The following is a 63,987-nucleotide window of genomic DNA, read 5'->3' as shown; positions in this document are numbered from 1 at the left end:
AATGGGCTGTAATATTTAAATGATATGGTAGATTAATCTCGAAGTCAACAATAACAAAAACAAAATCAACAAATGAAAAATTATGGAATGAAAAAAAAGCACTACACATTACAATTCCATATTAAAACAAATTTTCTTTAACACAAAAAAAAAAACCCTGTGGAGAATTTTTACAATAAGAAAATCTGATTCGTGTGCCGCTGTAGTTTTTTTCTGATATTGATATGATACAAACCGACACACAGATGCTGATTAAGAATAGGCCATATCAAAAAGTAAGGATGAAGATAAAGAATAAACCTGAAGTAAAATAAGACAAGTGTCTTGTTCTCTTTCCTCCGTGCCCCCCGTGGCGAGGAGGAGGATTGGGAAGCCGAAGCAGAAGGCAAAGGAGGAGCACAAGGCCTGCTCTATTATTCTAATCCTTGGTTGTGTCTGGGTGACCTTTGGAAGGATGATTGTTTCTCATTTAGGAGTGTGAGGTGTGATCTTCCCACCCGTTTGATCCCGCTCACCTGACCTTTGTAAATTGGCTGTTAAGCATATCGCAGCTCGACCCTCATGCCTCACACATGGCCTGTTAATAGACACAAGCCGAGCAACCGCACACTCATAAGTATTTAGGCACTTAGACACACACATATATACAGCAAAGACACATACACACATGTTTTTAGGCACATGTGAATTCTTTTTTCATTGCTGCACATTTGTTCTTTTAAAATTATTTCTCTGCTAAGTTAGACTCTCGTCTCTTGCTGTGGAAAAAGTGGGAGAAATGCCATCAAAATTTTATACGTGATAGTGTTTTTCATGTCTTTTCCCTTTTTTTATGGCACACGTGGACACATTTTGGTTACAGAATGATTTATATGCACATGCGTGCCTTGAAAAAAAAAAAAGATGAGAAAAAAAAAACATAATAAAATTGTCCATTGTGCCGATCACCTTTTCTTGGCTTGGTTAATGAGTGGCAGAGCTGAATGGCAGTGAGGTGATTTTTCCATCAGACTGATGAGAGGAGAATTAAAGCCCACAGCTTGGGGTCTGCAGCACCATTACAGAAGGAAGAAGGTCTGAATTCATTCGGCCTGGCCACGATTCTAATTAACAACTCAATCCCACACAGCCAAAGAGAGACAGACAGACAGACAGACAGAAAGAGAGGGAGGGAGAGGGAGCCCCTGTATTGTGTGGAGGAAGCTCTCTGTTCTGGAGAAGTGTCAAAAAGATTGGTTCATCTTTAATCACACACTGTAGCTACACTATAATTTTGCAACCTCCAGCCTTTTCACATGCTCTATTCTTTTCCTATCTGTTTGTCTCTGATTTTTTATTTTTTTTAATACCCAAACATTTTCCATTTTCACTGAGCTCTGTGTCTCTACTTCCAATCTTCTGTCACTTCCTGAACTTATCCTGCACTGTGTTGTCCACTGCGCAGCGCGGAGTACATCCCATGGTTTGCTAAAGCTGTAGGCTTATGGGGGACATTTCCCTGGATTAAAAGGATGATTTCATTAGCCTCCACGGGTGTCAGGTTTCATTCTAGGGATTAAATCCAGCAGATTAGAGACCAAGGCTATTCTCCAGCATCTCATTAATATCTAATAGTACGGGAAATGTAATTTGGAAAGCCTGTCTTCCTGATTACTAAGCAAATGTATGCTTTGCTCTTTAAGACCATAAATTGGGCTTTGAACACTGTCTCTGTCCAGGGTTTAGCCCTCATCCCCAGGCAGGGTCACACAAGCAGTCTACCTCACAGCCAGCCATACGAAGCACAGCTCAGGAAGGTCAAACTACGAGCAGCAACTTTTATCTTGCTGCAAGCAATGTTGACCAATTTTCACAAAATTACCACATAAACGCTCAGAAATTCTGTAATCACAAAGCATCATTGAAGCTGTACTAGGTCATACAACATCTCAGTCTCTCTCCGTCTCAAGGGAGAGCTTGTTCTGAGATCTGACTTCAGCAGCTGAGAGGATGCCTTCTTCTTCTTTCTTCCCTCACAGAATGTTAGAGCACTGTCCCGTCAGCCTGCACTGGCCCGGGCCGGTCCCCACAGAGTTCTGCTCCGAGTGCTGTGTGCCTCCTGTCAGTCAGAATGCCCCTCAGCAGCCTCCCTCACTGATGAAGTATGGACAATGGAGAACAAGGTGGGCGCAAGGGGAGCCAGCCGACTTAATGAGCCAATTTCTCAGATAATAAGATTGGTGGATATGCTAATATTTCTACCTTAAGGAGATAATTATGATGTAGAAGATAGAATATTTTATCTTAAAGCGACAGTGCACTGGTCCCAAACCTATCTGTGATTTTTTTATTTTTTTATTTATGGAGGGTATGGGGAAGAGAGGAGGGGGGTGGCGGTGTTGGTGGTGGGGGGTGATGTTCAGTTTTCTGTGTTTGAGCAGTGGGACAGTAGGAAAACAATGCCAACAGAGCCTTGATGCTTTTAGTGTGTCGTGTGTTTTTGGGCTGAGCCTTTGATCATGCCGAGCATTTGACACGAGGAGGAGAGGCAGGGGACTTTCAGCCTTCATAAATATTTATCTCATTACTGCAGGCTAAAAATCACTGAAGAAAGGATAAGGAGATATCAATTGATCTTTATTGTTAATTGACCCAAAAGTATACTCTTAAAAACTGAACAACAAAAACATTGTTCATCGCCTTCTCTTACTGTCCCCCTCCTCCCCTCCCTCTTGTGTCTTAGTTTCTGATACAAACTTAGTCAACTTATTATTATTTTTTTCTGTCCTCAGGCTCTTGTAATAACTCGCTGGTAATTTTGTTTTTGTGTTTAACTTCCTTATCGACACAAATTTCTCCCCCTCAATTCCCCAAATGGAACATGCTTTGCCACCTTGATGTGTATAACTAGAGGTTAAATGATAAAATGTGTTATTGAAATGTAGGCCATCTGATTATGGCTGCAGTTCGTGGCCCATTCCAAATAGCCAGGGGCAGACAGGGAGTCAGATAGGGACCTTGTGGGTTAACAGTTCAATAAAGGAGGAGGGAGAGAGAGGGATTGAATACTGCTTGTATAATGCTCTCTCCCTCTCCCTGCTCTTTCACTCATTCACTCTCTCTCTCTCTGCCCTGTGTTTTACCATTTTAATTAGGCCATAACAAGCTCAATCGTGTAATTAAGAGCTCAGCTGGACCAGAAAACAAGTCAGCCATTAGCCCCCGACCAGCCCAGATTGCCCACAGCAGCTGCTAAGCTGAAGCAGATATAACACACAGATGCCCACATATGGAAGTGTCACCGACTGGAGGAATCTCTCCCGTTCTACTTCTCCTGAAAACTTCATCTGTTTGAAAAATAAGACTCCACTGGTACTGTAGCAGCCTGCACAAATATTTTGACAAAAAGTTTTCATATCAGCCAAGGTTTCCAACCAGCCCTAGGTTAAACTTACGCACACACACACAGACTTGACAGCATGCATGTACACACACACACACAGACACCTGTGTTTGTACTAAGAAGAATCTCTGCAGTGACAGGTATCCCCCAGGTGTTTTGTTTCACAGAAACACTTTATTTTCTTTGTTCCTAAAAAAGTGCAAAGTGAGAGTGACAGCATGATGGCCTTTTTTTTTTTTTTTTCCCAGAACACACACACGCAAACTCACACAGAGACTCACGCATACAAATCTCTTTATCAGACTGATGAATGGTAGCAGCTCCCTCACCTCCTCTCAGTGAGCACTGCTGCCTTTTGTGCTTCCCTCCAGTGCCAGCGATGCCTAATAGAATTCATGTATATGTAAAGATTCTTGCATCCTATTATGTACAATAAACTGCTTGCTTTATCCGTGTCAGCACCTGGTGAGTGGCACAATCTGCCAAACACACCCTTTCCAAATCAAATTTATTTAGTTAGACCTCCATTCAAACCCACTCATGTAAGCTATCATGTTACACTCTGAACTGAATAACTACAGGCGGGAATCTAATTCATTTCATATTCACAGCACTGCCGCACCCAGCGCTCTTACAGGCCTGTATCAGTAAATTGTCAATTGCAGATGCTCTGCCACGCGACATTACAATGCAAACAAGGTTAGTTTTCAAACACCTGATTTGAATAAGCTCAACAAGGAAACATATCAGGCGGCGCTGCTTCAATGGTCTTTGTATTGCTTCCAGGAGAGGTGAGAGAGGGGAGGAACGGAGGGAGCAGACAGAGGAGGCGCAGGGACACTTTTGCAGGCAGGGTGATGCTGCGGTGATAGCACCGGAGGAATGGCAGTTAATTTGAATATGGCACCTCAAGCCACAATGATTATTATCATCACCAAATCAAGGAAATAAATGAGAAGAGGGGCTCCAAAAATAGCGTTCAGAGCCTTTTGTGCATAGCAGGTAGGCCCAGTGGGGGGGAAGGGAGAGTGTTCACTAGCTCATTATCCAGGGCTGGGCTGAGGGAACGGACGGATAGAGAGAGAAATTGCATTAATGTGACCACGGACACTCTTTTCATAAGCATCCACACACACACACGCACACACATACACACACACACACACACCCACACACACACAAGCTCTCTCTCTCTCACTCTCTCCCTGTCCCTTTCTTTCTCACTGTCTCTCACTCTCACTATATGCCCTGTTTAATTTGAGTGCCAGCGGGAGGTAATTTAGCCATGCTGCTGTCACCTGCAATGAGGCCAGAGATAGGGGTGGGAACGGTGAGAACAGATTGAAACTAGTGATGCTTGAGACCTTTCCTTTCACTCTCCTCACCCCTCTTTCCATCCCCATCATCTTGTCATCTCTATCTCTCTATATTTCTTCATAAACGCTAATAGCCCTCTTTCAGTCCCCCTTTCCTCTTCAGACAGCACCCATCCTGCATCCCTCTCATCCCTCGCTTGTCCTGTATCCCTGCATGCTCTCTGTCTGTGTCCCCATCAACGGCGCCTCCCCCACAGCCCTCACCCATCTCTCCCTTCAGCCCACTGTCCACTCTGTTTCTCCAGCCCTCTCTGCCCATCCCTCGTCACTGTCTGAGGGTATGGGAGATGGTGTGAGTCATCGTGGCAGTCGTTTGATTCATGCTGCTCCAGGCTCTCATCTCCCCGGAGAAATTACCAGTCATTTTAATCGGACCCACGTCTCTAATTCATTACACAACCCCATCCTGACACATGCACACACACATACACACTGAAAAACCTCTCAGTCAGATAGCTACCTTCACATAGTCACCTCCGTCTTTGGTGTCAAACGGCACTTAACATCCCTGTCAGTCACACATATTCAGAGGAGAGCTGAAGGAGAGAACGAGAGAGGGGAGATAGGGTGGGGTGTCAGGGGGTGGGGGGTATTTAGCCTGCAACTCATTTCTCATCACTTTCCCACACCGTCTATTAGTTCTCCACTTAGTCCTCTCTTCTATACCATCTGTTCTTATCTGTCTGCCTTCCTAAATGGGTTCTCTGCTTCTCTTCTCAAATCCCATCATCCCGTTCCCTCTTTTCTTTACTTCCAAGGTTCACTTTGGACCAGATGTAGTTCTGTTGGCACAGGAAAGTTGAAGGTGAGAGGTTTGGAATGCAAAAATCAGTAGTGTAATAATTTGGGGACACTAGCAGTATATTAGCACAATGAGCATTTCACACGGTGGACATTCTGACCTGCCAAACAGTCATAGTTAACAACATTAGCAATAGCTGCATTCCATTTATAAACTCCAGTTTCAGGGTCTTGCTTTTGTGCTTGCTGACACACTTGTTTACTAGTTCATTTAAATGGAACATTGATGTTATTACATTTGGGCTTTTACTGCTGTTGCAAGTCAGAAAGTCTGCTGTGGAAAAGATTCCTTTTTCATCTCTTTTTATCCAGTGAGTTATGTAAGAAGGTGTACAGAAGATTTTTAAAGCCTACAACCTAAAAAACCGATGTGCACAAAGGTCTCTGTAGAGTTATCTCTCTCTATTAGAGCAAATCAGATCTCTTTAAGGATATAAATAAATGTCGAGGTTACATTCTTGCTAAAGTAGTCAGTGTTGAGAAAAATAATTTTATACATTTCAGGGTTACAACTAAAATGTAAAAATAGTTCACAGTTCTCAAAAAAAAAAAAAAAAGCCTCAAACATTTGTGATCAGGAAAAAACACAAGTGACTCACATCACAACCCTTTGGACAAATTCAGACTAACTAAAAGAAACTTTAGAGACACACTAATTTGAATGAACTCTTGAATTCTTATGTAACAAGTGATAGCTTTCTCTTCAGTTGTGGCATTCAGACAGTAGAAGCTGTTTTGGTGATTTCTCTCTCAAGTGCTGTATAATGCTGACATTGTGAAACTGTTGTTTACATGGGTCTGCATAATTGGCACTTTCTGTAAAGGATGTGATGTCTGTCCTGCCAAAATACAAATTACAGCACTTGTCTTGTTGCTAGGTTTGCCTTTGTCTGCGTGTTTCAGTGGTCAGGTGGTCAATCATTTAATAATGATTGAAATTATTCCTCTATGCGTGCTTCTGTTTTGAAAAATACATGTTGTTTAAATATTTTCAGGGACATTTGAATTGAAATTGGCATTTGTACTGATTTTTCATGCAGCATAAAAAGTTTTTTTTCTTCTAATCTTCTAATGGCCAATTCACATTTTAATTCCTGAATACAAGTAGTTGTTAGTTTGTTCAAAAAACTAATTAAATGTTTTTTATTAAATTAACTTTCATAAAATATCCCAAACGGCTTGTTTTGGCTTGATTTGCTTATATTTATATTTAATGCCTATATTGAAATTATACATGGTATTAAATTTAATATAAACCACAGAGACCACAGCTTTAGACTGAAGTGCCTTAATGTCATAGACATAATTCAACACATAAATAGATTAAACTTTACAAATGTTTAAAAAAAAAAACTTTAAATAAGTAGAAGAACAATAGTTATAACATTTAATTGTGACTGTATCTCATCATATTTCTGTGTGATAAATCTGTAAAGCTATGTGAAGCCAAACGAAACTGCTTTTTATATGAAGCATTCTTCACTAGTTCTTAACTAATCACATTATAAATCATACAAATAAATCACCCTGGAGAAAAATGACATGCTCAGTATGGAAAGTCAGAGAGGCCTGCAAAGGGCAGAAAGATCTGCATGAAGAGACAGTGAAAAGATCACACTGCAGCTACTCTGACAATATAAACCAATTAAAACACACACGCACGCACACACTCACACATATCCTCATGGAGCTGAACAGCAGGGTTAAATCCAGGGTGAAAATACTCAGCTCTGTGCTTGACGCTGTTTCTCTAATTACAGGGTCTTGGTGAATAAAAAGTAAACTTTAGTGGCCACTTGCAGGTCATCATCATCACTCCTACACACACACACACACACAGACATGAATTTGTGTATGTTATACAATGCTTGTTTACTGGGGGCCAGAGGTAAGCGGCTGTGACAGCATAAAGGCCAGATGGGCAGTTTGCTGATGGGAGGTGAGTGAAGGGAAGGGTTAGAGGAGAAAAGGCCACCATGTTAGTGCTGGCTGGGACAACAGGAGAGGCTTCTCCTGGCTTTAATGGGCTCTTTACATGGAGGAGAGGTTCATGGTATGTCAGTCCTCCTTGCCCATACTCTCCTTTCCTTTCCTCTCCTCTCCTGCTTCCTACCTTTTCCTCTTTCTCTCTTTTTCAGGAGGGAGCTGTGATGGGTCACTGATCAGGATTAATGGCTGTCTTTTGATTGTTTCCTTCATCTTTTTAGAACATTCTCCTTCCCTATCATTCTTACAGTGGAAGAAAATAAAGATACTATAAAGACACTGTGTGGTTAATTGCAGAATTGATCATTTTAATCATTTTATTTGAACACATAGATACTTATCATGAAAGAAAAATGAAACAAAACCCCTCCGTTCCTTCTCCTGTTCCGTTAACTCCTCTGCACCCCCACCAACCTCCCTTTTTAAAGATTCCTGAAAGCAAGCCAAGGTGTATAGTTGACAGCAGGCTCTAGTGATTAAGTCTTTTCATTGGTTAATTAGCCCCTACAGCAGTTGCACACAGGCGAGGCAAACAAGGACCGACTCACCAAACGATCAAAGACACTGCCTGTCAGGAGGCTCAAACACTCTCTGTACCTGTGGGACAGTCACAAAGAGACACACACTCCCACGCGCGCACACACACACACACACACATTGTCGTACCTGTGGGACAGTCTCTTTCTGGCTGTCTCACACGCATACACAGGCAGAAACACACACACTCATCACATATCGTACCTGTGGGAGATTCCCCCGTGTCTCTTATTCCTGAGCTGAAGTTCTGCACACACAGGGACACATTTTAACAAGAACACACTCTCTGAGACACCCTGAGATACTGCCATGTATGGGTGCACACACAAAGACACTTGCTCTAAACACTTAATCAGCACTGAAAAGAGGGTAAAAGAAACAGAATAAGCATTTTGCCATCCTACCTCAGGAGAATATAGATTTTTTTGAAGATACATATTAAACTGCTGTGGGTGAGTTAACTCAAACTGGGTCAAAAAGGCAGATTTATGACTTGAAAAAAAAACTACATTAACTGAGGCATTCTGGATGAGGGCAATTGCCGCCCAATAACTGTAATGAAACTGCTGCACGGTAATGACTAACACTTGTGGTTATGCTGTGTGACAGCATGTGTAAAAGTACAGTAAGACAAGATATTAAAGAAAAAAGCTTACACAATGGTGATAGATCTTAAACAAATTTTATATTTATATTATATTTTATAGGTTGGATCAATAGAGATAGATCAATAGACTTACCTAAAGTATCAGCTGCCTGGGAGAATTTACTTCTGGTGAGAGCGGAGGATGATGATATGGACTAAATTGAGACTGAACACATTTAGAATGATAAAATATGAATATATAAGAGTTATGTTTTTTATAATTTGTCTAAGAATCAAAGATCTTAATGTATAAAGTTGAGATACCGCTTCACAGTTTGTCAGTCTGGGATAAGAAAAGCAAATTTGTGATTTGCAATTTGGTTCTATTTTCCTTTTTACTCAAAACCACACAAAACGTTCAATTTAAAGAAAAAAGAAGAAGAAGAAGAAGAAGAAGCTTTCTGCTTCCGTTGGACAAATCCAGGCTGGCTGTTTCCCCCAGTATTTGATAAGCTAATGCAGCACACTGAAAGAGTTATTTTACATTCCTTGTTGATTTTATACTATCAATGTGTACAGTTAAATTAATTAGCTTTATTGACTATATTACTTACCTGAATCCCTACTTACTGTGTACCCTTTAGGAAGAAAGCACAATCTCATTCAGAGAGCCACAGGAACATGCTGGGCATATAGGCTGAAGGAAAATGTCCTTCTGGTATTAAACATTTTAAAATGAAGATGGCTGTGTTTTTGGCAGTTCATTTTAAGGTTGCAACATAAATTTTGGTGTTACCACCAGGTTCATGCAAGTGTTCAGTCAGAAAAAGTTTATTCTTGAAGAAACAACCAAACGATGAAAGTAAACATAACAGGCTTTCTTCAAGCTATATGTCTTTAAGGACTGAATAAATATGGACAATGAGTGGGAGCCGCTAACAAGCTGATGCTGAAAGGACTCATAACTTTATCACTCCATGATCTCAGTGCAGTAAGTGAGGAGCTTGGGCTTCATCCCAGTGAGGAGATAAACCCATCACGATGGTTAAGAAGGCTAATCCTGGGTTACCTGGAGAGAGAAGAAATTACAGGTTTAGAGGACACAGGACTGTCAATGCTTTTTGCCACTAATGATTTTATTGACAACTTGAGAAAAGAGACTGATGGCGCTGGTGGAGCTAATGTATGGGCATGCCAGAGGGAGATTAGTGGGCAGAAAGTGACAGTTGTGGAGTGCTCCCTGTCAGTGCAAGATGGCACTACACCTCTACTGGTTTTGCCACCACAGAGACCAAGCAGCTCTCAGAAAGAGAGACAGTACAAGCCAGAGGCCAGCTGAATCTGCATCCCATGTATAGAAAAGATTTCAGGATCATTGGTTAAATTAGTGAAGTGCAGTACAAACCAAAAGACAAACTGAATTTCCCCAGCCTTCAAAGACAAATTGAATAAAGTCTACAAAAAGGCTATGATGAAGGTGAGATTGTGGAGGCAGTAATCCAGTCTATAGCACCTAAAATTAAATTAAAAAGCTACTCAGAGAGCAGACAAAAACTCAAAAACCACAGAACTCTTCTCTCACTCACTCACTTCATGGAGAAAGATGCCACAGAGTCATATCCTTCACTGGCCTGTGCTGTCAAAAAGCCAAAAGAAACCCGTTAGGTTTCTAATCCGCACCATGGACCTCAGACAGAAAGTTTTGGTTGCGTCTGAGAGAGCCAAGGTAGGACTGAAATATAACCCTGAACTCACACACACTTGGTCCTTGCATGGTTGACAAGTTTGCAAGACGACACGTTTTCAAGCCTTACCCACAGGATCCATCTGTACAGTGACCATCTTCCATCTTCCCTCAAACCCAGAAGATGGAGACACTGTCAAAAATGCAGCAGATACCACTGCAAGTTTCCAGTGAACGGTGGATTTATGCTGCTATGCTACCTACTCAGGCCCCATTTCAAGAAAACAGGAAAAGATGGCAAAGTTAGTGGTCGTGTCATCTCCAGAGTAAGGATGTTGGATGAACCAGACAGAGGTAGAGACTGTTCAAGCAGTGAAAAAAATGAAAGCAGTGAAAGAACAGTCCGAGAGGTGAGATCCCCGGTTAGCTCCCTGGGCTACTGCAGGTCATTTGTTGGTGTTTTTTCAAGGATTGGAGTGGAGTAGTAAGCACTACATCAGTGGAGTGGAAAGCACTACATCAACAAATGTTGGAGAGACTGGTTGACACACTGTCAGATCCTCCATTAATGGCATATTCTGATCTTGAGAAGCCATTTGTGTTTCATATCAATGCATCTGAGGAAGTTCTTAGGGCTGTCTTGTACCATTATCAAGGAAGAGCACTGATTTCAGCCATTAGATGTAGACGTGCTGCCTGAACTGACCACTGCATGTGAAACTACAGTCCAACAAATACCAGTCAAAGATATACATATGAGGTAAATCTTTGCTGCAAAGATAACCTTTAGTCAGTCTTTTAGTCCTGTAAATATCCAATGTCTTTTATCCTGTTTGTAGTTATCAGAGAAGAAACTGACTATTAGATCACAGCCCCCTTTTTTTGGTAGGTACTCATCATACCGTGGTGGGAACATTTGATAAGTAGTTGACATTTCTCAGCAGGCCACCATGGCATTAGCTCCTTAAGTGCGTTCTGTTTTTGAAATAATTTAGGGCAGTTAACCCACTTTGTATAAGGCTGCATAAGATGTTGGTCAATTGCCTCAACGTCATTTGTGACAAACTAATGGTTTAAAATTCTGATTTTGAATGCTGTTGATGGACACCACAAAAGGAAGGAGCACGCTAAGCATAGCAGCCTCGGTGCTAGTAGCTGGCCCACAGCACTAAAGAACAGTAATGGTTCTAATTCCAATAAAGAGAAAATCCAAGGTCACATTGTGAACTTCCTCCCTATCAGAAGACCACAAAGACTGGCTGGGAGAGTGCATAATATCCTCACAGCTATTTTTACCCTCAAATTAAAATCTATGACATGTTGAAATGACTGCAGTGTGCAAGAGGGGTATTCAAAGCAGACACTAATGACGCTTATTAATGGCGTGAATGAAGTCTTGACAGGTCGTGTGTCATTCTGCAGGCAATGCTCCACTGGCATAATGGCTAATGTAAGTGGGGATAATTATATATATTATACCCTGTCTTATGGTATTTTGGCAGGAGTATGAGGAGCCAGGCAGTTAGAGAAGAGAGTGAAAGCGCTTGCTCTTTTTGAGACAGAGATGTGCACGTGTGTGTTTGTGTGTGTGCACACGCATGCGTGTGTTCACCCTCATCCTCAGCAGTGGTCTAAGGGATGAATAATAGTAAGACAACAGCACCAAACAGTGGCTGAACAAGATGCCTGCATAAAGAGACAGGCATCAGATGAGCATCATTCACAACAAGATCTGTGTTTAAACATTTTGTTCCAGGGAACAATGTGACGTTCAGAGTCACTGAATACTGTGTTTGAGGGGGCTGAACAAATTTTAAAAAAAGAGAGAGAGAGAGAGATAAATGGCTTTCACTGACAGAACAAATGTAGTGCACATTGAGAAAGTGATTAAGTATGTACGTTTGTATGATGTATTGTGGTTTGCTTGCTTTGTCTAAGGCAGAGAGACAAGTAATGACCATTAAATCCATGTTAGAGGCCTTGAGCTGTGAGGAAGCACCTCATGGATCAGAAGAGAGGATTAAGAAAAAAGAAGAAAAGGAAGCCACTGGCAAGAATGGAAACACTACAAAGCAAAAAAGCATGTACTAGAAAATAAAAAAAATCTAAATTGTTATTGTTAATTATTATGTGTATGGCCCCTCTTTTTGCAAAGAAGCTGAGAAACTTCTTGTTATTTGAAAATGCTTTGTGTGTTTCTTTTAAAAACTGGGGAAAAAAATACCCCACAAAGCTGCTTTAATAGTGATCACACCTTAATTATTTCAACCATGAGAGTTAAATTTATGTTTAGATAAAAAAGAGAAAGTGAAAAAAGAGGGCAAAAAAAGGCAACATTATTTCATTCAAATGAATTGATTTAATTCAAACAGACACAATAGATGTTATAAATATCTAAAAAAACTACCGGGCCATAAGCTCAAAAACTGGTAATTAATAAATAAAGAGCTTGGGTGCACCTGCTGATTCAAAGTCAGTGCTGTTGTTTGAGGGTTCAGTGCAGTGGAGGTCTGAGGAGAGCCAGGGACAGCTGTGAGGGGCTGATGGTTAGTGGTGGTGGGCTGGTGACGGGGGGGGGGGGTCTTAGTGCTGAGTGGATCTTAGTGGCTGGATCTCCACTCTCTGTGATGTTGGCAGAAGAGAGTTGGCTAATTGGAGGCCCGGCGGTAAAAGCTGTTCATTAATGCCTCTGCCTCTTGGTCCCCCTGCTCAAACACCTTGCCTCATTTATCTCCGTATTTACCCATTCCCCCCCCAGTCCCAACACAGGACCTCAGAACACACCAAAGGTTCAACATGGAACGAGGGGGTAAAGAAAGGGAGAAGGAGGGAACGAGAGGTGGGGAGGGGGAGAAAGAGAGGGAGTGAGAGAGAGAGTGAAAGGGTAACTTATGCTCAGTGGGAATTAACAAAGCACTTAGTAATTAAATCTAAATTGACATTCTGGTAATTAGCCTCTTGATTAGGAGCAATAACACAATTAGCCAACCAGTCTTTGCTAATTGTTAATTAGTATAAGCAAAGTTATTGTGTGTGTGGCAGAGGGAGGCATGTAAAAGAACAAATGTTAATCTGTCTCTCTTTCAACAGCCGCGTCCCCTTTCTTTTTTCTTGCTGCCTCTCTATTGAGCTAGGAGGCAGGTTCATTGCCTTTCTCTTCACTGAAGCTGCATTCAGAGGCAGCAGTCAGTAATTAGCTAAAAGTCTTATCGAGGATATCATCAGTGAGAGGCTGAGCCGTGCTGGCACATCTCCACGTCTCTCTACCTTCGCCGAAACATTCCTCTTCCCCCGCCTGCTCTCTGCGAGGTGTCATACAGGGGTGGGGTTGGGGGGTATTTGTTCTGAATAAAGATGTGATGTGGATTAAATACAATCATAAAGGGGGAAAAGAAGCCACGGTGCAGGATATGAATCTTAAGGAGATGTAATTCATCTAAAAGGTTTTAGTTTATGAGGCAGAGGAACAGAACACCTCATTAAAGCCAGGGAGAGGAGAGAGGACACAGGAAAATAGATGAACGGACAATAAAGATGTTCTAGGAAGTGGAATTTACATTGGCCACAGGTGAAACATGGGTTATTTTCAATTAAGATGGACTTAGCAGAACAATAAATTTCATTTACACAGTCCTCTTACACAAACCCAAAGTTAGTGAGGGCTAACTCAGCCAATTTCTGAAAGATAGACAGGAACTGAGGAATCGCTTTCTATTCCATAAGCTCATCCCTCCATCTCTTCACTCTTCCAATCATCCGTAAACACAGCAGTTGCACTTCAGCAGTAAACATGGCTGCAACATTCATCTGCTTTAACTTAACCATATGGTCAATACACTGGTCAAGAGTGTGGAAGACAGACACTGGTATCAGCATCTCTACATTCATTCACACACACACCAGCACACGAAAACCAACTTGTGCACTGATAACTCTGCATGTACTAGCGTGTGTGTGTTTGTGTGCATGCGTCTGTGTGTGCGCATGTGGATAAGAGCATGTACCCAGTTCCAGATTGTCTTCCGAGCACAAATATTTGGCAGCAGGATGAGCTGTCTCAGGACGCACCGGAACATGAAATTAACCAGGAAAGGTGGAGGTGCCAGTGGAGCTAAAGCAGCCCTGCTGAGAGGAGAGGTGTACTGGGAGAAAAAGGTGGAGGGGTAGCCGCTTGCTGCCACCCAAAACTCTCCTGTGAGGAGACAGCTGGAGCAAAGGGAAGAAAATAAGTTAGTAAGTTAGCTCTGCTTACAGTAAATTTGTACATTTACACAAAATTTCTTGAAGTGAAATTTGCAGATTAAAAAAATGCAAAAAATGAGTGTGTTTGTAAGTGTGTGTTCATGTGTGTGCGAGTGTGTAGGTGTTATAGAGTCTGTCTTGCCGTGGCTCCTGCTGTGTCCCACCCACTGTGGCTCTAATTGGATCCTTATTACCAGGCCAGCCTCCATCCTAGGAATGATGGATTCATACCACGCAGAATTCCATTAATCATTCCTTATTCACAGTCCACTCTGAGGAGAGGGCAAATTCATTTCTTGGCGCGCCGAGCGCCACCATAATGAATATTCATGAAAGGAAATTTGGGGTCAGGCCTAATAAGGGAGGTAATTTGTAATTTGCGCTGTTACCGCTCGGGTCTTGTTCGGCAGGTTAACCTATAGAACAGGCAGGCACATGCAGAACAGACACCGGCACAGACACACTGGAACCCACACTTAAACATACTGTATTTTTACTTCGAACCTGCCGGGTGCCAGCAGGAGTCATGTACATATTCAGTCTCAGTTTTTGAACATTAACCCAATATTAGCAATATTATGAGGAGTTTATGCTGGATGTCACCCCAAAAGAAAGCACGATGAAGAGCGTGCCTTTTCCGGCTTTAAAAACCAGAGCCGTATTTGCTCTTCCCGAACTTCAGATACATGAGCTGAAAACGCTGATGTGTTGAATTTTAATTCCAAAAAATAAGTACTCTAACCCCTTAAGGATTGAGGCCACACTAACTAAATATAAGACTTTCAATCCAGTGAAAAAATCTGATTCAGTGAAGACTACTACTACTACTATTACTACTACTACTGTAGCCCTACAGCTGGAATAAAACAAAGAGTGAAAAGTGGCCTTAATTTTTGCAAAATGGCAGATCCTTTCTGCCTGACCAAATAAGCCCCGTAGACTGTTGAACACTTTGTGAGACATCCCTTTTAAATAAAACAGCTGCTTTAAGAGAAAAATAACAAGCTCCTTCGCTCTGCTTTCACATCACAGCACTTCACCCCCAAAAGCATTTTACTACTCCTTCTGAAATTATGCCCACCTGGCATCACTTAAAGTCACTTAATTAATAATTTATCAATACATTTGAAGTGATTAAAATTCATGACCAGAAAGTGTTTTTAAAATAGTGCCCTTGTACCCTCAGGGTGTCCAATCAGTGCACTGCGTTCGTTAGATCAGGAAGGAATAATTAATTGTACCTGAATGTTTAGTGGGGTCAGGCAGTGGGGGCAGGATGCCTACGGTTGTGTGTGTGTGTGTGTGTGTACGTGTGTACTGAGGAGGGAGGGTGGGAGCACGTTAGTCACAAGCACTCATTGGTTTTGCAACACAACACCTTTCTATGGAGGTGGATACAGTTTGCGGACAACCAGAGTCACTTTATCCCAGATGTATTTATTCTGTTTATACCACACACACTCACACACACACTTACTTATACACACACCCCTCAAGCAGCATCCCATCATTTTCCCTGCTACCCTGTCATCACCTTCTTGTCATCACTACCCTTCCTCTTTGTCTCCATCATCAGCCTCAGTTAGAAAGGGCCATTAAGTAACTGTGCTGTAGACGGGATGTCAAAGAACTGTCTCACACACACACACACACACACACACACACACACACACACGCACACACACACACACACACACACAGACACCTGTTCGACATGACTGACAGCTAGGAGGTTCCTCGCTGGGTCAACACAGGGGTTAGCACATGCTGGGGGAGACACATACTGTACAGGCACACGTGTCAAGACATATTTTTTCAGAGGGTGAAAAGTAACTAAGAAGATTCATGTTATGGTAATTAGCTAAAATAGTGAGATTCTGGTATTTTATTTGATTATTTACATGATGAGCAGTTTTATGTTTTTATTCCCCTATTCTCAAAGGCAAATAATAGTCTAAACTATATTTCACTATAAATAGTATACTAAATTATTTTACATGAAAGATTTATGATCAGCAATATAAAAAAATAAGAAGGGTTTATTTAAATCAATCAAACTTTATCTGTATAGCACCTTTTACACAGGTATTATTATTTTGCCATGTTTATCTTAAAGCTGCAGTAACTATTAAACTTTTTTTTTTTTACATGCATAAAAAACATAACCAACAAAAAATGAAAAATAAGATTCATTCAAAAAAGGATCAGACTGTTTCATACATCTTACACCTGTTCAAAGAGTAACAAACTAATATCACAATTAATAATAAACAGTAATATAATGAGGCACAAAAGCACACTAGAAATATGAGATATATCCCATATAGGGAGATATGAGATTTTAAAAAATAATATACCCTGTAGTATGTATTTAATCTCAGCATCACCTGGATGACCTGCAACATTAAAATGCTGCTTACAGGTTAAAGCATCAATAATTTAACACTCTGAAAGCGAACGTTCTGCATAATGAGTACTTTCACTTCCATTACTTGAATACATTTTCCTGCTGATATTTCCTTGCTTTCAAGAATTTTACTTATCGAGGTTGCTTTTACATCTTGGTAGAGTAGCTTATTCTTACGGATCTGAATACTAACTGTACAGCTGTAGACACAGATGCAACAGTGTAGACAGATACGTGAGAGTACTAACCTGTTTTCTGAGACATTTAAACTTAAGCCATGCTGAGCTGAACACTGAGGGGACCAGAGGAGGGCAGAGGGGTGATAGAGAAGCACCTCTGCAAAGAAAGACAAGTGCTATTGAAGGTCTAAATAAGTAACATGGTGTCTCTTGCTGTGGAGGTGAGCAGACTGGTCTGTGTTTCTCCGTCCTCTCATGTATAATACATCTCTCTCTGTTTCACCCCAAGGTTCAGAAGCCCAGGGCCCCAGAGACCAACACAGTCTTTTAAAGATATGTGCTCACTTAATCACTGAAGAAAAGGGCCCCTAGAGCTAGCCTAATATTATAATTAATTAATTCAACCAAAAAGGGGTATTAAATTTCCTCCCTCTTAGGATATCAGCTGAATACATTGACCTTTGTGGAAATCGCCCTCTAATTCGAATCAGGTTTCCGAGCCGTTTACAGACGAAACTTGTTTCTTTTTCTCTTCTCTCGTCTTTTGGTTCTCTTTGTCCGCACGAGTTTGTGTGAAAGAGTCAGAAAGCTTTGTGTGTGACAGTGCAAGTTTGTCTCTATATTGTGCCTTCATTTTGTGTCTTTCTTGATTTGTGTACCTCTGCCGTGTGCATTTCTGAGATCATGTGTGCGAGTTTCTTAACACTCACACTTTATATATATATATGTATAAAAAAAGTGTGAGTGTGCACAAAAGTGCTTGTGAGTGTGAGTGATCCCTAGTTTTATCTCTCTGCTGTAACACAGAAAAGAACAGAAACTTTTCTTATTACCGGGGAGAGTGGTAGAATAGCAGGCAGCTAAGTCTCTGTCTATCTCTGTCTCTCTCTCAGCAGTGTAGCTGACTCCCTGGTGTACTCTGGGTCTTCAGTAACTCTGACTGAAGTTCAGAAGGGTTAGGTAGTATACTCAGGAGGAAGGGGGGAGACAAGGGGAGGCGGAGGAGGAGGGGGGTTAAGTAGGATTGGAACAGTGGCAGTTTTAAAACAGAACTTTAAATCTCCACCTACGAGAGAGAGAGGGAGGACAATGGCGTCATGTTGTGTGCCGTTATCTTCAGGTCTCTGAAAGGCGGGAGACGAGAGGATGAGAATAAAAAGAAGCTTGAAGAAGGGCATAAATGTGATAACAGCTATAGGCTGTATAATCTATGCTGCTTTTCAGGGAGGTACGGGGGAAAAAAAAAAAAAAAGTCAGATCTTTGCGACCTTCAGATTGTAAGTTCACCGAAGCAGCCTCTCACTCACAACAACACCAAATGAAACAGAAGAGGATTTGCAAGGTGGATGGATGAATGGATGAGTGGATGGCTGGATGGATGGATTGGCAGATACAGAAACAAACACAGCAAAAGAACAAATAGATCTCAGGAGCTTAGGCGAGGATGAATCCTGTGCACCAGGCCATTAGTTAGTCAGTAATCTTCATGTTTTTTTGTTTTTTTTCTTTTTTTGGTCATCAAGGACGATAATGTTGTCCATCATTTGAGGTCCCGCTCAAGATTAAGTCTGGGGAAAAAAAAGAAAAAAAAAAACCTTCACTGAGGATATGATACAGGACTCATCTCTCTCACAGTCACTCCATCATCTGCCGGGGAAAAGGATGGAGTGGATAACCTTCACAATGTGACAAATTCTATGTCAGACGCATTATTTATCTTAATAATGATAAGCTTAATTTAGCACCTCTCCAACCAACCCACAATACTAAAAGATGTTACAGTATTTATATGTTCCATCTTTGATCATTCAAACAGCCGAACAACAGTTTGCCTGTTCCCGAGTGGCCTGCCAGTGGAATTTAGAGATGACACCATGTCTTAATTTTACAGAGGTTGCACCAGATGCTCTTTCTGTCAGCGGATGACATTTACTACAATTCCAAACAACATATTCATTTTCAGTGCTAAGAAATGTCAGTCAGGCCTGGTCTGTCTTCTGTCTCAGCCGTGCTGAACTGTGTTGTGGACCACTAACTCCCCCTACTGGCCATTTGGGATGGGAAACCACTCCTTAATAGCATCTGGGGAGATATTACTGTAAGAACCCAGGATACATGGACTTCATTTTAGTGCAAAATTGAATTTCATCAATAAAGAGGTAATGCTGAACTGATTTCTAATTTATTTTTCATGATGTTAGGGGAAAAGCTTAATCACAGCTTTCACAAAGTGTACTTTTTATGCCTGTTTCAAAAGAACCAAAAGTCAAAGACTCAATTGTTTTTTCACAGCTGAGTTTTGATTTTTAAATGTGAACGTGCTGCAGTTGACTCACGTGCAAATTTGTGACTTTCAGCCTACATGCATTCCCACACACACAACACTACCACTTTTCTCTCAGCAACAGTCTTTCTCTGCACTCTATGTACAAGGCTCTCATCCTCTCACTTCTGCTTCCTCCCTTGCTGGAGTCTGGAGTCTCAAAGTTAGAGACAGCGACCACAGCCCACCCCACCACCATCACCCAGTCATCACCTCTCCTGCAGCTCATCTCTTCACCTCCACACACATGAAAAGACTGATACGTCCATGCCGCTGTTAATGGCGGGGACATTATTCATCTCTCCAGCCAATTTGAGATCCTTTTCTTTCAGGAATAGAGGCGCGAGGGGTTGAGAGGAGTCAGTGAAGAGTATTAAATATGTAGAGGAAGATGGACAAAGGAGCGGCAGAATAAAGAGGGGCAGGAGACGTGGGAATGAAGAAGGACAGTAGGTGCGTGGCGACGGTGTGGAGACCGGGTTAGTTAGTGAGAGAATGTGAGAAAAAGAAAGGAGCGGCCACTGTGGCCGCCTGTGTGATGGGTATTTGTGAGCTCTCAGTTCTGACCTTTCTGGGGGATGCTACTTTTACCACGTGTGGCAGCCTTTATTCAAGCCTTTCTAACACTGAACTCAGCACCAGTATAGATCAACTGAGCATGATTCTAAACAAACAAGCTCTGCACTGCCAAAATGAATGAACAAATTTTTTTTTTAAAATGAATGAACTTTGGAAAAGAACTGAAGAATAAGTAGACATCAGTGTTTCAGAGGTTCCCCAAAAACTTTAGGACAAACTTAAATCTGTAGTGTTGATGATTTATATATCTTAAAATCAATGTTGTGTCACCGTGCCATCTTCATTAGAGGCTTTTTGATTGCAGGCCATCAGGTTCTACAGGAGTACGTATGCCTGCAGAAGCTATAAAAAGTGTCTCCAATTTCCATCCATGTGGTAAAAGCCAGTATTTTTGGTGTGAGTTCCAGTCTGCCTGTCAGGGAGGATGTACGATGAGTGGCCCGGACAGAAGAGATCATAAAGCAGGCTGTGATTGACGGTATCTTAATGGAGGGGGACAGATCAATAAGTAATATCAGCAGGTTTTAATTCAAGGCAACACACATAAACCTTTACCAACTTCACAATGTCACTCAGTGTTCATAAAAGTTTTCTCCACATCCCCTCGGACAAAAAGAGATAAATCCATCAAAAAGTCGTCTCAGTTTTATAGTCCTCCCTCCCTCCTCTCTTCTTTCCCTCCTTTCATCCCCCCCTCATCTCCATTTTGATGTCTGTCTATTAGCAGAGGGTGAGGCCTTTCCTGCTCTCACATCCAGGGGCTAAATTAGCTCAATCAGCCCCCTTTCACCTCACTTCCGTGGGCTTCAGGCTGAGTGACACACTGTTCCCCTGGGAAAAAGGGAGGGGGGACTCATGTACCCTCACACACACCAAGCCCAGCAGCCAGAAGGAGACTGTGGAAGGAGGGGTGGAGGGAGGGAGGAGGGGGGGGCAGGAAGGTAGAGGGAGAAAGCGGGGTGAGGAGGAGATAGGTGAGAAGCAGAGAATGAAGCTTCATTCTTTCATGCCCCGATAGAGGATCCATCCACATCTCTGAATGGAGCTCCTTGTTCGCTGCTTGTTGAGCTCTAAGAAAAAACCTCAGTGATTATTTTACTTTTCCCTCTTCCTCACCTCTCTGCAAGGCACGCCGGTTCTCAAGGTGCCTTGCCAAACCCACTTCAAGAGGCCCAACCATCAGAAAGAGAGGTGATGAGAGTTTCTCAGTGTGTCTCCACTCACTCCAACCCCAGTACACGCAACGCCAGCGCTGAACTCCGCATTCCCGTGCCAACATCTCTTAAATTGCACCTTCATGTTTGATTTGTCTCAACCCTTCCCCTCTCTCCCTCTTACTAAACAGCCACCCAAGTATCTGTGGAAGTGCAAGGCAGGCACTTCTGCTGCGGTAATGTGTGTTGGGGGGGGGGTGATGGGCGAAAAGGTTGTGATCGGAGTGAGCCATAAGATCTACTCTTTGCAGCTCTACAGGGATTTATTAGACTGGGGAGTACATTAGCATCATAAAGACCCAGGAGAATGGGCCTGTGGATGGGCTGCAGACACCACCACTACACTTTAACATGCTCTGCGGCATCAGTCAGTGTGTGTGTGGATGAGGAATAAGATTACCCAGATTTAACTTAAGAAAGGCTGTTAAACGGTTTATGGATCATCCTGAAGCAGCTGTGGACTAATACATCAGGAGATGATGGAAAGAGCTGCAATAGGAGAAAAGAGGCCAACAAAAGAGGGAGGCAGGTGAAATGTGAAGGCCAACACCTCTGAGAAAATAGGGCGATTTTACCAAACTGGCACCAATAAAATTCATGTCAAAACCTTGATATTTTTTCACAGTGAAGGTGTGTACTGGGAACGCTGTCCTGCTATGCTGGGACTTTATAAAATGGTTTAATTCACCAGTGAAAAAAAAAAAACAGCAATCTGCCACTTGTGAACAAACAATTGTAAGGCTGCATTCTTAAGTAGCATTTAAAACCGGTCAATGCTGTGACAGTAAAATCACAGAAAAGAGTTCAAGGAGGCGCAAGGATCGTATTCTACAGTATAGATCTCTGGTGCCCCCTGGTTGACATATTATGTAATAACACTCAGTGGGTTTGTCTAATCTGTTTAATCTAAGCTTTTGTTACCTAGAGGGACATAAAGTTGACTTGCATTCAATCTCAGGAGACAAACACTAAATTTAATCTTTAAACCTAAAAACGGAACACCTAAAGATTTTCTCCAGACATGTTTGAAGACAAAACAAATACTGCTTGGAATAATCGAATTTACGTCTTCAGATGAATAAACTAGATTTTTTTTTTTTAAATCTTAAAAATACAGACCCCTTCTTCCTTATTGAAAAATACACAAATATATACAAATATACAAATGCTGTTCATTTCAAAAGTTAAACCATTAGACACAAGATTTCACTGAAAATTCTCAGTGCAAGTGCAGTTGTGTTTTCTAGTTTCCACATGGCAAATGTGTAAGTGGCATATTGGACGATGACGGGCTTCCATACTAGTTGAGTTTACACAAAATCCACGTGTAAGTAAACATCAAACTGAGGTTTAAGCTGTGAACAGAGAAACATTCCCTCTTCAGCAGACAAAAGTCAAAACATCTTTCTGTGCTGTCAAATTCCTCACATTTTTGAGTGGAAGGGGACTCGAATCTTGTAGGGACCTGGCTTTTGTCCTCAAATAGAGTCCCTACAATCATCATTTTGTCCCCATGTACACACAGTACACACGCACACACATTTTTGTCCCACATACACACAAACATAAGGACACTCAAGTCATATCAATCAAGAAAAACACAAAGAGCCAGTAAATGGTTTCTCGTAAAACAATTTATATTCTCAGTAAAATCAGAACCACTTTTCCCTGTGTAGTTTGCTCTGCAGAGCGCCCTCTAGTGGAAGAGTAGAGGAGGTCTGAGCAGCTCTTTGGAGTGTTGGCTGGGTGACAGTACAATAGTCAAACTATGGTAAATAGGGAAAAGGCACAATTCTGGCAGACAGACAGAGGCAAATGCAAAGTCAGTGATACAACGCCATGGCAACCACTCCTCGGCTCAGAGTTTATGTGAAGTCAGTCCTTTTTAGGTCTCCAAGGAAACCACAGTCAGGGAGGAAGGAGGCATGGCGACAACGCCGACCTGCTTCAGTCTGACCAGAACCAGTGGTAAACCTTACATTCATAAAATGAGCAATTTGAATTTAATCAAATCAAAGAATCACCTCCCATCTACATCTGGCTCCAAATTTCAACGTTAAAACAGAGAGAAAAATAAAATCCCCAATCATATAAAAATGGCATCATAAATGTACATAATCTATTCATCTCTCTAAAGTCACTTGAAATCTGGAAGTTTATACATGGCTCCCCACTCTTTCCCCAGTGAAAGACTGGTGGCATAAATGTCTTTACAGTGTACCTCCTGAAAATGGATTTGAGAAGCTAGGGTAGTTTTGGAATATTACTGAAATAAAACTAAAACAACAAATACAAATAAAATACATTTAAGTGGCTTAGTGGCATAAAATATCTGAAATAAATCTTATTTCATAATTCTTCCATGTACAAAGTCAAAACAATAATATAGTTTCCAGTGCTTTGGGAGATAAAATAAACAACAAACTATAATAAAGAAAACAAACACTTCTTTTAATCAAAAAAATCACCATGAAAGTTTTTTTTTTTCTACCTTTATCAGTACTGATCATAAGCTATATCAAATCAAAGCCAAGCCCCAGGTCTACCACAGCAGAGATACATCTCAGGTACAACTCAACCTGCCCCAGCCATGGCTGTCTCAATAGTAGCCGGTGGGATGACGGATTCCCTTTATGTGGCAGTTTGAACAGCAGGCCTGCGATTTACCTCTACAGCTGGCAGCTTCACTCAACTCATCACGGGAGAGACTGAAGCACAGGGGACTTATTAACGTGCTGATTTGAAAACAGCCTCAAGGCACACTGCACTGTATGTATGTATGTATGTATGTATGTGTGTGAGCAATATACTGCTTATGCGCGTGTAGGGTGGGCATCTATGTGTTTATAGCATGCCTATTTGTGGATCGAATGAGAGTGCAGATGCATGCAAATGTGTGCTAATGCTGGGATTTTACTGCGAAGACTTCAACCACTTCTGCTGTCAGCTGGGACAAACTATCGCTTTCTCTCTCTTTCTGCAGTATCAAACCCTGTCACTCTAACTTTCCTTCATCTAAGCCTCGAGTACAAGCCCTGCAAAGTCACTTAGTGAGAGAAACATTAAATGTAAGAATATAGCTAGCACTGAAGCGACCTCTAAAGCATTTACAGGCATAACTGAACGTGATATTAAGTCTATACCCTGGTCATGACCTCTAACCTATAAAACCATGCCTTTGAGGAGCAGCAGCTGCAAAAATCAAACGGCACATTGATAGGGGTTATGGCCCTGACACAGTTCAGGTTAACATCTGCTTCTACTTAAAAACACTTGTGTATTCTGTTACAGTACCTGAGTATTTTGACACCTCACCGATTTGGATGACACTGTTTTTTGAAGACCATCAAATGGTTTTCTTTTCTTTACTCTCTTTCCAAAGTCAACACACTTTACAGTGTCTGTGTGTGGATAAACGTCATAACAGTGTAAAGCGTTAAAGGATTAATAACTGAGGGACAGCAGTGTGTATCTGTGCGTGCCAACGTGTTTGTGAGGAGACAAAAATTACACCTAGAAGTGGAATAGATGCAATAAATGAAAACAGATTTTTGTCAAACACCGAACAGCAAGCGCTTGGGGTGAAAGAAAATTGATTGAGGAACAGAACAATGTGACTGGACTGCATCCGCTTAAGATAAATTATGCATGCGGGACCATAAAGCTATTTCCATTTTTATTCACTATCGTTCATTCAATCATTTATGGTTACTAAAAGAGGTTGATGTAAAGGGGAAAAAAACTTGTCCTCTATCGAGTGAGACAATGCACTCGGTTGTCCTTGTATCTGATAACTTCAGTCTAATTAACTGCTGGTTTTTGTCCCGTGCTCAATTATGATTCAGAGCCACCTTTATGGAAACAAGGCCAAGTGCGCTATATAACTCCTGACCTGGCAGTGTTGGTTGTAACCCTTGTAAATGCTCAGTCTGCTGGGCAAAGTTTCAAGCTGCTCAGGTTATCTCACACACACAGCTCAGCTGTGTGAGAGCTGTGTACCTTCTTTTGTCTGTACCATTAACAGATAAATGTACCACAAATGAGTGTCATTGGTGTGTGTTCAAATTGTGTGATGTGTATAGTGTGTGCAGCATGTTGTGAGTTTGTGCTGGGTGAATATCTTATGTGATGAGCTGATTTCTTTCTGTTGTATGTGCTGAACATGTGTCGAAGTTTGCTTTTATGTACTGTGACTGTTTACATATTTACTGCACCCTCCGTGAAACCTCTGCATGTGCATGCGTGTGCTTGTATTAACGCACCTGTGTATGTGTTGTGTATGCATGTGTCTACAGTATGTCTCCATCCTCTATGCTGAAGCTGGATCTACGGCTGGAGTCGACCGAGGCCTCAGGAGACATCGCAGAGAGCAGCGGGTCTCCGCCCATTGGGGACAAGGGCTCGTCCATCAGGAAGCCCAGCTCGCCTCTCCTCACTTGGACGTCCAATCCACCCAGGTCGCCCAGCCCCGACATGCCGTCTGAGAAGCTGGGTATCCCATCGCACAAGTCCAGCGGCTGGCCATAGTCAAAGGGCTGGGAGCTGCCTACAGCTGGGAACTGGATGGGCGGCTGGGGCTGCAGGTGCTGGGGGAGAGGTGGCAGCTGACCTTGTTGAGAGTGAGCGTGACCCTGAGGTTGGAGGTGGTTTTGCGGGAGGAAGTGGTGCTGGTGGGCCTGGGGATGAGCCTGGTTCTGGGGTAGATGCTGGGACTGATGGTGGGCTTGTACCTGGGGGTGAGAAAGCTTCTCCTCGGGGCTGGTCTCTTGTTTTATATAAGGAGCCATCAGGTCAACTGGGTTCAGGCCAGAGGGAGATGTGCTGGGCAGGCCGTGCATTTGAGCCTGCATCTCCAGCTCCTATTGACAGTTGGAGGAGGCCAACATCATCACTATCAGTGTATCTGCTGTGTTTTTGTGTTTCTGCATGCGTGTGTGTGTGTGTGTGTTACCTGGATGCGTAGCAACAGCTGTTTGTTGGCCATCTCCATCCTTTTGAAGTTGTTTTCCACCTCTCTGGTCCTCTGCACATCCTTCTGCATGCGTTTGATGTACTCGACAGATGCCCGCAATATAGTGCCTTTGTTCCAGCGCACATCGCTATGCACACAGAAAATTACACACAGGCAATTTCCATACATGAGTAACTGACAGTAACTGATTTCATTCAACAGTTTCATCTGAGCTAAAAACACAGCAAAGCAAAGCAACTCACAGATCATTGGTTTTGGGGATCATGGTGCCCAGCTCTTTGATACGGTCATTGATGTTGAATCTCCTCCTCCTTTCAACTATTAAAGAGGACAGAAAAGATGGGAGGGGATCATAAAATAGGAAGAGACATGAGAAAATACATTATGAAGACATACAGTACAGAGGAATCAAAGGCATGAAAAGGGACCAAAAAAATGACATGCAAGCCAGATTGCAGCCTTTGGAACCACAAAAGTCAATTTTCAAGTATATGTAGCATCAACACAAACTGTAACAGCAAAGGCTTTATTCTGAAACTGATGGGTTGGCATCGTAGTGCACATAACAAAAGTACAGATCAGTGCATATTGGAAGTATACAGTAAAGTGCAAAAAGGAAAAAAAAAAAACTCAGACACACACACACACACACACACACACACACAGTCACAGGCAATTACACTTAAGTGCCAGAGCAGCAGAAATGACCAGGTTAACCATCCACCCACTAGTTGCACTATGTCAGCTAAATCAGAGCAAGGATGTATAAAGCTGTTTTTGCAAGAAACAGATTATGGTGTGTGTGTGTGTGTGTGTGTAATTTCATGGTGAGAAACATAAAAGGGGGTCGATAATTTGGGCACAGGAGAGGAATGTAGAGGAAAAGACTTACTCAGGTTGTGGTTGTCTTTCTTCTGTCTCTCCTTGGCTAGTGCACGGGCTTCTGCGTCTTTGCAATAACAAAAAGCGATTAACTAATGGCTGAGACTGTGTCACGTCTCAACAGGAACAGTTTTTCAGTGGTGTCAACAAATGCCACAACATAAACCATGGGACAAAGTAGCAAAGCAAATATTTTAGACCCACTCAGTGACAAACAGTTGTTAATACAGCATGCAAAACTTTTGACTTTCGCACCTGACAGTTCTCGTTTGATGGTCAGGTTGGCAGGACATGAGTTACTGGTCATAGCAATGCCTGGCCCCTTCATCCCAGGACCTGTGTACACATCCAGGTGACTACTGGACAGTGGGAGCTGTGGACACATGCAAAACACAGACACACGCGTACACAACAAATACCACACATTTAGAAAACATTGCACGCGTGACATTTACTTTGATCAATTAAAAAAATAATCACTTCATTAAGTCAACTCCAGACAATTGCAGTTCATAGATCCCTGTGATAAAAATAAAGGAGCAGGGAGCGTGAAAAAGCATTTGTGTATGCCTTTCTGTTCTGCAATCACAACTGCCTCATCTGAAACCACAATAGAACGTGAAGAAAGCTGTGTGACAGCTTTGTTGACCATGAACAGACAGGCTGTCAAACGCACTCAGAGGTTCAATGAGCAATGTTCTATTTCTACTGAAAACTCTAAAAATACCTCACAAAGAATATAATGAACACACAGCACCCCCTTACAAAGTCCTCAATTTAACATGAAGTCACATTACATAAAATAAATTTTTACTCGTGATTTAACAAATGATATGAGAAGACTGGATGTTGAACTTGACTGAATTTAAAAAACGTTATTAAAACGTAAAGTTTGACAGGAGTCAAACTTCCTTTCCTAGACGACTCCTTTACAGCTTCACACACCTTGGTGAGCACCTTTATGAAGTCAGTGTTCGTGTTTAGTGCGCTGTAAAGAGGAGATAGCAGGAGATAATGCAATAATATCACACCTGAGAGTGGCCTGCCAAACACATAGCAATGATTGACTATCATGCTATCTATCTTATCTTTCTTTATGGCTTGATTCTCTCCTCTGCCTTCTCCAGCCCCCTAAACTCACACTTGTGGAGAGGTCTCCTAACTTTTGCACTTTAGACGTTGTGTAACAGCTGTGATTTAGTTTTGTGTGCACTCCTAAAAAGACATGATTTCCTTTTAATTGTGTAGTTTAATGAGTGCGATGGACTTTTTATGCCTTGCTGCCAACCCTGTCGTACTCCCTGAAGTGAGGGCAAATGTGACGCTGCTAATGAGGCCTGAGAGATAAAGAACTCAAAGGAAAAAGATACCTTATCTGCTGGCTACTGTGTGAGCTGTGAGATCAAACACATTCACACACACAAATACATACACGGACCTCTGCAGGTTGACTTCTCTATGTAAATTAAATGCTCAGTTAAAATTCTCACTAAAGATCTAAAGAACGGAGAGATGAAGTATAAATCTTCACTTGTAAGAAAAAAATGATACAGTTATGATTTAGAGCTGTTTGGAAAAACATCACAATAACCAGATCCTCCAATACTGATATACTATGCTGTAAGTGAAGATACAAACTACTTGTATGTTAAGCTGTTCAAATGGGAGATAATCTGTCTAGTTAATCTTAATAACATTGGACTTCATGGTAACAGGAACTGTGGTTTTCAGACGGCATTCTCAAATACTTCTGACATAATTTGTAGAAAAATGTGACTTGGTAACTGTCTTCTAAAGTCAACATTAAAAACAAATGCCTCCCCCCGCTGCGGTTGTTTCATGTTTTCTGCTGCTAAAACTCAAAAACACACTTCGGGAAATAAAATTAAATTAAAAAAGAAAAAAAACCCTTGCTTCTGCACTGACCTCCCATGAAAGCATGACTGGGACTCAACATGGCACAATGTCACCATCTATACACACACACACACACACACATACACACATTTAAGAGAAGAAACTGCTCATTTGTGCCTGGTATTCAGTGGTGTTCCCAGCTCTTAGTAAACTTTGAGATTCCAAGAATTCCATGGAGTTTGCCGCTTTAATCCGCATCAGGATTAGCAGGTGAGTTTTACTCACTGGTCTGTCAGTTGGGAATAAGGCTCCGAGTATTGTTTCCAGTTTGTTTGAACACAAAACACTGCTACATATCAAGCTTTACAAAGCATCAGTAATATGTTGTGTAAATTCTAGCGGCCGTTTGAGTTTCTAGCTCAGTCAAACTCTTGTGCTAGCTTCCCGCACACTGATCATCCTCAGCGTTGATCAATCACCTAATCTAATCAGTCTGTGTGATGTTATACACGCACACACACATTCAAACAAATGCATGTAGATATACTCACAATGACTAAACCAATCAACCACAGAGGACATACTATCAGATAAAGCTACAGGAGAGTGTTCTGGTTCCCTCTCTCTCTCTTTCTCTCACAAACACACATTTGTAGTAAACCTACTAACTAAATCCCAATGCTTACTTTAACCCTAACCTAATTCTAACCTGAACTCAAAAACCAAGTCTTGACCCTCAAACAGCACTTTGAAGGTGTGTCAGAAAGTGAGGACCAGCCAAAATGTCCTCACTCCAATGGTCTAAACCTCAAACTGGTCCTCACAATGCATAGCCATACAGGCAAACACACACACACAAACACACAGCTGTGAAAGCAGTGTGTCCGACCACACAATGCGCCTGAGCTTGCAGCAGTGTAGACCCCAACATGATTCTCAACATCAACTGAAACCTGGGCAACAATCCTGATTCCAGTGCAGTAGCACGCTTCCACACACAAATATAAATATAACTTTTAAAAACGAAGCCCACCCCCCCCTGCAGTCCGTCCCAGCGATGGCTCATCTTATAATCAGGGACCCGAGGCTTGGAGTTAGAGCTGCCGCCGCATCAGTCCAACTTGTGGTTTACGCCAAACAAAAGCCAACTCCTACAACACTAACCAAAGCTCACATTATTTAGCAGTCTTACAAACAAGAGCATCTCAATGTCTTACCAGCTGAATCTGTTCTCCTTCAATAACTTCCACAATGGCATACGTCTTACTCATCTCCTTCATCCTCTACTCCTTCCCTCACTTGGTCGGTACGTCTTTCTTCTTCACTCTCAGGCACAAGCAGAACACGCAGCTCTCTCTGGCACTGCCACGCCTGCCCTGGGAGACTGACCTCAGCAGAACCAATTTGGTCTGTCTTCTACCTCTGCTCCCCACCAAACAAGAGTGAACTTTCCCCTAACTGGACTTTCAGCCTGTTTTCCCCTTGCACAAATTGCCCTCATCCCCCTTTCCCTCCTCCCTTCCTTTCCTCCCCCTCTCCTTCTCCACCTCCCTCTCTCTCTGAATGTCTTGTAAACAAGTTGAACTCTAACTGCTGGCAGTTTAATTGTTAATTTTCTGAGTTTGTTCCCTCAAACACAAAGCACTGTACAGTCCTCATCTAATATGTTGTGCCTACAGTTTCTAACTCTGTTCCACTGGGATGTTTAGGGATGGAATGTTTAGGATTTAAGTTAATCATACACTTCTGCATGTGTGCATGTGTTTGTGTAAATGTGTGCATAAAGACATAAACTATTGCTTCCTAAGAGGACATGCAAGGACAGACTGACAACCAAGAAGGCAAGTTTTGGAGCGAAAATGAGAACTGCTTTGCAACACTGAACCTTTGTTAGACTCACTGTGGTTGAACAACAACACAAACTAAGAACGTTAACAATAAATGAGGTGGGGTGGCAAAGATAACAACCACATAGAGGCAGGAGCAGTGGTTAGAGGAACTAATGAAAAGCCAAAGTCTGAGTACTGATGACTCGGCATATCCAACCCTATGACTCATTTAGGGCAGACTGGGCCCAAAATAAGCCCTGGAGCAGATTAAGAGAACTACACATGCAGTGAATACAACATTTGGGAATTCTAGTGTTATTTAAGGGTGATACATTAAATGTGTACAACCCATGTAAGCCTACATGCATGTATCTAGTGTATTACATCGGGATTTGTGATGTAATCCTAATAAATTCTATGATCAAACAAACAATACAAAGCATAGAATGTTTCTTTAATTACTTATTCTGCCTATTACTGAGTGAGTGACTGAAATATTGTCTTTAGAATAAGTAAAAATAGCAGCTATTTTTTTTGAAAAGGTGAATAACTTCAAAATCAAAATTTCTCGCCAATTTTGAACAGTTTACTAAACATAGTTGTATTTTCACAGTTCTGTTCGAAGGAAAACATATCAGTCTTTACATATTTACACATACTGTAGAAAATCTATGGTGGTAATCAAACTGAAACAACAGAAAAAAAGGAGCCAGATGGATGCAAAGTACATCATATAAAACACAATAAAACTTAATTGTTCCTAAAAACACATACTTATGGTGCATTTGGCTCCACTATTTTGACTCTACTTACTGTGTTGGGCATCTGGACAGAGTCAACATACGCCTGAATATCATCATAATTGGACTGCATGCTGATGATGTTATCAATGACCTCATCCATCTGAAAAAAAAAAAAATAGGGCAGGAGTGTTAACTACATGGTTAAGAAAAGCTCAGTGAGCCATAATGTCTAAGACAGATACTGGACTTAATTTCTATTTTAATGTTAAGTAGATACCACACTGAAACAATGTCACTACATTTACTAAAGCATCTGAAACCTGAAGGCACGTAGGCCTCCACTGGAACTTTGCCTACAGGTGCAGGCACTCAAGAGAAAAGATGAGTGCTATATCATGGAGGCTAACCTGTGAAACAATTTGCTCTGAGAGACACAAAGAAGTGAGGTCGAGCGTTGGAGGAGAGGGGGGGGTGGGTCAAAGTCTGCCAGGTTCAAAGGGCCTTACTTTCTGCTGTTTCGCTGTCACTAGTTAAGCTGTAATTACTGTTGCGAGGCCATAATGGAGCATTTAAATTCCAATGATAGCCAGTGTCAGTTATTGCCAGTTAGTCAACACATTCATCTGCACGCCTACTGTACGCACTACACATTAACATCAACGCATTTACAAAAGCTACTCCAGCCTACCAAAGACCAATTAAATCATTATGATGCTTTCATAAAATGTGGAGATAATGTCACTTTGTGGGTAATATTCAATCCTCATAATTTTATATAGGAGTGTAATTAAGTCATATTTTGGGGATATTTGTTCAATCTGCTTCTTGTAAAATGTACTTTATAACTTGACCAGGAATAAATGTTTATGCCACTGTCTGCACAGACTTGCAGACGACTACCTCGTTCTCATGGCTGGAGCCGATGTTGAGCATGGCCATGGGGCTGTTGGGTGCGCTGTTGCCAGACATGAGCTGCTCGGTGCGCATGTGTGGGGACTGGAGGGGTGGGGGTGCAGACGCTGAACCCCCTGTGGGTCCCATGTTTGTAGGAGGAGAGGGTGGAATCAGCCCTGCTACTGTGTGGACCGTCTAATGATGGAGAGAGAGAGATAAAACGAAGGTGACGATGGTGTTAATGACTGACAGAATACTGACATAGATAAATGTACTGCAGTACTATGTGGACTGTTGACAAACCAGACAAAAACAGAAAGACAGGAGTTGATCTAATGAGAGACAGACAAGCATAAACCAATATTTACAGTACAGAGTAAAGGCATCCAGACAGGTACCTGTTTGGTGGCACAGGTGGTAGACAGGTATTCTTTCACCTGTTGCCTCCGAGACTGACGGATGTGGTAGTCGGTAGGATTCTCAAGGTGGGTCTGTACCTGTATGAAAGATGGACAACAAAAAGATGTGATCAATTCTTCTTCAATTATAAATTTTGCACATTCAATCCAACTGATCCAGGTCTTTGTTGATCCTGTCAATGATTCCTCTTTGATTAACTGTCTGGTGGAGACACAGGGAAATACAGGTTTTATAGCAGTAATTTGGCGTTGCTGAAAAATTCAACCTGTCATCCAAACCTATACTGATTCACCCAACATGACTGACAGCCTATGACTTATATGTTCACAATATTACAGATAATTTAATACGATTGAGGAAAAACACACTTAAGCTGAGAGTTTCAAAACCATAACAAAAACCTAAAAAAGCCGTCAAAGTGTAGAGTAAACATAGTTCATCTATAAGTAATACTATAATCTACAATACAGTGTATAAATGGGACAATATTCATCTTTTCTTGCAAAATGTGCATTTTTAATTTAGATATTCTTATTGTGTGGGTCAGGTTATAGATTGATTAGTACTAACTCGATGGGTTACAGCTCTTACGTGAAATTAATCAATCATATTATATTTCTGGTACCTGCTTTTCAGTTCACAGGGCTATCGTCAGAATTATCTTTTAAATTATACAGAGATGTAGTGTGTTTTCCAAGCTCATTAGCTCAGTGTAGTTTAACACTGATATTTAAACGCAAAGCTCACAACACATTGAGTATTCAGATGTACACCTGTTTATCCCTGTCCTTTAACCCAGGGATGGGACTGGGGCGTAGCAGCATTTAGACAGTAGTAATGCCTACAGGGGTAAAGCCACACTAAATCCTCTGGTGTGCCTACAAAGAGCAATGGGCTGGCCTCATTCCTTCACATCAAAGGGTAAAGCTCAGCAGAGAGCAGGACTGCTCCCCAGTGCTACAGTGGAAAGATTCAACTCCTCAGCCCTCCAAAACCCCCAACCAGATTAAATCACATGAACCAGAAACTTTTCAATAACTACATTTTCCTACTTTTTCCTTCTACTTTGTATATGCATGTGTTTGTATTTACAGCAAATTCTGACGCAGTGGATAAACACACATGATTTGCTGTCAGGTGTCTGGGTTTCGTAAGGCAAAGGAACAACTACCCAGCCATAACTATCTGACCTATCTGGCCCAGCTCTGTCGGCACAGCAGGAGTCCAAAGAAACACAGCACAGGAGGTTTGACAGGCTCGGTGTGCCTGATGGACAGATAGCTCACCTTATCTACAACATGAAGGAGAAGGCACTGACAAGTCTAAACACTGAGGTTTCATAAACACCATTCCACACAAACACCCACACACACACACACACACACACATGCACGCACACAGAGTAAACTGTCAATGCATCAAGTTGCCACACACAGTTACCAGTGCATACAAACTAGATTTACTGTTCCACATAGCATAAAGCAGCATACACAAGCACATAATGGGAGTATTGCACAAACCCATATACACATACAAACACACACCATAAAAGATAAGGACACACAGAGGCATCTTTGGAATCGGGCAAAATGTCACTTCAGCTTTATCTGTCCCTGTCTGACTCAGGCTATCTACATTGCTCCTGTCTGTCCTATCGCAAAACATGTCAAACTTCTCTTATCTACTGGTCTTCCTCCCTCTTCTGTCTACCTGCTTGCTGCTCCACCGCATTTTTCTCGCTTTGCCTTTTTGCAAATCTGTCCCTGATTTTTCCCTGTGTGGCAGTGCTGCTGTGTGAGAGGCTAAGCCGTGTCCTCCTATTCTGTCTCCTCCTCTGCAACATGTGAGTAGATTAACAGAAGAGCTGCAGCCCCTTGTCTTTTTGACCCCCCCACCCCCCTTAACCAACATCTTTTTTCTCTTTCGCCAATCCACTCCGGGAAATCTGTTCAGCAGTTTGTCTTTTTGTTGAGGCTGCAAGTGAGTCACAGAGATTTCTCTACACTCATTATTTTATTCCCATAGACTGCATGGTGGTCCAGTCCAATTCTGAAAAAAAGAGACTACGTAGGAGGATAGAGGATATTCTGTGCTCAGTGGACAATGGATCAAACCACAGATCCCCATTTAAGTTTTTGTCCTCTCCCTGCCAAACTACTTCATTCTCAATCGATAATGTATCAGTCATGCACAAGCCCTGCATTCACACACTGACCAGAAACGATAATTTTATTAAGTGATCAGTGTATGAACAAAGAAATTGCACTAGAATTTTTCAAGTCATTAATCAAGCAAAATGGACAAGAATCCATTGGTTCCAGCTTATCAAAACTAAGCCTTTGCTCAGCATTTACTTTTCTAAAGACGTCACCCTGACTCTGGGAAATTGTGATGGGCATTTTTCACCATTTTCTGAAATTGGATTGGCTAATTTAGCAATTAGTTAAATAAGAAATCAGTTGAAAATAAAATTCCTACTGACCTTAAGAACCTCCACGGGGACCTGCATGCTTTGGTAATGCTGTGGGGTGCTAATGGCCGGGGTGGGTGCAGGTGGCACGGCCATGCGATGCTGCATGTAGGGCTGCAAGGCTGCATTCTGTTGCTGCTGCCGCTCACGCTGCTCCTCTTGCTGCAGCTGGTCTCGCATCAGCTGGAGACACACAAACACACGCATGCACACATATCACAGGATTGCTCATTAAAGCATTCTGACCTATAAGCTCACTGTGATGGGTGGTGTCGCTTTCAGCTTTTCTCTGTGCCTCTGCTTTTTTATGAGTGGACATGAAGGGCTGACAGCTTGTTAGCAGAGAACAACTGGTGACACACAGATTTATTCAGTCACTCTGTAAGAATATTATGTACAGTGCATACATTATAATATGCAAGGGCCAAACGGCATGGCCAGATTTATCAGTGGAAAAACTGGTTGCATGTGGATGCCCTTCAAATAAATGGCACACCCAGAGTCCCTTCTTCCCCACTATCCACTCAAATAAACACTACAAACTGGTACCTGCATCCGCAGCCCGATGCGTGAGGCCATGGCTGGGGGGCGAGGGGGCAGGGGAGGGCGAGCCGACGTCAGTGCACCGCAGTCCAGCCCGAGAGGTAGAGGAAGCTGTGGACGAAAAAAGAATAGAGAAAAAGTGAGTTTGGTAAGAGGAAGAAGAGGTCAAAACGGGGAAAATGTGAACAGAGAAGGATGGTGGAAATTAACAGAATTACAGATAAAGATAAGTCAGAGTGTTGCAAAAAGTAATCTTCTCCGCGGCCTGATTCAGACTCTAGCTGTTAACGGGAGAATTAGTAACAAGAGAAGAGATGTGAGAGGGGAAGGGGAAGTGTGCAATGTTGTGATACACTTTTTTTATATATGTTTACTGAGCTGTGTCTTTGTGGTTAGGTGCTCTTTACGTGATGCTTCTCTCATGTGTTGGCCTCGCATGTGTTTGTTTAACGGTGAAATGGATAATCAAAGTAGTCTGGGCATCCCCTTCCCCAAATCAAGATAACAATCATGAAAAGAAAACATGATTGTTATTGTCCTTATGCTAATTAGGACAGTAAGTCCACTGATTCAATGGTCAGATGACAGTAACAAGTTTGGTCAAAAGATCTGAAACCCACATCACATTACTAACTATTGTTGGTGTCCAACCAAGTTATGTCATGAAATACACACAAACCATACCATTCCCTGAGAGCCAAGAACAAACACACATCAAAATCAGTGTGTTAATGGGTTGAACACACTACTACTACTTTTAACCTCTTAAATACACATGATTCTGTGCAACCTATAAATAAAAAAGCTTTGGTGTTGTTGGAAGACATGTTTCCACCTGACACCTCTGGGAGCTTGGACTTTTCCACTGGTGCCACTCCATTTCCAGGTATACCTGAAACATTTATCTTGATGCACTACAGAGCAAACTGTATTCATCACCTGTCTGCCACTCACATGCACTCAGTAATCCTCCTGAATCAAACGCACCAAGTCAAATTTTTAGAGGATTCACTACGTCTAGAATAGATCAGGCTCTTTAAAGCATGTACAGTGTAGATGTGATGTCTGCCTTGTACTTAAACATGTTAAAAACAGACAACAGGACTTGTCAAAGTGTTAGTAGTGTTGTGACACATCAAGCAATCTTTAGAACATTCTTTGTAAATCAGCAAAATATTTGTTTTGGTCATGGTTACTGGTTATTTTTGAAGTTTGGTCCTCAGAGCTCATTTTGCGATGCTTTATATGTATATCCTGACTCACCATTTGTTCAGTTTTCTCTGGACAGAGTTGAAATTACGACTGACTAATCAAGAAACCCTTGTTCATGATCATTTGCATTTGCTGATCATTTGCAACATGTATTCATGTAAACAGTTTTTATTGAGCGTTTTGCAGTAATCAATTTATTAAAAATAAATGTTTAAAACGTAATAGATAAAATGTCCAGTAGTTTTCATTCTCCTGCAACCAAATCTTGATTCTGTTAAGTATTAATATATTTCTGTTATATTCAGAAGTGGACCCTGGACCTGTATAAAAAACTGAGCATCTCAGATCTTCCTAAATGTTTTTGAAAAAAGCTATTTTTCGTACTTTTCACTGGCTGTTTATTTTCAGTGGTTTTAGTTCATAGGTGAATATCTGTACTACACTGACTTCAGGGTTTTCTGTGTGTGTGTGATACCTATTGAAAGTTCTGTCACATCTAGAAGTTACTTGATCCTGCATAAAAAAACCACAGATCTTGATAAATAACTGGAAGGTCCCACAGGTGAGTTGGTGTGGAATGACCCACCTGTTAAAAGTTTGTTTGTGTCGCTGTTGTAAAGTCATGTAAAATGTAGTTTGACTTAAGATCCACTCCAGAAATCACACATCACATTAATCTGTTTTCATATTTGATTTGGTCCTTTTAAATCTTCCTTTGCTTTACAAATTAAAGAAGTAACAAATCCTACAACTATAGGTACCGGCATGTTTTTATGATCTATTTTAATGCCTACTATGGTTAGTATTTTAGTTCTGCCAAGGGCAGTTCTGCCAAGGGCCCAGTCATGTAAACAAATGCAGCACTGAAACTAAAACAAGCAGCATCTCCAGTCTAACATCTGCACATTCTGTGTCACTCTGACATCATCTATTAAGTGGCACCACATCTACCCTCATGGTCAAAACAGGGCACTGGGGTGAAGGATTTTAGCTGTAATAATCTCTTGACCCAGGTCTGTTCCTCCAAAAAGTGGCGAACTGAGACTTCCTCGATGGTGGAGAATGCATGTGGGAGTCATGTGGTCTTGTTCTTCCTTGGTGATCATGTGAGCAGAAAAGCCACGGGGAACACCCATTACCCCTATAAAACATCTCCTCTTTTCTCACACGTATACACTCTCACAAACATGCACACACACTCGGTGGGGACTCCCGGGACTGATAGTTCCCCTTCTGCAATGACTTGCGGTCATTCCCTACATGACTAGTCTTGTCTGGGCACACAAAAGGTGAGATTGGGAACCTAACCTACAGGGGGACATGGTCCTACTCTATTCTAATGTCTCTGCTGATTGTGATTTATTATGAGATGAGACACGGACAAGCAGTGACAGAGACATCAGTCAGAATCTGATTCCTCCAGTCTGTCATCAGAAACACTGTCTGTATATGGTCATAAAGAGAGAAAGACACAGAGAGAAAGACAGAGAGAGAGAGAAAAGCTCATTGTGTGTGAGGTACAATAAGAAGGGCAGCTCCTATTGAGAAGGACTGAAGCCGCCTGTTGTCCGAAGTGTACATTTCAGCACCCGAGGGGGCACACACTGCCCGCTTTGTGCCCATTAGATGGCCCACATGAAAAACACACACCCATGCAGAGATACACATTCCAACACAAACATGTACCAGAGCTCAAGGAAAGGCTGACTCCACACTAGCAAAATCAGACCGCAAACAAAAAAATACTTTTATCTCCGTAAAGAAAAGGTAGAGAAGTAGATACAACCGTGTTTTCCCGTAACAGTCATAACTACTGGTGCGTGTAGAACAACTTGCGTAGCAGCTGCTAACATCTGGAGCTTTAGAGGAAGGCTCTTTTGTAGTAGCAGTAGAAACTGTGCCTTTCAAGGTGCTTAATACTTACACAGACAAACAAACAAGTGTGTGCACACATATACACACAGTGGTGGAATGCTGCACAGTGTATTTATAGTCTGACAAATGGGGTGATTACATCTCCAAACTCAATCGGCAAGGTAGGAATGCCAACCGGAGAAGGACATGTGCACTGCGCTTCGAGAGGCTAAGGATAGACCTGTGTGCAGCACAGGTTGTAAAGTCCAGGCAATATATTTTGGATATATAAATAAAAACAACATTGACTCAACTTCCACCAAATAGAGTATAGCCGACCACATTAAGTTTCACTTACTTCCAGCTTAGCATGCTACACAGAGTCAAGTTACAACACTTCTCCAACACATCCATGGCTATCTAACGACACAGAATTTAATATTTGGTTGGTAACAAACAAAGACTGAAACGGGGTGCTTTTCAAAGAACACATAAAACAAGACTACTGGCACAGTCTGTCTCTCAGACACAGGTCTCAGTCCCCTATGTATGGGCAAAGAAGTTTCAAACTCATCAGCTTAGGTTAAAAATGAAACTGCTCATGACTCTAGATATGGTGGCTTCAGTGTTTACATAACACAACCTAACTTTCCAACATGTGAAGTATGTATCATGTAGCCTCTAGCTATGACTAAGCCATGACACATAATATATTTGTGCTATAAAACATGCACACACAGGAAGGATATCACTTCCTGCTATCATGTGGTGACACACTGCTACCAGGCAGCATGATCTCCCACATGGGCCTTCCCATTGCCTAGCATCCACCAGGGTAAGCAGGCATCTGTGACGCAGTAGGAGGACACAGCAGCCATTGTGTGTTCAACGCTGTGATGTCACAGCCCCTTCACTTCAAACACTGACAGCCAGTGGGAGGATGCAGAGTGGAGGAAGCCCAGGTCAGAGGTCAACTCTGGATTGTGCTACAGATTAGTCACAAATGTACATGGCAGCAATACGCACATGATACTCAGAGGTGCGCAACACATACTGTAAAATACATTAAACATGCTGTGCACAATGTGTTGACAGCTTTAGATCCTTCTAATACATACATGTGCAAAGTGTGACATTAACATTCATAGACACAAACACACAAGTACATACACACTTGGGGGCACTGTGGGGCCATGGCACCTGTGCTCAGGGACATGGTGTTAATTTGTGGGGTGTTTATTTTTAGAAGTGACTGTGCAATGCCTAGGAAGGCCTTTTTGACAGCCAACAGTTAAATGTGTCTACTTAAACACATATACTCAGGTGCCCTCTAACAATAATGCATGTGTGCGTTCATATGCACGTGGCTACAGATGCATAATAAAACTGAACGACAGTCTACAGCCATATTTGAGAAAAAGAAAAACAATAAGATATTTTGTTTCTGTCTGAAGATCACAGCAGTTTTGTACAGAGTAGTGAGAGTAGAGAGAAATCCCTCAAGGTCACACAAATGCCTGAACACCCCTTGACAACACAAAGAACCTGGCCAGGCCCTGCTCTGTTACACAAAATCATTAGAAACACAGCAAGAGATGTTGAGCCTCACTCATGATAAGGTAAAGACATACAGGTTTAAGTCATTTCTTGTTCTATGTTTCAAACTATTAAATGCCTAATCCAACTCCCTGTAATATCAAAAGGCTTCCAAATGTAACACTGCTCTGTGCACTTCACCAGCCTTTCCTTCACTGCACCGGAACATGCGCACTCACAAACACACACCCTTTCCGCGTTAAGCTATCTGTCTGCCTTCTCTAATGACTAAAATAAACCCCCTTGCTCTCTGTTCTCCTTTTCAGGAACACCCTGTTCCCCTGAGCCATGGTGTGTTTTTTGTTTTGTTTATGTGCGTGCGAGAGTGTGTGTGTGTGTGTATATCTGCGTGCATCTGTGCCTGTGTTTTTGGGTAGGTGGGGGTGAGAGGGGTCCCATGCACATAAAGGGTAAGTCTGCATATGTATTACTGCTCTACAGTGTCTGCTGGCTTTTGAGTAGAGTCTTTTAGAACATGTAAACAGACCTGCAGTACCAATATTCCTAAACCACTGCCACCACACACACTCAACGAGTAAGGTTGGCAGGATTATGTGTCAGAGCTGGCATGGAAAGTATGGGGTCCTTATCCCTTCCTCTTTGGTCTCACACACACACAAACAGCTGTATCCCTTAGTGACAGAACACCCCGAACTCTTCTGCATGGATATGCAGACAGACGGACTGGCAGACGGACGGACAGTCAGATCATGTTCAAACACTCAAGGCAAGTATTCTGTTGGGTCAGTTGCTGCTTTAGATACTAAAACCTTTCTGATACCATCTCACATCTGTACTAGTTACAACAGACACTAGGGATTTAGTTAGAGCACACAGGAGTTGAGTATGAACACCAGAGTGGATAAGGTCACTTCAGGATCCTAGAAATACTTTTGTTTCTATTTATGTCAGGATTGCCTGCGGTGTTAATGCAGGGTAGATCCACAATCCCTGAATGGGTGGATTTCTACAGTTGTATAAAAACAAAGGCACACAGATGCACACAAAAAGCCACAGAGACACTTATACAATTACCTGTTTGAGAGGAAAAGAGTTCACAAAGAGGAATACAGTCTGCTTATGCTGCTATGCTGATGACTACATGTCTGGACGGATGGATGGCAATCTGCATGGGGAGGTCATAGTGCAGAGAGGGATGAAGAAAGGCAATGAAGGCGCAAAAGAAAAGAGAGAAAGAAAGATGAAAACAAAGAAAGAAAGAGAAAAAGAAAGATGATTAGTTATAAAATGTAAAACCAGTAAAATCTGACAGATTGAATATATAGCTGTAACATAAAAATGTGTGACTGTTAGCTGTGGACAAGCAGCAGAAGAGCAGTGGAGTGTTTAAGAGTGGGAGGCAGCAGGTGTGCAACACACACTGAAGAACTTAGAAGAGAGAAGAATTTCCATGGCGGAAGCAAGGGAAGCAGCAGACCATGGTTAGATGCACTGAGAGAGGATATTCTAAACTATTTCAAGTTTTTCTCTGTAATTATGTCATATGAGATGCCTTTGACTCAGTTGTTTCTCACACAGTAAATTGCTGGCCATCATGGAATCAAGTTTGCTATAAGGGGTTTTGGCACCCTCATATCTTGTTTTAGCTTTTTTAACACCTCCTCTTTTCAAATGAGCAGAGGTTTCAAGTTTGTTCTTGTAGAAAGTTTCTATAATACAAAGACTAACTGAGTTGTGAGTTGTCGGAGGTGGACATAAACTTTGATGTGACGCCTCTAAAAATCACACAAATTATCATCAACAAGCCATTTCTGCTCAGCAACCAACTTTCTGAAGATCATGTGAATGAATCACCACAACTCAATAACCTTCTGTGTGAATCACAACGTCTGTCACCTTCTAAACACAGGCTATACATAGCTGACAAAGAGAGACCATAACTCAGAGTGAGGTCACTGCTCGGCAGATCATAAAGAAGACATTAACGTAAAAGTACTCTAGTGAAGAAAGGACAACAACAGGTTATCGGCACAAAAACACTCTCAGCCGCATCTAATCAAAGTATAACACGAGACACAGAAAACACAACAGACCAGGGTCATCAATAAAAACCACAGTGCATCACTTCCCCTTTCCTTCCATAGGTTTTCACAACTCCTAGTTTTGTCAAGGGTGAAGCAACTTCCTCTGCAGACAACCCAGGGAAAGAACAAAAGCTGTTTGTCATGCCACAATCTCTAGGACTGAGGAATGCTTTACGAGAAAGTCTTTTCTTGTTTTCACATTGATATCCATTTAATATAATACTTGAAAATTTAAAAGAAAAACTCTAAAATAAAGTAAATGTTATCTAATGTGAAATCAGTGAAACCTATTCTCTGTCTATCCAAACTGGTTAGACACATACAAGACCATGCGGCACACACACAAGTCCTACAAAGAAAATAATAAGACAGACATGCACTTACAGATGTTCACAGTCAGATCTTGAGATTTACATCTAGTCAACCTGTTACAGTGCATGTGTAGTACAGCAGGCCGCCAAACACAAAAGATCTCTCCACACTCTGACCACAGTTTACCATTTCTGTTTCTCAGATTGATTCATTTTGACATACAAACAAACTGTTGTATTTCCTGTAGTAACTTTCATTGTCCCTCCACCAGACTGCCACACAATCAGTACCATCTCCGTGCCTCCGCTTAGCTGCACATAACCAATCATACATTGCTAAACAATGCAGTAATGACTCTGGATCCAATTTCTGTTTTTGAAAGGTCAAACTGTATGTAAGTGTATCAGTTGGTTTACTGTTGACAGCCATATAACCACCGCTTGTTCTGCTGCTACTACTGCACGATACTAAAAACACGAGTCTGATTTCTGGTTTAATCAGCATGAATGAACCTCAGACTGACAAGTGTCCAACCACCAGGCAGTGAGAAACACTGATACTGATGCAGACGGAACACTATGCACAAAAGTTTTCTTACCAGCAACTCTCCAACTATCCCAAAGACAACATAGTGTATCCAAGAGATTTCTGCTCCTCCACGTGTTAATACACAAACTCCCTGACAGAGAGAGACAGTTGTTTGCTGGCTGGGCTAGATCAACTACTGCATATATATATATGCCGGTTCACTGGTTCTGCCGCCACTCCTCCCTCTAACAGTAGGCTGAGTGACATTCACTATTAGTCACCTTCCTCCCTCTGTCAGAGTACCAGCTCAGCTTCCTATTCCTCCTCCTCCTCCGCCTCCTCCTCTTCCCTTAAATTAGCCTGAATACCGTAGTCTGGGGCAACAACAAGGAGAGTCCTGTGTCCTCTCTCTCTCTCTCTCTTTTGCTCTATTTCTCTCTAATGTGGAACTTCTCCTTCAGTCCAGCCTCCGTCTTAACCCTGTGAGCCCGTACGTATCATATATGATACCCACATTTCTGGGACTCATTGCATCACCATCAAGCATAAACTTTGCATTTAACCCTTTTAGATGAACTCTTATGCTCGTATACTGACTCCTGGTGGACCCCCCTCACTTTTCCAAATGTTTTGACATGTGTGATACAAACAAAAAATATACTTAGAATTTTTTTTTTTTAATTTTTTTTTTTTACATTTTGTCAAAGGGACAAATAAAGAGTTCATATTTGAAAAATTAGAATTTTCTGACCATTCTTTCATAGTTCAGGTCTCACAGGGTTAAACCAGTGCAACAGCATTTGCATACAGTAACACCTGAAAATGTGCGTGCAGTAACACACACAAACCCTGGAGGCTGGTCCTTATTTTGTCTGTCAGGCCACAGTGTGGGGTTTTTCTGGAGTATAGGGCCGTGAATCAGCATATTTACTTCTTTAACTGTACTCACACCAACTGTCACATGTATGTAAATGCACACACAAATCTGAGTGCTTTGATGGCATAACATTTATCAAACCTGCGAACACAATCGTGTTATCATACATTTACTCCTTATCATAAAAAAAGCCACATTCCATAACAATAAATTCATTTTGTTATCAGTTACCAAAGTCCCAGTCACTGCATTACTACGAGATGAATGAATGGGTGGAGGAATTAAACAAAAAAAAGGATGGATGCACTTTGAAAGATGAACCAACCACAGTGCACTGAATCACAGCAGATATCTAATAAATGAAGCAAATGGGTCTAGATAGACGTCACAACTGTCGCATTATGAAGGTGATTACACAGGAAACACAATTTCTTCAGAGTGAGAAGAGATTATTTTAAAATATTTTAGATGCTACAGTGCAGTCTAACACACAGGTGGTAACTTTCACTATTAAAACAATGTAGAATATCATTATATTTCAGTAAGCGCAGCACTCAATGAAATGTTATAAATCCAGGGCTGCAACCACACATGAATGCTCATTCCTGTATGCAGGTTGCTATTATAAATAAATTTAATGTTCACCGATAAAAATCATGAGCTTTCAGTTTCATATTTTTCAGCTGAAGTGGCTCCATGGGAAGGTATGTTTATTTATTCCCAGCAATTGGATGTTATGTACAAGCCCTGTGAAAGGCTGCTAGGTTCAGATTAAAATAAAACTTCCTCTGAAAAAGGGTTGTGAGATTTGTTTACAAGAAACGGCAGCCACATTGTGAATCACTTCTCTTAACGCTTGTGCAGTAATTTTTATGCATGCCCCTGTAAAAAAAAACAAAAAAACAACAACACTCACAAATGCAGAGTAGTGTCTCAAACAGACATGCTTCATCAAATATTTACACACAAGTACATCCCTCCAACAAAAGACAGACACATAACCAACTAAAGAAACAACAGAAGGTAGGATAGGGACTACTTGCTGATAGGACCTTTAAAGGAGCCTCCTAGTGGTGAGATCATGCATAATAGTAAAATATTTTCACTTCAGAACTAAGAAGATGTTTGTTGTCTGTCTTCTAAACTACAATATTTGGGAGAAGCATCTGCCACAGGAGATCAGGGGTTATTCTGTGCATATGTGTAACTTTAATTTTCTTCCAGTTTGGAGACTATGTAATAGGCACATCTTTCACTAGTTTTTCAAACGTTTTTCAACTTTCAACCTATTTTTCTGTCAGCAAAAAGAACATATCTTTGTTACTGTTTGACAACAACTGCAAAAGATGCCTAAAGCAAACAAGCGAAAGAAGATCATTTGGAGCTACTGCTGCTAATATAGCATGACAGAGACAGTCGTCTCCAAGTTTCTTGCGGAGGTGCCTCCTGCAGACCTCAAGATCTGTTTCTGAGACAGGACCGGTGTATATCACTGCCACGGAAATAAACACGGATGCAACGGTAGGCAATGAGAAAAAACATTTCTTTGCTCCATCCACTCTTGACAGCTCACAGTGAAACCTCTTTAACTGTTTTGCATCTTTCTCTCAACTGACAGATACATTTGCTAAACCCAGGAGCCAATTTTTCAAATACCTACAAGTCGCACATTCCATGCAATGCCTCATACCCAGAAAAACTCTCTCACAACCCTAAGGACACATCTCTGTCTTTAAATCCTACCCTAAAATGATCAATGTCAGTTCTGTATTCTTTTATTTCAAACTTAAGATGCTCTCCTTTGTTGACTATTAGAACTGTGTGGAAATGAGACTTAGATTTTAAATTTTCAGATAACATTTGGGACTTGGCCCTTAGCAAGATACACAGCACATCATACTCATATTTCCAAAACAAAACTTGCTAGAATTAACCCTGAAGTGGACACTATCTGTGACAAATGTAAATGTGCCCCTGCCTCACTTCTTCATATGTTCTGGTCATGCCCTTGCCTACATGAACTTTGGAAATCTGTATTTATTTCAGTTTGTCACTTTATAAATCCATTTCAGTCATTGTCATTTGTGACAATGATGTGTCTGTGCAGGTTTAATTTGTATGATTGCGTCTGTTGTATGCCAGCAGGATGTCTAGGTTTGGGATGACTGGAAAAATGTACTTATGTGTGTTTATTTGTACTGTTCCACACTGACATTCAATGAATTAACCTCAGGGGAAAAAAAACAAAAAACAAACTTACATACATCCCTGTATGCAAACCAGACTAGTAATACCCTTCCATCCATTCTCTCCTATACACTGAACACAGAAACACAAACACTGGTATCAAAGTGCCACTCAGCTAGTTGTGCCTATCACTACAGTGGAGAACTGGCCAGCATGGTTCAGCAGTACCCAACGGACAAGTATCCCTTGTTTGTACACAAAGCATTCACCAGTGGGCCAGCTCCAGTTCTCATAGTGCCCGCAGTGTATTTACTGGGTTATTTTGGTCCAGGGGCAGGACCCCTCCAGGCCCTCAGCTTATTGGTTGGGAAAGCTGCGTTCCTGTCAAGTCTGGCCAATCACGAGGCATATGTGTAGGAGGGGAAATCATTGACCAAGACAGTCTTGTACTCTTTTGACAATGGCCTATGGTGGACACTGGACCCAAACACGCACATGCACACACACATACGTCCATACACAGATAAACACAACACCCAAGACCCTCTATAGTTGTCTGGCAGGCAAGTTTCTCCTCATTTACTCCAACCGTGACCATGGTTGCAAGAAGGCTGTAAACAAATACTACATAAATAGACCATCATTGTAGCACTACTGAAAGTGTGAAACGACTCTGTTGATATGTCTGAGTGAAGTCTGACCCAGCTATGCTAACCTTAGGCTATCTCTCTGTTACGTAGGACAAACAGTGCTGTCAATATGCCAGACAAGTTACTGTTAGGCCTGCAGATGATATGCCTGCTATTTAACCAGTTAAACATGGATTTGATCACAAAATTTCTGATGTTTTTCTAACACTGTGTCTGTATATGATATACAGACAGTATTTGTAGCTGTATGATGCTTCTGATAGTGAGATAATCAAACAAAGATACCATTTTTAATTGCTTCACATAAAATGGAAATACTATAGACATATTGAGCATCATTTAATACATATTATCCTCTGCATCCACCTTCAGTATTTGGTATCTTCGGTATCTTTTCAAATAAAGTTCTATACGTTTAAACAATTTGTAAGCCACATAACAGTGAGCTATGGTATAGGTTAAAACATGCTGCTGTTTCCAATATCAAATATATGTTTGTGAGAAAAAAGCACTTCCTTATTGTATAAGTATTACTTCACATGACCTGAGGTAACCTCAAGTTGTGCACGTGAGTATTAAGCCTCCTTAATGATACAGCTCACCTGCTATCTCTAATGACATTAACCAAATAAAGGGAATATTGATTACAATTCCATGGATCTTTTTTTATTTTTCCTCTGCAACTTTGCAAATTTTGTACAAATAAATGGTAGATGAGATACAAACAGAAGAACACACTGGGATCTATAGCAGATGGACTGTGTAGGCTGCTATGGTTGGATGTTCCTATCAGAGTGCACATATCCACCAAATGTTTATTTTAAGAGCACCCATTTTCTATTTGCAGCATTTAAATGATCTGTTATTTATACTGAGTAAACAAAAGTGGATCTCTGAGTGTGCTTCTGTGTAACAGAGAGAGAAAGTAGTGCGGTAACCAGCCAACCAGCCACGCAGCATTTCTTTTTGCATGGGTCACCATGTGAAAGGAGATGGAATGGAAGGCATGTTGGAGATGAGTTGGGAGATAAGGCGCACATCACACACACACACACACACACACACACACACACACACACACACACACACACACACACACACACACACACACACACACACACACGCACACACATTATATAAACTTCTGTAAACAAGGTGAAAACTAAATACTATTAAGTATAAAAAAAGTGGCTGCTTTTGACCTCTTCAGACTTTTGAGAGTAAAAGACAGAAAGAACTGCAGAGAGAGAGCAATGACGAGGTAGGACAGAGAGCACAGGAACAATGGAAAACATGGGGAGAGTTCAAGGAGGGGTCAACAGGGTGATAATCAATTAGATAAGCTTAAAAAAGAATTTCCTGTCTGTATGTACGTGTGTGTGTGCCAGATCAGCATCCATTTCTTGTCCTCTCGCCAAATATGGGGACAGTTTTTGATTAAACAGTGCAGACAAGGGAATGCTGTGTCTCTGTACACAGATGCACGCACACAGTCACAGAATTTTTACTACAAATGTGTCTCCCATGGACTTTGACAAACCCCAACAAAGAGGAGGAAGAAATTATCCACTAAAAATGTCAATAAACTTCGGCTGGGCACAGTGCTGCTGCTAAAATTGCTGAGGTTTTCAGCATTGCTAATCCTAAGAGATAAGAGCTCTTGTCTCTTCTAAAGAGACAAGACGCCCGCTATCGACTGAAGAAGCATCCATTCAGTCCTTCAGCTGTCTGATATCACACAGGTTTAAAGTGATAATCTCCACAAAGATGATTTCACTACTGATATAACGATGTACAGTATTGATCAAGGTCAATTTACTTCTTTCACATCTGCAGTAAATACTAATCCAAGTAAGTAAGTAACCAAAGTAGTCATGACACTTAATATAAACAGTATTTGTAACAACAACAAATGTTGATGATGATTTTGAAAGTGCAAAAGGTTACAGTCCCTCTTCTTCCTCCTTAGGATTTAATGGAAATTGGCAGTTGTTTGTCAACTGCCAAGATCTTGATTGATTAGACTGAGGTTCATAAATGCCACTTAGTATGTGACTAGTTTCTGGGCTGCTGCAGTGACACCCTGAAATATAGACGTTTTAAACCAGTTCAGTCATCTTATAACACAAACACTGAAACTGAAACACCTGTGTAGTGAAATACAAAAACAGTAAACTAGAGGGAACAGAAAGTTGCATTCTTAAAAATACAAATAACCAATGTGTGTTACTTTTCTCCAGCCCAGACTTGAACCCGAAAAAGCTATTTTAAAATGAAGTTTTCTGAGATAGAAAGGGTGGCTTAGTATCGTTAAAGATAAAGACGCAAAGGATGCATTTCCAAATGTATGCACATTGGTGTGAACAGAAAAGACAGAAAGGAATTTAGAGGCTGGATACAACAGTGAAGCCAGACTTATGTTAAACAGGGAGGCTATCCCGCAGTCTATGGGTTTTATCCTCATTTACCATCACAAACAAACAGCCAGCAGCCTCAGGTCATATGACACATGGCAATATTGAGAAAACTATGGTGAAACAGGACATCTGATAGTGAAACAACCGTTTGTATTTGATTCCGACCTGAAAGTCAAATGTCATTAAGATAAGTGGGAGGAAATATTTTACTTCTGAATGATAAAGAGCAAAATATGAAGAGCAATGTGACCTAAAATGGAGCCCTATGTGAGCCCAAAGGAGACACTACAAGGTAAGAAGGACAGAAAAAAATGTCCATCTTAACTGAAAAAGGCTGACACGATAAAAAGTGAAAACCAGAACAAGGGCTCACACCATTAATACCAGCCATATGCTGCGGACACTCAGTCAGACATGGTCTGCTAATCTAAGACAAACATAAGATCAAAGACGAATAAATGTGGCACAATCACGTCATGAGTCACCAGTGGGTCTTTCAACACCCTCATAGGAGCTCCTACCTCCAACCTAAGCAAGTTGTCTGTCCCTGAACTCAGCCTGTATTGCCCTGTAGCATCTTGTCCCAATCGTAACATTTAGTGTGGTCTTTGGGAAAAGTTAGTCTCTATATTTTTAAAAAGCACAGCTGAGATGACTGATCAACATCTATAGAAGGAGATAAAAGTATAAATCTTTGACATTTACTGTGGATCTCTGAGAGAGCTAAATTTGCAGAGAGCCACAAACACTAAAAACTACAGATGACCCCTGCGGTTCAAACTAACAAGCGAATTGTCCAAACATGTACAAAAGGGCAGCTGCAGTGTGCGCTTCACAGGTGCAGCTGAGACGCCATTGTTACAGCAAAGAGAGAGACGACGTTAGACTATCACTACTGTCTGTCAGTCAAAAGAGGATATGAAACAGAGGAATGGAGATAAGATGAGGAAGTGGAGTCACACATTCAGCACATGCCCTAAAACGTCCCACCCACAGTCACCTCTGATAGATCATGGGTCATGTTGTCACATAGCACATGCCAAGCTGTCATTCCTGTGGATTTCTAGAAAAACTCCAACTGTCAGTGGCAAACTTACATCAGGGTTTGGTTACTTGTTTTGGCTTTTTTTTTTCTTTTTAAGGGAAATCCAGTATACCACTGAGACAGTTCCTCAAACACAGTTTCCTGGTCTAGTCACGATACAGCAAGAAAACTGTCCAGGTCACGGGAGACCTGTCCATATGGCAAACGGATGAAGCCGTGTTTACACACATCTGATGCTCTTTCACACTAGAGTACATCCATTGAGGTGTTTGCCAGGGTGCCTGTGTGCATGAGGGTGTGTGTGTGTGTGTGTGTGGCTGAGTCTGTTTACCTGGGGAAAATTAACCCTATCTCTAACACTCAGAAGCAGACATGAGTCCAATGAGGCTGAAAATACAACCCACACAACACTTTTCCATATCCACAGCACACAGGACCCAATGCTTGTGCTAGTTTGCGGACTTTTGATACAAAGTGATCAGGCTGAATGTGTCACACATTCAAATACAAGCATATACGTATAAACACAAGCCATGGAAGAGAAACGCCCCAATACAGTCAGACATTTGGTAATTAGAATCACTATCAGAACAGCTAGTCACCTCTCCTGTGAGGTTTTAGTGCTTGAAACTCGACTCTGTTTTTCCATCTGAGCAGGTTGCAGCTGTGCTATTGGAGAGACAGTGCAATCACTCTGTCAGGCGTCAATGCCGCTCCAAATACTGGCCGGTGACCTCTGACCTTGCTGACAGTGACCTCACAGCTCAGTGTGTTTACTGACCCCTGACTTTTCATACTGTGTGCACTCTGTAACCCCACTGACTCCTCCATGTGCATCTGTCCCATTCTCAACTGTATTTCAGCACAGTGCACACACATGTTCTGGCAGTGAGAGAGGAAGTGAGTGCAGGTAACGGTCTAAACAGCTACACTTACACAGCTGGTTATCATGCACAAATTCAGTCTCGACAATAAATATTACTTTGACACTGTGTTGTGTAACAAGCAGCAGATACTGTATATCTCCAGTTATCTCCTATGATCTCTTTGACAGGATTTTAGTTCAGAGGCAAGACCGTAATTAAATTAAGCTGGTTTATCGACATGTGGTAGCACTTCATTAGCATGACGTTCACAGCTAAACTGCGCACCAATGCTGCTGAACAGCAGATCTATATTTTTGATCTGGTTACACAACAGAGATGTTTTCATTCATGGATTCTCAGAAAAGAGGGAGAGTCAGATAAAAATGTAGAAAAGGTGAGACAAACCAAAGAGAGATAACGGAAGATAAGTTTTGTGTCTTTACAGGTGATTGGTAATTCAGGTTTAACCATGTGATGGCAGACCAGTTTCACTAACTCACGTTCCAATTCTGCATCAGTACTATGTGAGTGAATACTCAAAAAAAAATACTTCATAGTACAGCCTAAACACGTCCACTGGGTGTGTTTATGTAATCCACCTAAAAACACAGTATTCATACACCATTTGTGTATAAAACATATTTCTGCAAAAATGCCTACTCACAGTCATCGGATTGCTTCTTTGATTTCTGATTGTTTCAATATCACTCTGGTTGTTTTGTGGTTTCCAATGGCTGCAGTTCCTTAAAATCCACCTCCCATGATCTATGTCATAAATAATCCTATACTTAGGTTTTTAGAATAGCTGGGATGTTCATTTTTTTTCTGGTCACTCACTTCATAAGCTGTCATCATTGTGGTTTATAACAGAAAGTGATCACCTCTGGATGAGTGCTAATGGTAAGGTCTAAAGGGAAATTTCTTAGAAATACACTAAGAATGAAAGCAGACAAGTCATGATCACACAGTAAGCAGAAGCTTGGGAAAACGGTACACACGTCAGTTACAAGCTATGAGACCTATTGAGATATTTTTAAGCTGACCTTCTGAACTTTAATGTGTTTTCAGCAGAATGGAAACAGGGTCTAATGCCAAACACTTTGTTGGTGCACCACTCTCATAAAACTTCATCTTCATCTTCATATATACAATGATCTAGATAAATAACTTGGTATGGCAAAAATGTCAGAAACACACTAAATATAAATTAATTCTAGGCGATTTCTATGCAAAGATCACACTTGTATACTGGCAAATAGTTTGGCCATAGTCAAATTATCATGCATTACAGCAATACACCTTCTAAAACTACACCTTAATCCCATGTCATAATTGGGACAATATAATGACACTGCATGACTGGACAGCAACAGGCATAACAAACTGTACCCTCCACTCAACATGCACGCACACTAATAATAAACACTCGGTATGTAAATTCTCCCCACTCTGCACAGAGGGGGCCAAAGTGGGAATAAACGGTCTGCAGTGCCTTCGTTATTTTTGCGTTGGCACCATGCAGCACTTTCAAGGAAACTACTAGAATAAGCAGCAGAGTGTTACAGTCTGTACAGTTTACAGTCACAGCTTATACATAGAAGCATACCCCTGGGGCTGAGGTGTTGTTACCGATACCAGCCTGCCCACTGCTTATAAATGGCAAGAGGCACGGCTCTAGGCAGAGACTCACAGATGACAGTAAAAGGGGGAAAGAGGTGCATTATGGTCTGACTCAGTGGGTCCTAAAGTGGTACCAGTGCCCCCGTCAAAAAGGCAAACAGCAGAATTTCATGCCTGTTTTATTCCCTACTTCACGTACACTGAAACAGTTGAGAAAATAAACTATTAGTGAAGTGAAAATGGCTTCTAAACATAACCATAACAAAATTTTTATTTTATTCTTTATGTTTTTTGTGTGCTATTGCCCACGTCACATTTCCTTTTGGGGACAAAGAAGTATGTGTTTTCTTATCTCCTGAATGCCTCTGTCTTTCTTGAATTATTTATTCAGATTGATAGCAAAGTTATTAGGACCTAGAGACAGAATAATATATGGTGCTCAATGGTGCACGGTGATTTGTGATGCTTGCAGCCTGTATGTAAAGTTTCAGGGGGAAAAAAACATGGCTTTAACCACGCACCGCTACAGGTCTTCTCTGGCAGAGAAGAAAAATCAATTCAGCTATTTTGAAATGATTAAACAACATTTAACTGAAAGCTACAGGTCGGCGTTGACTTTAATTTCCAAAGGACAAATGACAATATGACTACCATTTATTTTTAACTCGATAAACCACAAAACTTCGTGTGTAACGCGAAAAACAAACACGTAAAACTCATGCTCGATGGGCTTCCAGAGGCGTTGGTGTTTTAGCAGAAGCTAAATTTCAGTGGCGGTGGTGAAATATCACTTACCCGCTCTGAAGGTCAGACAGTACGAAGTAAAGAGTCGGGTTTAAGAAAAGTGCGTGCCCGCTTCTCTTTACACGCTCTGATACTACCGAACCTGCCACAGAAAAAAAAATGTCGTGTTTAAGGACAAAAAAAAAACAAAACTTGAGTGTTTAAAGTTTCGCTGTATTTCCACGGGCTGCTCACAGCGTGTGTGCGTGTGCAACCGCTGGAACCTCTGAACTAATTTGTTTTCGTTTCGGCCGTCGAGATGTTGTCACAACTCGTAGCGTCTGCGGTCACCTGTGCCACCGCCAATGGCAAAGCGCATTGGCGAGGTGGGAAATGTAGTTTTCTCACGTCCTGGTCAGACTCTGCGTTATTTTGAGGCAATGACGTGATTCGCGTTGACAGCAAAGGGAGTTTTATGAGGTCCTCTAACTCAACCCAAAATACTCCCAAAACCAACACGACAACAGGGAGACACATTTACCCCCCCCCCTTCGGTCTGCAATTGAGACACACACAATTTCAGGTTTATTTATTTGTGTCCCATTTAGTTTGGCCAACATTAAGTTTCAGTGAAACATATCAGTGTTAGGATGCAGGGGTTATTGTGCATTATTATTCTGCACTATTCATGGAAACCCCGTGCAACATACCGTGATCTAGGACATGGTCCTGTAACAAGTCTTCATTCTTACCTGGTATCTACCTCTACTGTGATCTTCTGAGCTGGTGCAACATAATCTCGTTCCTAATACATACCTGAACGTAGAGGGAATGACAATAAAGTTTTCTGAATCTGAATCTATTTCTGAGGGGATAGTCCGTGATATGTGTATTAGATTGCACCAGCCTTCTTCACCTTCTTTAAATCACAGGGTCTACATAGTCTCGATCCAGCTTTAATTCCCAAATTCACATTTCTGCCCGTTTCATAGTGTACTGGAATTGCACTGCAAGCATGGGTGTATCACCATGATTTTAAAGATCACCTGATGTAGGTAATAATGTGACTGGTGACTGTGTTTCAAGTTGATTGTCCAGTTGTGTTTTTTTGTCACTAGTCTGACAATTATTCAGCATGTTAAATGGTGCAAGTAAACTAACAGCATGACAAGCATTCAAACATACAGAGAGATGTGAGGACTGCCCTTGTATCATCCAGGGACTGTTGGAGAAAAGGCATCAAGTCAACTAACTACTGATCCGTTAAGTATAGTCGACTGAGATGTGAAGCACAGGTAGTACCCAGTATGACCACAAGTGGGAAACAAAAATAACTAATACATTGTACAACAACATGTCATGACAGAAGAGAAGAGCATTTCATCATGGGCAGTTTCAGTTTTTATTCCAGTGCAGGAAGTTTGTCTATCAGTGGAACTCTCATTTGACAAAACCAGACCACCCACTAAAACAATCAACTGCTGCTAAACAGAACATCCAGCTGTCTTGTGCTATGGGGTCCTGCCATCAACTACCTTTCTATTTCTAAGTGTAAACTGTAGGTGGCTAATCTAATGTTTTTTTTTTCCTTCAAAACATATGTATATGTGCAAATCAAGTTTCAATGATTTTAACTGTGGATCAATCAGTGTCAGTGATAGGCCTCTCTCCCTCCATAGCACTCAATCAGCCATGTGGTACATGATGCGGTTCTACTCACATTCAACACACACAAGACAAACCACTTTAAACACTCAGAGCCAGTCAAAGCTGAGACGGAGATTCCAGATACGGCAGTAAGGGACATGGCTCATATAGTCAGCAAGGAGACAATAAAGATGTTTTTCACCATGAAACACTTGAAAGAAAAGAAACACTGCCCAAATCAGCAGATGAGTGGATGATGTCTGAAGTAAATCATCTCTTTGGCCCCTTCAGTGTAGAGCAGTGTCATTAATATTCACATAATAATATGTGAGGCTGCCTTGAATTAAATATTTTTTAAAAAATGGTTTTAAGAGAGTAATACAATTATGTACTGTATTACTGTCTTATAATTCAAACCAATGCAAAAATAAGATATTTTAGAGTAACTTTCAAGTGAGCAAAAAACAAATTACTGGAGGGCAGTAAAAATGTTCCACCCTGTTAATCTTTTGAGTTTTAAAAACTCTTTGAGAAAATGTGTCACATGTAGGTTCAACATGCAACTATGTTGTCTGTGTAAGAGAATGATGGACTTTAAATCTTTAATGCAACCTGTAGTATCAGATACACATTCCTCTCTTGTCACAGTATTCTCCATATTGTGAAACATTATGCACTTTTGTGTGAAATAACGATGCAAATCAATTTTAAGTTCTATTTCTCCCTGAACAATCATAAAAGTCTCATCTGAAACTCACACTTTGTCTTTGCAATAACATGATTTCCAAAATTAGAAAGATATTCTAGACGATCTCTGATGTGGTTTTTCATATATTAACAGATACGTAAAATCAAGTACTGATTTTAGATGATGATGATCTCGTTATCGTGACATTTATTTCTTTTCCATGTTACCCAGCCCTACTTCTTCATGTTTTCAGACTTAATAACTGCTGATTACGAGTGCTGAAAGAGAAGGGGGACAGCTAATGTCACTCTGCGGACATGAGCAGATTTGTATAGAGATAATAAGAAGTCTCCCTTGGAACAATTCTCATATTGGGCAATTCTGCAGTAAACAATTTATGTCTGACACCAGTGCAGGAAGAACTAAATAACACTACAAGTAGTGTCTGGGGATCGTTTTGGTGGATGGGCATGCAACATGTTTTACACCAGAAGAAGGTGGTATTAGCATCCCATCTCAGGCCTCATTGTTAAGTTTCTTTAACATCTAACAATGACAAAAGAAACGTGAATGTGCAAAAGCTTTGTCACTGAATATGATCCAGGGTTTTGCAGAATCATCCAATGTCATTTTTCTGTTTGGTGTAGAGGGATGAAATTAACTGCAGTGTTCCAGGAGAGGCTGTCTGCTGCAGTAGGAACCGAGGGGACAGGACTCCTATGCCAAGGATACATAGGGGTACTGTGGATGCCACCAGTCCATGAGCCTCACACTGTGTACGGGATCCAACACCACCTGGGTCCCGCCCTGATCCCCCCTCTTCTTCCCCCGCTGGAGCGGCGAATCCTGGAACACCAGGCGAACACGGTGGTGGCGCATGTCCGTGCTGACGTTAATTGTGAACTATGAGAAAGACAGACAGACCAGTGTGGATTAAGAGAGGAGTTAAGGAGCTCTTCTCAAATACACAGATCCCTAGAACCTAAGCAACGTTTGTGACACCAAAGCTTCCTTTCATGTCTAAAATCTTAAAGGAAGACATTTGTGAACAGCTAACAGATAAGAGACAGAGTCCCAATCTGATGTCTGATCAAAGTATAGCAGACATAGATCTGCTAATGGTCTCTAAACCCTCTTATGGCCACTGACACTGGGCAGAGTTCCATCCTGGTATTCCCTCATCTCGGCACTACCCTGATACGGCTGATTCACCAACACTAATTTAAAATCTAAGGACTTTCAATGTCACTGCTGTTACTTTTTACTTATGAGGTTATTTCATTATCATACAGCATGGTAAGCTCTATCTAATCTATCTAACATTACTCAACTGTGGTGTTTCCAGGGACTGACAGCAGAGTTGGAGATTGTATCACTGAATAAAACCAAAATAACACATTGGTTGTTTGTGTATGCCCAACGCTATTCTCATTTAAAAACTAGACTGTTACTTTAACTCAGAAAAATTGTCTTATTGTATAACTGTCTTAAGTATTTTAAGATTTAAAAATGTGAATGGTCGACATCAATCCCATCAACATTTGAAAATAGCTTCATAAACTGACAACCAAGAGGTACTAACCAGGGTCAGTGTCATACCCATGACCACAGGGGTGAAAATGAAATTGAGTGTGGTGACCTGAAGCACACAGCAGTCAGAGTCCGGGTTTGTGTGGACATCTTCGTATTGTCTGGGCAAGTGCAAGGACTTGGCACAACCATTCTTACTGTGTCCCTGCTGCAATGGAGATAACCAGAGAAATATACAAAACATAAATATGACAGCCTGATCCACTGCATGGTATTACCAACTTGTTATGGAGCTAATATATTGGGAAAGAAATGTAACTGGTTTTGAGGAAACTCTCTACCTGCTTTATAAATTTGAAGTTGAATTCCCACAATGCCTCTGGTCGAGTCCCCGACACTCTTTTGACCCAGAACAGCAAACACTGCAACAGGAAAAATGAAGCATATAACACAGCAGTTTCTACAGCCCAAGGCTGGAAGATGAGTGTTGCGTCTTTACAAACATGCCTAAAAATGTTTCTTCCAGATTCTTTTCTTTTAAGGAAGATTTAAAAAAAAAAAAAAGCAAAACTGAGGAATGGGAAATGAGAAAATGTATTTTCTGTTTAACCTTGGTGCCTCAAACTGTGTGCCATGGCCTGAGAAGAGTGTTTCAGTCCACACAAACATTACACCAAAGGTCTTAAATAAGGAAGCATGCTCAGCTGAGGGTCACCTTACTTCATTAAGTCTAAAACTGTTCCAGCAGCTAGAGAAGCTGATTATACCCGAGTTTAATTAAAAGTGAGTTTTCCAATCATGAGAACATTCACAGGAAAAAGGCAGACACGTTACATAGGAGCCAATCACATGAGACACGCAATCAGATCAGGAACTGGAAATGAAATAATTATAAACCTTTAACTCTGCATTCCAATACTTAAACAATGACTACAGAGACATGTCTTTTCATTTACCTTGGAGTTGAGCAAGGTTGTGGGTGTGGATTCCGGCAGGGTAGGAATTTTTGAGACACGCAAGCTAAAAGGCTCATACAAATGAAAAAGGGAGCGAATGACACGGGCCCGTAGACAGTGCATCATATCAACAGAGTCAGGCTGGAGACGAAACGGCAGGTCAACATCAATCCTGTAGTGTCTTTAAAAAAAAAACAGAGGTGGAAGATGGGAGGGAAAGAAAAGACATTCTCAACATGTATGCCAGTTTATGTAATTACTTTGTTTACTTATTAGACCACATTCAAGGCATTTTATTTTGTCCCACACAAACTGCAAATGATGAATAAAATCATGATCTTTAAATGTACAATATAATTCATTATAAGAAATTTTGTACTATATTTGCATTGTTTAAAAACTGGATACAAGTGACTCAGATTTTATTTCCAGTTGCACTTTCACAACCCCTGGCTTTTGAGTGAATCAGCCTTAGACTGAACAGATCAAACAACCAAAACCCAATCAAAACTGACTTCAATTAATCACTTGGTGAAAGTAACAAATGCGTATGTAGTTCACCAATCAATGAAACCTCCTCACCTTCTGTAGAGCCTGGTCCAAAAAGCTGCGGTGCAGGTGACTGTCCAGGCATTCCTACAGATTAGAGCAAATCTGCACACATCCTCAGGCCGAATATACGACGAGAGCACTAACCAAATATCCACCGGATACTCCTCCCCACTACTGCTCTCACTGCTCTCTGTGAGGACAACATGCAAACATTATAGTAAATAACCAGAAAATCTTGGGTGTTCAACTCATTTATCCATTATTATTCTCAAAAAGAAAGTACAAATAATACCCTTTCTCCTCTTGTTTTTCTTCTTGTGGGCCACTTTGGTTTCGTTTTCTCCATCTTCTTCAGGGTCCAGGTCGTCACTACTGTCCAAAGCGTCTTTTTGGACACTCACCGCAGACGAGAGGACTTCCTCTACAGCACCCTGAGATGCTTCCAGGCCGCAGAGTAATTTTACTAGAAAAATCATTTAACAGTAATTTTAGAACCTCGATCACCAGTTTCAGAGAAGGCCAAGTGAGACTGTACACAACCACAGCTTTACCTTCTTTTGCAACTGCATTTGCAACAGCCTTTTTCACCCTCCCCGACTTCACTACGGCTGGATCGGCATCAGCATAATCAGCAACGGTCACTAGGAAAAAAACATGATAATTACTAATACTTATACTGTGTATATGTGATTTTTTTTAACATATCAGCAAAACCTGTTACAGTAAGTTTCACGCACAGTCCGCCGGTCACACGACTTCAGCGGTATACTCATGCTCCTATGCTAATAGCAGAAAACAAACATTAAAGTGCTCGTAGCAAAACCTCACTTCTAACATTATATAGTATAACATTTAAGTCAAACAACTCACATTAAACGTTGAAAAGTGGGTGGTTAAACTACTTCAAATTCAGCTTAATAAGGAGTGCTAACAGTGGGCGGGCTAGCTTGCTGGCTAACGCAAACGTAACCAACCTGATTCCGAACAAACGTCCCCGGCCCTAAATTTCAGCCGTTTTCGGTTCCCTTTCTTGGGCATGTCGACACCAATGATCTGCGAACGCTTAACGGGGGTGTGAGTCCTGCCATGTCTCTATGGCAAGCTGAGGTAGAGAGAAAGAAAGAAAAATAACAGAGAAATTGAAAAATGTTCCGCCAGGATCTTCAGCCATCATGGAATGACGTGACGTTGCACGTAACGCGAGAGTATCGTTGTGTGTGTGTGTGTGTGTGTGTGTGTGTGTGTGTGTGGTCTGTTGCTTTACTGCCATCTGCTGGTACGTACCAATATTTCAACGAGTTCTCCTGACCAACAGTGTATAGAAGTGATCCTGCCACATTTTTTTAACTCAGAAAAGTGAGATAATTATTAAAATATTGAACCTCTCCTTAATTAACTAATAGATATTTTTGTTTTCCTCGCAGTTTTGGAGGAAAAACTGGGCAACTTTCCAGAATTGCAAACACTTAGGCCTAGATGAACCCGTGAGAAAGTGTTTTCATTCTGTTCACTGTTAATATTTTGTTCTCGTGCTCTTTTTTATTTGACATTGTTATTTATCATTATTTCTACTTCCTGTTTAAAGTGAGAGTGTAATTCAAAACTGTGGTGCTCATTACCTTCATATATGGTGGCTCTAAATGATTCTGGCGGAAGGTTATTGTTTGATGCGCATGGTTTCATTCTATTATACATGTATATTTCATGAAATTTGTTGCACTGCTCAATTACTATGGCTATGATTGTTGAATTGAGTTATTAGCCTGATCCTCAAAGTTACAAACGAGGCTCTGACTGCAAGAGCAGACATAAAAGAGGTCATATAAAGTGGAGCAGAGACAGTCAGCTTTTATCTATCATATTATACGGCATTATATAGGGAGCTGTCTGTAAGTGAGGATTCCAGTCACAGACATCAATTTCTCCAATTCTTTTTCACTAAATATCTGTTACATTCACTGACAGTGAAGGCTCAATGATGCAGACTGATGAAGAAGTAAATAACTTTTCAGCAAACACACATTAATTACTCAGGCATCCACTGAATCCGAAGGTTTTGGAAAAAAAAACGTTTCTCATGGTATTCCTTCAGAACCTGCTGCCCATCTGATTTTACTGAAGCCATGATGTGGTTTCTATGTCACTTGTTTCATCTGTCCATCCACCCCTCACTCCACCACAAGTCAGAAAGTGATTGAAAGTACAGATAGTTATTCACTCTGCCACTCATAAGCGTGCTAATGCACACATTTAGATCCGCCCCAGACATCACTGCACCAGGTAGACTTCAATAATCTGTCAGAGAAGGGAGACACTGGCAGAAATCATTACCACTGACAGTGTTGTAAGCCCCAAGAATCATAATGCTGAAAAGGTCTTGTGTTCAGTGACCTATTTAAGTATTTTGAAAAGCGGTGCAGGCAACCACAGCGTCATAGAGAGACTGTTGACAACATTGGTGCCAAGACCTTGAAAACTCAATGGCTCAGAGCCAAATATCCTCGGGCAAATTCCTAAAGCGAAATTATTGCAGAGGTGATGTTTCAACGTCTAGGAATGAGAAATTACTCCCTGGCAATTAAGTAATCAGTACAATGATTGTCTCATTTCCTCCAACTTTAGAGATATGCTGGAGGAAATGTCAGGAGAAATCAGTCAGTTCCTCTTTATTTGTCAGACACTGAGGGCAGAACTTTCCTCCCATAGTGCATAGATCTAAATACTGAACACACTGAAACACTGCTAGTTAGCTAAAAAAAAAAAGAAAGGTTGTGAAGGTCAGAAGAGGTCAGAGTTGAAGGTAACGAAAAACTGAAGTTAGTTTGCAGCACTGCCTCGGTGAGTCTGTTCCAACCACTAGATGGCAACAAATACCCATCACTGTTTCTGCCAAGGTTTCCTCACAGTCGAGAAGACATGAATCTGACCTCAGAGGTGAAATTTAATTGAATAGCTTTCAGACTCATAATTGAGCACTGATTTTGTTAATTTACACATACATGTATCTGAATACAATTGTATTAATATCACAAAGGTAATATACATTGATAGAGTCAGAGTTTTTAATGTAACCATTTATATAGAGAAAATATATTGAAGAAATAAGTGAAATAATGTCTGATGTGAGCACAGAAAAGACTTGAGTGCATGTCAGTTAGGCTGAACTTAAAGGTTTATACCTGTTTCATAATCAGGAAATAATACTAATAATGAATAGTTCAAAAAGACTACAGAACATACAGAACAACAATGTCTGCTTTCATTTAATTTGCCTTGGGTAAATTTCCTTTATCTTTGTCAGTTTCTATATATCTTTTTACCTTTTACGTTTTTTCAGGAGTTATTTTAATATATGAAATTACTCTTTTATCAAAATCTCACAACATTTATCCACTACATCCACTATTTCAGCAGTCAAACCTCTGCAGAACCTCATCAGCTGAGCATCATTTAAATATATAAATCTGATTATAGCGTGGTCAGTAATAAGGGTGCTCTTTAGTCATCACTTTCACATGTAGACTATTAATCACTTTCTCTTTGCACTGAACAGAGATTGTTGTCCAGTCATCATTTCACTGTGGACTTTTTTTTTTAAGATAGCGCAGAATCAGAGTTTCAAGACATTAACCATGAGATAAGAAATTATCTAAAGAAATTTAGGGCACTGTGGTGCTTCAGGCCTTTATCTTTAATGTGCCCAAATTATTTGAAGGAGGCACAGTGACTCGTCTATTTATACATCTTTTCACCACAGGATTATTCTTTTTACAGTAAGAATACACCGAACTACTTGCAATAACCATTAGTTATAGTTTATACAGAACACAACATTTGTGCTATATTTCATGTTTTGTTCATTACCACATCTATTGTTGGCCTTCTCAACAACATTCTTATAAATTTATGAAAAGATTATACTCATGCCTCACAGTGTAAAGAAATGTTACGAATATTTATAATCGTAACGTTTCATTTCAACCCAGCAGGGTGCGCTGCGCACTCTAAATGCACAACCTGCCTTTCTGGCTTGGTTAAGCTGATGCTACCATAACGCGCATCGTGTCTCAGGAGCTGTCAGGTCACGAACGCGCTTAGTGGTGCTGATGTGAAAAGTTAATTAGGCTACATTTCACCAAGTAAGGGTCAAGTCTGTGATAGCTGGTGTAACATGATATAAGTGTGTAACCATGATTAATACAGATGACATGAATGGCCGTTTAAGTCCTCTGCTTTGCGTGCGCATATGGTGCAAAACGCTTATAGGCTGATCGTGGGGAGTTGGTCCCTTATTTCCAGAGCTGTAGCCCGGTAGTGACAACTGCAGATTCCCGTGTGTGTGTGTGTGTGTGTGTGTGTGTGAGTGTATGTATGTGTGTGTGTGTGTGTGTGTGTGTGTGTGTGTGTGTGTGTGTGTGTGTGTGTGGGAGGAGGAGGAGTGAGCGTCGGTTTGGTGGCGGTGTGGAGAGATGGAAGCGGAGAAGGCGGATGCAGATAAGACTCGCTCTCGCTGTCCCCAGGACTAAGGACGCAGATCAAACGTCTACCCTCGGATATTTTTCGTGCTTTTTTTTTTTTTTCTTTTTGAAATTTCCTTCTGATGTACTATGATCTCCGTCGTGCTCGCGGGCACCACCCCTCCAAACGCCCCGTCTATCTCTGAGCTGTCAATCATATCACGCCGGGATTTCTACATGTGAGTGCATGGCGCGCCGGGCAGGGCGGATCTGCTCACTGGGTGAAGAAACGCCGGTTAATATGGATGAAAGGTCAATC

The 63,987-nt window shown here is 41.3% G+C and overlaps 2 protein-coding genes across 6 annotated transcripts; both read right to left on the bottom strand.

Moving 5' to 3' along the window:
- Nucleotides 1-22,965: 22,965 nt before the first annotated feature.
- Nucleotides 22,966-54,116, bottom strand: tfeb (transcription factor EB). 5 transcript variants are annotated; one of them, XM_041033705.1, is made up of 12 exons: nt 53,911-54,116; nt 41,604-41,694; nt 35,913-36,017; nt 35,376-35,546; nt 32,872-32,970; nt 32,480-32,668; nt 31,650-31,739; nt 27,406-27,523; nt 27,161-27,217; nt 26,511-26,586; nt 26,248-26,395; nt 22,966-26,155 (listed from the first exon to the last, which is right to left on the bottom strand). In XM_041033705.1, exons 3-12 carry the CDS (start codon nt 35,940-35,942, stop codon nt 25,586-25,588), a joined length of 1,548 nt encoding a protein of 515 aa, XP_040889639.1. In that variant the 5' UTR covers nt 35,943-36,017; nt 41,604-41,694; nt 53,911-54,116; the 3' UTR covers nt 22,966-25,585. The 5 variants fall into 5 exon arrangements, with proteins under 5 accessions (XP_040889639.1, XP_040889641.1, XP_040889640.1 ...); XM_041033707.1 differs by lacking the exon at nt 53,911-54,116 and adding an exon at nt 43,524-43,768; XM_041033706.1 differs by lacking the exon at nt 41,604-41,694.
- Nucleotides 54,117-55,221: 1,105 nt separating this feature from the next.
- On the bottom strand, nt 55,222-60,374 carry tmem183a (transmembrane protein 183A). The gene is made up of 8 exons (XM_041034816.1): nt 60,186-60,374; nt 59,763-59,852; nt 59,504-59,674; nt 59,242-59,401; nt 58,660-58,840; nt 58,045-58,125; nt 57,756-57,911; nt 55,222-57,076 (listed from the first exon to the last, which is right to left on the bottom strand). Exons 1-8 carry the CDS (start codon nt 60,247-60,249, stop codon nt 56,891-56,893), a joined length of 1,089 nt encoding a protein of 362 aa, XP_040890750.1. The 5' UTR covers nt 60,250-60,374; the 3' UTR covers nt 55,222-56,890.
- Between the last annotated feature and the right edge of the window lie 3,613 nt (nt 60,375-63,987).

Source organism: Toxotes jaculatrix, chromosome 3 (assembly GCF_017976425.1).
Source record: "Toxotes jaculatrix isolate fToxJac2 chromosome 3, fToxJac2.pri, whole genome shotgun sequence".
Lineage (NCBI taxonomy): Eukaryota > Metazoa > Chordata > Actinopteri > Toxotidae > Toxotes > Toxotes jaculatrix.
Note: the sequence above shows the minus strand (reverse complement) of the source record. Positions and strands in the feature narration are given on the sequence as shown.

Excerpts from the sequence above, each read along its gene's own strand:
- tfeb (XM_041033705.1), bottom strand. The coding sequence starts at position 35,942 with ATGGCCTCACGCATCGGGCTGCGGATGCAG. Across the intron at positions 35,547-35,912 it reads GCATCGGGCTGCGGATGCAG|CTGATGCGAGACCAGCTGCA; the intron begins GTACCAGTTTGT and ends GTGTGTCTCCAG. Across the intron at positions 27,524-31,649 it reads CTGTCCAGATGCCCAACACA|CTCCCACTGTCCAGTAGTCA; the intron begins GTAAGTAGAGTC and ends ATGTGTCCACAG.
- tmem183a (XM_041034816.1), bottom strand. The coding sequence starts at position 60,249 with ATGCCCAAGAAAGGGAACCGAAAACGGCTGAAATTTAGGGCCGGGGAC. Across the intron at positions 59,402-59,503 it reads GAAAAACAAGAGGAGAAAGG|AGAGCAGTGAGAGCAGTAGT; the intron begins GTATTATTTGTA and ends TTGTCCTCACAG. Across the intron at positions 58,841-59,241 it reads TGGACCAGGCTCTACAGAAG|ACACTACAGGATTGATGTTG; the intron begins GTGAGGAGGTTT and ends TTTTTTTTAAAG.